This window comes from Muntiacus reevesi, chromosome 1 (assembly GCF_963930625.1).
Source record: "Muntiacus reevesi chromosome 1, mMunRee1.1, whole genome shotgun sequence".
Taxonomy (NCBI): domain Eukaryota; kingdom Metazoa; phylum Chordata; class Mammalia; order Artiodactyla; family Cervidae; genus Muntiacus; species Muntiacus reevesi.
In genome coordinates this window covers 115,380,659-115,452,747 of record NC_089249.1, presented here as the reverse complement: position 1 = coordinate 115,452,747, position 72,089 = coordinate 115,380,659, and the positions used below count along the sequence as shown (strand labels likewise).

Here is a 72,089-nt window from a genome sequence, read left to right as displayed (position 1 = left end):
TGCCTGGAGCATCCCAGGGATGGAGGAGCCTGGTAGGCTGCAGTCCATGGGATCGCTAAGAGTCAGACACGACTGAGTGGCTGCACGTTCATCTTTCACTTTTCACTTTTCACTTTCATTGGAGAAGAAAATGGCAACCCACTCCAGTGTTCTTGCCTGGAGAATCCCAGGGACGGGGGAGCCTGGTGGGCTTCCGTCTATGGGGTCACACGTAAGAGTCAGACACAACTGAAGCGACTTAGCAGCAGCAGAGTGTTTTCAGCTGTTCTCACCTTCGATCTCTTTTTCCTTTTCTGTCAGCGACTGATCAGTCTGTAGAAGTGCATCAGCCACACCCTCTTTGGAATCCAAATATTTCCTCAGTGTTTCTTCTGTCTATTGATGCAGACCAAGTTAGAATTAGGAAATAGAGATTATGGGTTAAAGGAAAATTTAGCAGTACATGTTTCAATTCAATTTCATTTTACCCATTTTAGAATTTATTAATGAATACTATCTCAAACTGGCTTAAAACCCAACTCTAGATCCACCCTCAAATTTGCCTCATTCTCAGTCACCCAATGTTAGAAATATAATCAGTAAAGCTGATCTTCTAATTGTATGGATTGCAAACCTTATGGCTATTCTTTACATCAGCTAATGGTATTTGCTTTGGCTTCAAAATAAAACCAGCAAGAGCCTATCAGTTGTAACATATTCCTCCCAAACACACTGGTCCAGGATAGTATCTCTTCTTGCCTGGACCATGGTATTAGATTCATAATTGGTCTCCCTACTTCCTTCTCCTCTTGCTCGCCTACAGTCTGATTTCCTGAGAGCTGCTAGTGTTGTATCACTTTAAGAAATATCACTTCAAAAAAAAAGAAAAAAAAAGAAATATCACTTCACTCTGATGCACCAAATCCTCTGCTGATCTTCCAACTTTTTTCAAGTAAAACTGAAACTACTCTCAGGCCCCTCCAGGATACTATCTGGTTATCCTCTGGCCTTGAGCACCTCTCGACCTTACCTCCTGCCACCTCTTTCTTTGCTCATTGCCCTCTTGCCACATTTGTTGGACATAAACCAATTCATCCTTCTGGGATTTTCTGTTGTTTGAAATTACCTTCTTTTAGATGCTCACTTGGCTTACATCCTGACTTCCTTGAAAACTATTGAAGCAGCACCTCACCGGAGAGATCCTCTCTAAAATTCTACATATAAAATAGGACCATGTTCCCTTCCTCTCCGAGACCTGTACCCTACTTTATTTTTCTACAGGGCAATTTTTGTCTCTGTGATAGCAGCTTCTAGAGTCACCCTAATATTTTTCTCCCCTTCGTTCTTAGTAACAGAACCTATTTTTTTTCCCAATTAGGGCACATCATAGGCCATGATAAAATACTGCATTTTTTTTAGACAACCTCACTGGTAGCTGGAGGTGGCCATAAGATTAAAATTTGGCTAATACCACTTATACAATGGTATTATATTGGGCTTTTTGCAGATCACCTTAAAGAGAGTTGATCCAGAGACCTTTTACTCTTCTATTTTCCCCTTTTCTTCCCATCTGTAATATGGAAGGAATGGGTGAAACTCCAACAGCCATCTTACACCATAAATTGACCTTGAAGATGGAGGCTAGGTGCTAAGGTGCTGGAGCAGAACAGGAGAGTCTGGGAACAGCATGATTGTGGAGTTGTCATAGCAGCCTGGACCCCTCTGCCTTACTTCTTGTATATAAGAGAGAAAGAAACTTCTGTGTTCTTAAGGCACTCTTGTTTTGTTTTAAAATAATATGTGCCCCCCAAGATCTAAACATATATTTCTCCAAAGAAGACATACAGATGGCTAACAAACACATGAAAAGATGCTCAACATCACTCATTATCAGAAAAATGCAAATCAAAACCTCAGTGAGGTACCATTATACACCAGTCAGGATGGCTGCTATCCAAAAGTCTACAAGCAATAAATGCTGGAGAGGGTGTGGAGAAAAGGGAACCCTCTTATACTGTTGGTGGGAATGCAAACTAGTGCAGCCACTATGGAGAACAGTGTGGAGATTTCTTAAAAAACTGGAAATAGAACTGCCATATGACCCAGCAATCCCACTCCTGGGCATATACACCGAGGAAACTAGATCTGAAAGAGACATGTGTACCCCAATGTTCATCGCAGCACTGTTTATAATAGCCAGGACATGGAAGCAACCTAGATGCCCATCAGCAGACGAATGGATAAGAAAGCTGTGGTACATATACACAATGGAATATTGTTCAGCCATTAAAAATAATACATTTGAATCAGTTCTAATGAGATGAATAAAATGGGCTCCATTATACAGAGTGAAGTAAGTCAGAAAGATAAACACCAATACAGTATACTAATGCATATATATGGAATTTAGAAAGATGGTAATGATAACCCTATATGCAAGACTGAAAAAGAGACACAGATGTATAGAACAGACTTTTGGACTCTATGGGAGAAGGTGAGGGTGGGATGATGTGAGAGAACAGCATCAAAACATGTATACTATCAAGTGTGAAACAGATCGCCAGCCCAGGTTGGATGCATGAGACAAGTGTTCGGGCCTGGTGCACTGGGATGACCCAGAGGGATGGGATGGAGAAGGAGGTGGGAGGGGGGTTCAGGATGGGGAACACATGTAAATCCATGGCTGATTGATGTCAATGTATGACAAAACCCACTACAATATTGTAAAGTAATTAGCGTCCAACTAATAAAAATAATTGGGAAAAAAAACATGTGCCCAAACATAATTCTAACTGATATAACCTGAGTATACTGGCACAGAAGCATAGTTATGAGCCCAGAGTTTCCTATTAGAGTTTCCATTTCAGCTGTACCACTTATTACCTGTATATCTTAGGTGAGTTATTTTACTTCCCTCAGTTTTCTTATTTATAAAATGAGGACATTGATATCATGTACTTCATAGTGCTCTTGTGAGGATTGAATGAGTTAAGCCCATTTGTTTTCTAACACAAAATAGCTCTATAGGTGAACTGCTATTATTATTAGATTTGCTGTAAGCTATACTTTGCTGATTTCTGATGAATACTTTGAAAGAACTTGCTTGTTTTTAAACTGCACTAATCCCAGTTATAGAGATATAGTTAGGCCTGAGCAGAGAATTTTTGTATGATTGAATGACTACATTATTGAATAAATTCTGCAAAAGTTTTTGAGGCTCCCATCTGTGCTTCCAAGAAGCACTACCACGGGATGAATCTGCTATCCATCTCATGGTAATCTGTCCTATTGAATAAATCAGTGAATAATCAATGAAAGCCACAGGCACCATTTACCCATTGCATTTTTGTTGTTCCCACTGTAGTTTGAAAGAGTCACTTCAGTGAGACCCCAGAAATGGTGATCAGTAGGTAATTTACCTGTACCCCCTTTCTGGGGACCTGGTGGTACTTATCCTTCAGCTCATTCATCTTCTTAATAAATAGATAATAACCTCCTGGTTTAGAAAATGTTCCCTGCTTCACATCTTCATATAGAGGATGAAAAATATCGTGAATTAAAGCCATGCAGTAATCTGAGGATGCTTTCATGTTCTGTCTACAAAAGTCAAGTCGCTTTGCTTCTAACTTCTCCTGTGAGGTGAAAAATAGCACAAATGGTACCATGAGCCAAGATGAGGATGTGAACCAAGGTGGATTACTGGGAAATGCTTCTCCTGCAGAAAATGTGGCACATAAATATAACACACCCCTCATCATGTTGGGAGATTCTAGAAAATTGTTAGATACAGTGTTGGTTTAAAAAATACATCTACTTCTCTTTGTGCTTATCTGAAGCTTGCCCCCCCCCCCCCCCCCCCCGCTTTTTTTAGCTTCAGAGAATGATTCTCAAATCATAAACACTGCTCCATTTGAAACTTCTCTTTTTAAGTCCCTAATAGTTTACCACACAATTGTCCAGTATGGCAGGACTGCAGAAAGTTTCTGGTTCCACCAATTTGTGACTTAGTGACACTCAACCTTCATGAAATGAGATTTCTTTGTTAAAACACAGGAAACTGTATCTATCTTATAGATTCCCTGTCAGGATTATATGCAGTGGTATAAAGTGTTAACCCCAGTGACTTCTCTGTAAGTGCTCAAAAGGGTCAATGATTGGTGGTACGTTGTTTAAAATAATAATATTTTGGCATATTTTCTCAATTTAAGGCTAATGAAAGTAATGGAGATTGTACTGCAGTTAATGTCTGTATGGAGAAAGCCTACAAAACAGCATTTTTACCTGCATTCAATTATAGAAGAGAACTTGCATGTTTCTTTGGTCTAAAAAGACATCCATAGTCTGCTGACCTTCACTATTTAGTTTCATCAGAACCTTTGAAAGCAGGAAGGTACGATTTGTAAAATTCTACCCTACAAGTTACGGAAGGGATTGTCATCTGTCAAATGATAATCTGTCATACAACAATCCTTCCTTAATTTTAAAGAACTCAGACTCAAGTCCTCAAATAGCATTCTAATGATTGATTTCTCTTTCTTGTCTTTCTGAATATTTATTGTTGCTTTATATTAAGCACAATATGTTTTTAAGGTTTTCACAAAGAAGTGAATCCTCCTATTTTATTAGCAGGGAATATGAAAGCACTGTGTCTTTGACTAACTTTAAATAAAAAAATAAAATAATGTAAATGCAGTCTTACAGTTTACTTGTTTGATTAAAATATGGCACCTATAGGGTAGAGATTAACAGATGAGGATATTTTTAAAAACCATAGTTGGTCGTGGTACCATAGTCTCCAGGACGAAGGCTAAGAACAGTCTATTCTTTTAGTAAAGAGTGCGAATGAGTACATACAACTAGGGCTGGTATCCCTGGATCTGGGAGGACTACTTGTAGCAAGAAAGGCTTATTCACATTGTTGTGTGGAAGACCCCAATACAATATTGTAAAGCAATTATCTTCCAATTGAAAACAAAAAAGAGAAAGGCCCAGATTTTTCATCCTCTCACTAACCAGAATAGCAAACATACCCCTAATTTTTTCTGAAACACTTGGTCCACATCCTTGAAAGAGTTCTTCATGAAGACTTCAATGGCCTCTTTCTCACTGGCCCTGTGCAGGTCCAGCAGCTCCTGGAGGGTTTCCGTGGGCAACTTCAGCTTCTGGCCCATCTGCTGGTCATAGTGGGCAATGGCCTTTTGCACTGCAGCCAAGTTCTCGGTCTCGGCCAAGGCCAGGACTGCATTCTCCAAGCAAGGCAGATCCCCACTGCTGATGGCTTTGACGTAGGTCAGCACCAGGCTCTCTAGACCTATGAAGGGAATTTAAAAAACAGTGACTAAGAGTTGGTGAGACAGAGGAACAAGCTGTGTTAGTTTGGTCTTGAGCATGCAAATTTAATCATTCTGAGTCAACTGATAGTGCACTTTTTATGCTTTTCAAGTGTTACAAACAGTAGTTTTAAGAATTTAAAGAAGAACTGTGATGGGATATTTTGTTATCCTCTAGGTTCAGAAGAGTTTGAAGCTTCCCTTTCCTCCTCCTTCCTTCGCCCAAATGGAAGCTATTGGAATGAATGGGTTTGAGAAAGGGTATTTTGCAGACAAGATGGTAAGTCTTAATTTTTTCTTAGCCTTCCTGAATCTCCCTTTCTTTTTTTAATGAGTTCCCCCTCCTTTCTCAATTCGAAGTAATATAAAGGTCAAGGAGACATTTTAATGTACACAAGCACGTGTGTGTGTAAATGTAAGTGTACATGAGATGCATCTCACTAGTTCTGGGTCTGGCCTAAATAAGAGGGTCTTCCTAGATATTCTTTCAGCAGAGCTCCATGCAGTGTGAGCAATTCATCCAAGTTTGCCAGGGAGTTCTGGATTTAACACAGAAAGTCTTACATACCAGGAAATCCCAGCCTTGGGAAATTGGAGTGGTTTGTGGCCCTACAACTACTAGTTCTTGACTACAATAAGATATCACCTCATACTGGTCAGAATGCCATTGTTCAAAGGTCTACAGATACCAAATGCTGGAGAGGGTGTGAAGAAAAGGGGACCCTTGTACACTGTTGGTGGGAATGTAAATTGATGCAGTCACTATAGAGAACATTATGGAGGTTCCCTAAAAAATGAAAAATAGAGTCCTCTTATGACCCTGCAATCCTAATCTTGGGCATATATGCAGAGAAAACTATTATATGAAAAGATGTATGCACACCAATATTAACAGTAGCACTAAAATAGTAAGGACTTGCTCAGTCACTTTAGTCATGTCTGACTCTGCGACCTTATGGATTGTAGCCCACAAGACCCCTCTGTCCATGGGATTCTCCAGACATGAATACTGAAGTGAGTTGCTGTACCCTCCTCCAGGGGAATCTTCCTGACCCAGGGATCAAACCTAGGTCTCCCTCATTGCAGGTGGATTCTTTACCCCTGAGCCACCAGGGAAGCCCGTCAAGACACAGAAGCAACCAAATGTCCATCAACAATGAATGGATAAAGACAATATGGTACATATATACAATGGGATGTTACTCAGCCATAAAAATGAAGCAATGTGATTTGCAGCAACATAAATGGACCTAGAGATCATCATGCTAAATGAAATAATAGACAGTGAAAGACAAATATCATATGATATCACTTATAGGCATGTGTGCAAAGTCACTTCAGTCATGTCTGACTTTTTATGACCCTATGGACTGTAGCCTGCCAGGGTCCTCTGTCCATGGGATTCTCTAGGCAAGAATACTGGTGTGGGTTGCCATTTCCTCCACCAGGGGATCTTCCCAACCCAGGGGTTGAACTCAAGTCTCTTATGTCTCCTGCATTGGCAGGAAGGAAAATCAGTACTAAATAATCCAGATCTAAACAACTTCATCCATTCTGGGAAACGATTCTTCCTCCATATATTTCTTTTAATAAATAACATCTGTTCAAGTAGTTGCTTACGCTCAGAATACTGGAGTCAGCTTAACACTGCCATATCATTTCTTCCACACACCCACATGCCTTCCATCATCAAAACGTATGGATGTGACATTCAAAATATGTGAGGATTCTGTTAATTTTGACAGTCACTATTGCCACTATCTTAGCCTACATAGGCGCCATTTATTAAAAAATATTGCAAGTACCATTTATCTTCTTGTTGCTTCATGTACATCTCTCCAGCACATTATCTATAAAACATTCTGAAGGACTGTATGAAACATAAATTACATATCTTTACCTTTTTGCCTGTCATTCCTCAAGATCTTTTCATGGGCTCAGACTTTAACCTCTTTGAAGTCACCCACAGGTCCTTTCAGTTATGGTTCCCTGTACTTACCAGCGTTTAATCATTAGGGTTACATAAATTGTTTAAGTACCTTTTGGTCCCATCGTGTTGGAATGAGGATTATGCCCAGTGGTTGGTACATGGCAGGCACTCCTAATCAGTGCCTAACCACACATTTTTGCATTGATTAACATGAGAATTGTGTTAAGGTGAGAGGCAAAGCCTCACATACATGGAATATTTGCCTTTTCCTGACTTTGTCAATAATATACCTCTCCTGGAAGGAAATTTCATAAAAAGGGAGTTGAGAAGTTGGTGGAGAATTCTTGGATTAGATTCTTGTTCTTTCTCTTTGTTCATCTGACTTATGTGAATATTAGATAATACCAGAAATAGTTTTAGTGCATATGTAAAATTCACAATGTGACCCTTGTTGTGTGTTTTCCTTGGCATCATTAGACTCAGTATTTGTCAGAAGTAATCCTCGTGCCTCCCACTTCTGTTGTCTACAATGGGCAGTAGGAGAGTCTGGGTAAGGAAAGAGAGTAAGAGGGACTCACGAGGCCCATTGACTGTGATACCGCCTGAGAGAGTCTTGGCCTTGGAATGGCTAAGGATGTAGCAGCAGAAGTCTGCAACTTGTTCTCTGAATTCAGGGTTCAGATCTTCCTCTTGTAGCTGCTCCAGGTGAATAAGGTGCTTCCTATGAGCAGGGCGATCAAAGATGAAGCACTTCTTCTCTGGGAAGAACTTTCGGATACATAACCGAGGTTCATTAAAAGTTTTAGTTTTTTTATCATTTCCTAGAGGAAAGAAAATCAGAGGTTTTACAACTTCAGGCTACTTCAGATATATACCCTTCAACTTTGTAATTTGCACAAGTCCTATATAAAGAGGTAAAAATTACCTAATCATGGATCAGACCCAATAATTAAAGGGGTAGAGGAATGAAATTTCTTTCCTGCTCCAAGAAGGAAGTAACTTAAAATTAGATCACACTGATTTGTCTAAGAAATGTTTCATTTCCTCTAATAGAGCAGCCAAGATAACAAAGTTATAAAATTATGATTTTCAGCATCTACATTGAAATGGTCATTCTGATACTGTTTTCTCTTTTTTTGTTTCCCAACCATAAGTCCTAGTAACCTTGCTTTAGCTTCAGTGAATTTTCCAGGTACTCATCAGCAGTGATGGGCTGTCCATCTGCTTCCAGTTCCAGGGAGAAATCTCTCAGAGTCCACACAAAGTCTGGGAAAAAGCTCACAAAGTTGGCTGAGTCTTGGACCTCATGTTTATCAGGTGAGGATTTTGCCCTGATTCGACGTGTCAGCTCTGTCACATAGCTGGTATTCTAACATAGGAAAACTGCAGAAAAGAAGTAGCACCTTTTATGCTATACTATTCCCCAAAGCTTATCTAAAATAATTTTTCTTAATTAGCTCATTCATTCATTCCACAAACATTTATTGAGCAGTTACTCTAAACCAGGAATTGTCCTAGGGACAAATAACATTGTGATGAGACAGAAAATGCTACCATCTACATTCTAGTGAGGGCTTCCCTGGTGGCTCAGAAGGTAAAGAATCTGCCTGCATTGCAGGAGACCCAGGTACAATCCCCAGGTTAGGAAGATTCCCTGGAGAATGGAATGGCAACCCACTCCAGTATTCTTGCCTGGAGAATTCCATGGCCAGAGGAGCCTGCCTGGTTACAGTCTATGGGGTCGCAAAGACTCAGACACAACTGAGTGACTAACACACACACACACACACACACACACACACACACACACACACACACACACATTCTGGTGAGGGGGAACAAATGATAAACAAGTAAACAAAAATATAATAAACCTGAGATTTTGAAATAGTTGCCTTGAAGAAAAATGAACCTCAGCTAAACTTTAGAGAATAACTGTGTGTATCTGTGCATGGTGCTGGTTTATGTGGTGGTTCAGGTAAGTGCATTCTGAGGTGATCATTGTGCAGAAATCTAAGTGAACTGAGAGAAGCTGCCATGTACTAATCCACCAGAGAAATCTCACTGGCAGAGGAAATAGCTCCTGCAAAACCTCAGAGGGGAAACCGTTGAGTGTGTCTAACATATAGCGGGGAGGCCAGCGCGGCTAGGGCAGAAGTTCTGGAATAGCTAGGGTTCAGACTATGTAGGCACCGTAGGCCATAGAAAGTGTTTGAATTTTAATCTAAATTTAATGGGAAGGCACTGAGAAGCTTTAAATTGAGAGGGAAATATGACCTGATGTTTGTTTTTAAAACAAAAACTGGCAGGTGTTTTGCCTATGAGAGGCAAGAGAGAAGAGAAAGAGAAGGTTAGGCAGTTTAGAAGATAACCCGGAGGCAAGAAGATGGAAGCTTAAACTGAAATTACCATTGAAGAAGTGGTAGGAATTAGCCAGCCTGGGCAAATACCTATGGCAGGAGAGCTGACCAGACTGTGAGTAATAGTTTGTAGGAAATAAAGAAAGCAATTGCCTAGGATAAATACTAAGCTTTTGATCCAAAAATCTCTATGAGTGCCATGGAAATTTACTGTGATGTTGAAAGAGTGCTTCTGGTCAAAAATTTAAGACTTTTCCAGAGATAATCCCACACACATATGGACACCTTATCTTTGACAAAGGAGGCGAAAATATTCAATGGAGAAAAGACAGTCTCTTTAAGTGCTGGGAAAACTGGTCAACCACATGTAAAAGACTGAAACTAGAACACTTTCTAACACCATACACAAAAATAAACTTGAAATGGATTAAAGATATAACTGTAAGACCAGAAACTATAAAACTCTAGAGGAAAACATAGGCAGAACACTCGATGACATAAATCACAGCACGATCCTCTATGACCCACCTCCCAGAGTAATGGAAATAAAACCAAAAATGAACAAATGGGATTTCATTAAACTTAAAAGTTTTTGTACAATGAAGGAAACTATAGGCAAGCTGAAAAGACATCCTTCAGAATGGGATAAAATAACAGCAAATGAAACAACTGACAAAAAATTAATCTCCAAAATATTCAAGAAGCTCATGCAGCTCAGTACCAAAAAAGCAAACAACCCAATCAAAAAGTGGGCAAAAGAATTAAGCAGAGATTTATCCAAAGAAGAGATACAGATGGTTAATAAACACATGAAAACATGTTCTACATCACTCATTATTAGACAAATGCAAATCAAAACCACAATGACGTATCATCTCATGCCAGTCAGAATGGCCATCATCAAAATGCCTACAAACAACAAATGCTAGAGAGGGTGTGGAGAAAAGGGAACCCTTTTACACTGTTGGTGGGAATGCAAGCTGGTACAGCCACTATGGAGAACAGTATGGAGTTTCCTTAAAAAACTGGGAGCAGAAGTGCAATATGACCCAGTAATCTCACTGCTGGGGATACACCCCAAAGAAACCCAAATTGAAAGAGACACATGTACTCCAATGTTCATTATAGCACTATTTACAATAACTAGGACATGGAAGCAACCTAGATGTTCTTGGCAGACGAATGGATAAGGAAGTTGTGGTACATATACTCAATGGAATATTACTCAGCTATAAAAAGGAACATATTCAAGTCAGTTCTAATGAGGTGAATAAAACTGGAGCCTATTATACAGAATGAAGTAGTCAGAAAGAGAAACACAAATACCATATATTAATGCATATGTATGGAATTTAGAAAGACAGTAATGATGATCCTATATGGAGGGCAGCAAAAGAGAAACAGATGTAAAGAACCGACTTTTGGAGTCTATGGGAGAAGGCCAGGGTGGGATGATTTGAGAGAATAGCATTGAAACATGTATATTACCATAGGTAAAATAGATGGCCAGTGCAATTCAATGCATGAGACAGGACAACCAAAGCCGGTGCTCTGGGATAACCCAGTGGGGTGGGGTGGGGTGGGGTGGGGTGAGAGGAGGGAGGGGAGGTTCAGAATAGAGGGACACGTGTGTAACTGTGGCTGATTAATGTCAATGTATGGCAAAAACCGTCACAACATTGTAAAGTAATTATCCTCCAATTAAAATATATTAATTTTTTTAAAAAAGAATCCCCCATATATTTCTACTTCAATAGTGTCAGAAGCATGATATTATTCAATTCATTATAGTCACTTAAATATTTAAGACTTTTGTGTTGTTTTTGCATGTTAAGTTTGAGATGTTTCTTACACATCTAAATGGAGACTTGTAATCAACTAGATACACAATTTTGTACCTGAGAGTGTGGTCATGATTGCTCATACAAATGTTACGGTAACTGACATGGTGCCAGTAAAAGTCCGAGGCTGGATGAGGTGGACTAGCGACTAAGAAAAGAAGAACAGAAGCCCAAGAATCAAAGAGCTACCATACTTAAAGGCCAAGAAAAAGCTGAATGAGAACATGAGTTTTAGAGGATACCAAGGGTTTGGCAATGGATATTGTAGGGGATAGTCATCAAATATGACTGAAGTTTTGTCCATTGAGATGGACCCAGACAAATGAAGTACGCTCACCCTCTTCTCCATCTTTGGAATGTGCACTGCACTTGCCTTCCCCATGCTGGAAGCTGCACAAGGACACAGCCTCCTTGAGATAGTAATGTGGTACTAAGACCATCTGGACTGTGTACTCACCGGGTCCAGCTTAGGCATCTAAAAAGACTTTTAAAATTTGGCCGGTGGATGTGGGAACATGTTAGTCTTCCGGTCACGTAAGAAAGGATACCTAAGTAAATTCCCTTGCTTATTAAACTTACCAGCTGCCAGTCTCAAGTGATCTGCCATTCTCTTTTGTCTCTCCTTACTGTCTGGGTGAGCTTCCCAGGTGGTACCAGTGGTAAAGAACCCTCCTGCCAATGCAGAAGACTTAAGAGACATAGGTTTAATCCCTGGGTTAGTAAGATCCTCTGGAGGAGGGCATGGCAATCCACTGCAGAATTATGGCCTGGAGAATTCCTTCGACAGACGAACCTCGTGGGCTTACAGTCCTTAGGGTCACAAACAATCAGACGTGACTGAATCGACTTAGCGCACACACACACACACACACACACACACACACACACACATGCTGTCTAGGGACTGGGGTCAGCTTAAGATTACACACAGGAAGCCCCTGAGGAGATTGTGACCCCAAAATATGAACTCAGATAGGAGGCATACAGAACCTTGTGCAGCTAAGTGTCTGAGGATGATGTGTGATCAGAAAGGCGTGGGCTTCTGGTGGTGACTGAGGTAAACAGGGATGATGAGCATAAACATAATGGGGTTCATTAAGAAGGGGACTCCTGAATTCTTCTGCAGTGGACCACCACTGTAACTGGTGACAAAGTGAAGCTGTTCTTTTCCGGATTTCATGTTGTCTAGTCCACAAAAAGGATACTGTAGTTGGTCCATGGCCTGCTGATTGATGGTTCCTATGCTGTTGTATACAAAGGTGCTGCTCAGGAGAACCGCCAGGGCAAAGATCCAGGAGTCATTCTGGTTGTCTCCCTAGAAGTCATTGGAGAAGCCACACCAAGTAACTAAGAGCACATGATTCCAGTTCAGATGGACAGACTCTGAACCCAGCTGTCTCTATTTGGAGACACATTAATCATTTCCCTATGCAAAGTTTTATCCATATGTACATGATTTTAAAAACATAAAATCAATGGTGTAGTGAAATTTAAATAAGACTTTATATAACTGCATATGAACGTGTAAATCAAATAAGCACTTGATCAGGTAATAGAATTCAAACCTATCTCCTGAACTGTGATTATGATTTTCTGTTCCCATGATATGTCATGATGAAGCACTTTTTAGACAGTAGTTAAAATGTACCCCTTTAACAAGAGTTTTCTAAGACTTCTAAGAGTAGTGATGTATGATCCTTTATGAACAAAGCTGTTGTTATCAGGTCTTATACTCTGCTTCTCTCACTAATTGTACAGCTGTGGATAACACTATTTCCACCATCTTTCTGGATTCTCACTCTGACAAGTGAGACATATTTATAAATTTTCCAGTTAGGTTTAGACACACCTTCAGTAGCTTTATCAGAATGTTTTCCTACAATATGAAAGGAAAATGACTTTAAAAGTTATTAGTCATTATTTTATGAGTTACAAAAAAATATCAGTGGGTCTTACTGACCACTCTCAATGCTTATATGTGTGGCTAAGATATGCAACAATTCTTAAATTAGCCCATTATTCTCATACTTAGCGTTTAGTGCTCTCACATAAATCTCACTTTGGATTGCTTCAAATTGTATTTGAGGTCAAATCTTGAGCACAAACCAGTAAATAAAATAAAATAAAAATATAATACATTAATAGTATATATATATATGAAGTACAATTCAAAGGGTGGGAAGTGACAGTGCAAGAAGGGCTACTGATTTGACGTAAACAGGATTAGAAGATTTGTTTCTTTACCTTCTCCACATCCCCCAGGCCCTCGGTATCAAGCAGAACCAGAGCGTGGTCTGGCTTTTCGGGATGAGGCATACACCACATCCAGATGCCCTTTGTATGTGACTGCACCGTGGAGCCCAGAGAGAAGCCTGCAAGAGGGTGTGGGGAAAAGAGAGGATGGATTTTTAATAGCAGGTGGGTTGGATCTGGAAATTGAGAGTTTAGTTAATAAAATCAAGGTTTAAAAAAATAAATGAAAGCATAATCAATATTGATCTTAATTATGAGAAAAAGAATTTAGAACATTCAGTACAAACTGAAATATTTCTATTACCTTAGAGATCATTATAAGCTTGATGTTAATCCACATACATTTTAGTAAATTTCTTATTATTAACTATGATAATTTCATCTGTAACTACCGTACTCCTTTCAGAAAGGCATGTTTATTCTCTAAAGAGGAAGTTAAGGCAAAGTGGGAAGTAAGGGTCGACTCTTGTCCTCCAGCACAGGATGAATGTTAGAAACCCATTCCTCCCAGGCCTCTCACTTCCTCTCCTCACATCACTGTGCTGCGTGCTGGGAGTGTGGGTGGACAGAAGGGACTTGCCTGGGCTCTGCCCGTGTCACTCACCCTTGTTCTTCCCAGCCAGCTTGTTCATCAGGTAGGACTTGCCCGTGCGGTAGAGGCCCACGATAGCCACCACCACAACGGGCTGCCTGATGGCAGAAAGGATCTTCGCAGTTACTGGATTAACCACCAGTCGCCCATTGATGTTCTCAATGAGGCACTCTGGGGCTGGCATGTGGATCTCTGAGGCCATGTCCAGGGTGTCTCCTGATCTTCAAGGGAAGAGATGACATGGAAACCAACATTTAGTCAGTGAGCTGAGTGAGAACTCAGTTAGTACCAAAATTTGATTTTCTTTTTGAACTTTGTTCCTTGCGTGCTTTAAAAAGCCCCATGGCCTCTTTAAGCTTGTCCTATAGACTAGCCCACTAGTTCTCTTTAAAAATAACTTTATTTTGAAGGAGCTTACCCTTACACAAAATCATACATTGGGTACAGAGAACTTCCATATGCCATTTCCCCAGCTACCCTATTATTAATATCTTATGTAACCATAGACAATAATTGAAACAGGACTTTCATATTAAAACAACACTATTAACTAAGCTACACACTTTCCCCCACGTCATCAGTTTTCCTTTTGTCCCAGTTGTTTTCCTCCTAGCTTTCCCTTTGTTCCTAGTGTCCTTTTCTGACCCAGGTTGCAATTCAGGATCCTTTGTTGCATTCACCCATTACCTTTGCTTAGGCTTCTCTCATCATTGGCTGTTTTTCATCTTTATTTTGTCTTTCATGACATTGTCATTTTAGAAGAGTATTGGCCTGTCATTTTGCAAAATATCCCTCTGGGTTTTTCATATGGTTCCTCATAATTAGATTGAGTTTATATTTTTTCTTTTTTTGGCAGGTATGCCGTGGTTGTGATGTTCTGCCAGTCTCAGTGTATCATATCAAAGGTTGTGTGATGTCTATAGAACATACTCTGGTGCTGTGATGTTAACTTTTCTCACTTACTTTAGGTGTTGTCTGCCAGATTTCTCCACTGTAAAATCACAATTACTTCCTTGCAAGTTAAAAGGTTAACACTGGGGCATATATTTTTGAGACTGCAGATATATTCTCCTCAAAGTTTCATATCGTTTTTTCAGTGCTGATTTTAACATCCACTAATAATGATTCTTGCTTGTAACAGTTATTACTGTGCTGCTTGACTGTAGGCCTTTTGTACTTCACCATTCCTTCAACATTAGCTGAGGTTCTACTTCAAACAAGAGCTGTCCCTTCTTCTCTATTTTTTACCCTCATTTAATTATTTATTTGTATCAGTGTAGACTCATAGATATTTATTTTATTTTACTCTGTGAAGTTTAGTACTTTACTACCATTCCCTTGTGTCTCAGCAGTAAAGAATCCGCCTGCCAAGCAGGAACGTCAGTTTTGAATCCTGGGTTGGAAAGATCCGGGAGAAGGAAAGACTAACCTCCTCCAATATTCTTGCCTGGAAAATCCCATGGAGAGAGGAACCTGGTGGGCTATAGTCCACGGGATCACAAAAAGTCAGACGCAACTTAGTGACTGAACAACAACAACAAAATTGTTATTTACTTATTGCTTAATTTGCCCCAGATTTGTTCTTTGAGAGCTTCTTCAGCCTGGCCCCGGGGTGATTTGGCCATGCTTCCGTCATATTCTAAGCACTTTTTACTTTGTGGCACCGCAAGGTATTCCTGGTCCATCTTGTTCTTTGCCTGAGTCAGCTCTAGATCTGACCATTTCTCCCAGAAACCTGATTCTTTTCTTTGGATAACAGAACTGTGATGCCAGGATATAACACTAGGTGTGCACCTTACTTCCAGGTCCCCTCAGTGGGCCAAATAAAGAAATACATATGTGAATACTAGCACATGTAGATACATCTATATTTACTTCTTTCTGTATACAACCTTAATTTCCTGCTGATGTTTTTAATTGGAGGATAATTGCTTTAAGATGTTGTGTTGGTTTCTGCCATATAACAGCATGAATCATTCATAAGTATATATATATATCTCCCCTTCCTCTTGAGCCTCTCTCTCACCCCACCATCCCACCCCTCTAGGTTCTCACTGAGTGCCAGGCTGGACTCCCTGTGTTAGATACTGCTCATGCTTCTTATTGCAGTTCAACACAACAGGAATTACTCAAGCTTTACCTTTCACCTCCATACCCTGACTATGAAAGCCACAACTATTATTATCATAAATTTGCTTATGTGCTCAGTCCTAGTATATGTATAAAATAATTTCAAAATTGCTAATCTATATCTCGGTGAAAGATTTACTAATTAAAGTGCATTATTAAGATACAGTTATTTTTGTCTCTAGCCTAATATATATAGCTAAAATACTGTATTCTAAAATTCTTAGATTAGTTCTTTCCTTCCTCATCCTCTTGAGCTGTTAGTTTATTCATTTGTAACACAGTCAGTTTCATTTGTTACTATTTGTGCTTCATTTAGGACTCACCCACATCTTGGTTGGGCTTCTGCTGTAGCTCAGAATCCTCCTGCCGTGGGAGAGATCTGGGTCAGTCCCTGGGTTGAGAAGATCGCCCAGAGAAAGAAATGGTTACCCACTCCAGTATTCTTGTTTGGAGTATTCCATGGACAGAGGAGTCTGGCAAGCTACAGTTCATAAGGTTGCAAAGAGTCGGACATGACTGAGTGACTAACGTTTTCACTTATTTCACATCTTGGTTTATTTTAGTATGTAATTATTTTTTGAGTATGTGAAATATTATGTAGTTCTAAGAGTCAAAGCTTTCCGAAAAAGTGAAAGTGAAAGAAAGTGAAGTCTCTCAGTCGTGTCTGACTCTTTGCGACCCCATGACTGCAGCCTACCAGCTTCTCTGTCCATGGGATTTTCCAGGCAAGGGTACTGGAGTGGGTTCCCATTTCCTTCTCCAGGGGATCTTCCCGACCCAGGAACTGAACGCAGGGCTCCCGCATTGCGGCAGATGCTTTACCTTCTGCGCCACTAGGGAAGCCTACTCCATTAAATGTATATACCATAGTTTACTTAACCACTCCTATGTGTGAGCACTTAGAATGCTTCTAGTGTTTTTCAATTATAGTGCTGCAATGAATAACCCTGCTTTCATTTTGTTGCAGCTGTTTCTACAGAACAGATTTCTGGGAATGAGGCTGCTCTGTCAAAAGGTAAGAGTATATACTTTTGTTGCTTATTGCCAAATTCTTTTCCAGAAGAAGGGTATACCAGACTGCATTTCCACTGGCTCAGCTTGTATCAGATTTCCGTAACATGGAGATTTTTTTCCTTGTGTCTCACATCTTCTGACTTCATTACAAAATTTCCTTTCAAAGCTTTTAACCTTCAAATTTTGAGCTTTGGACAGGACACCCTGAGCTGTCTCACCTCAGGCATATATAAAAGGCAGCCTGCATCTGGGGAATATCATGTCAAACATTTATATAATGTGAAACACATGCCATCCTAACCCAGTCTTGGACCTGTTTTCTCCCAAGTCTATTCCTGGGCAAGCTCTGGATCAGACTGAGACTCAGGGTCCCCAGTGGCTTCCTCCTCTCAGGGAGAGGCACTCCTGAGCTGCCACAGCCCACCCTGTTTAGCGACTCACTGGTTCTTAACTGTTGATCTGCATCTGAATTCATGTGTCTTCACCCAAGACTGATCCCTGTAATCTGAATCTCACTCTTTATGACAAATTGAAATTACAATGTAAAATCACAGTTCAGACATACAAAATTCGAGTTGAGTGCCATTAAGAATTTAGTCTAAGATACGTCCTAGTACCATGGAAAGCTTGAATTTTCTCTGACCTGTATCACATCTAAGGACACCATCAGCTGTATTTGGGACAATATCTGCTACCTGCAACTTTATGGTTCAGGGTTCCCTCCTCCCCCCACGCTGTGGAACTTTAAAATCATTTCAGGAATTTAAACCAGTTTAAAATCAATTCAGCAACCAATTCATGTCCTTACTTTTTGCCTTATTTATAATCCTTAATGCACAATTGTAAATAACAGACCTTAGTTTTGATCTTTATAAACTTTTTCTATTTTGTAGTCAAGAGGAACACAAGTTTTTAAGTGCTTCTTGAACTCGTCTCCCAGGCTGCAATCCTAATAAACCTTCAATAAAACGCCTCTTCATTTTAATCAGGTCATCGTTTCTGAAATTTTTGTTAACACTCTACATTTCACTCAATTACGTTACCAGATTTTGACCTCCTGTGTTTGAAGATTGATTCTTTATTATCTCCGCACATATCAACTGGCATATTGCTTTTGATTACCTCAGGTAATGAAGCTATTCTTATGAAACATGATCTTATAAATGATCATGTTTCCTCTCTGAACTCTGTTCTATATAAAGTATTTATTTGCATGATTTTAGTCATGACCTCTTTAACCAGGACTTGATGCTTTGATAATTTTATAGCATTGAGAGAAGTTGAAGTTTTCTTTTAGTAATGCCTACCTACCTTGTTAACTTCAATGTCTCAATCCCTATAACTGAAAGTGATCATGATAAAATTTTATTAACTTTTTGAGATACCAACAAAGACAAAGGGATGCTGGTTTTTATTTTTATCCTATAAGAAAGCATAATTGCTTCTATTATAGTTGATTACCTCTGACTTCTGGCTGAAGGGTGGAATCTTATATGATGCCAGTCTTGACACCTATCTGGCTTCCTAATTCTCTAGGGATGGCTAAAACAAAAGCTTTTTTTTTTTTTCCTGTGATAGTACTGTACTCATTTCCTCTTACAACAGTGGTCCACCAGGACCGCTGGCAAGAAGATTGTCTGGTTTTTAACATAAGACATGCACTTTTATAAAATGAGAATCAATCAATTACTGACCAGAAAAAGTGGCTGCACAAAGATTTTGTAAGCTCCCAAATAACAATAACCTGTAGCCTTTTTTTGTAGACCCCAAGTTCTAGCACGTGGAAAGTTTCCAATAAAGACAGAAGTGAACTCTGAGCTTTAGTTAGTGGATTTTATCAAAGAGAAGACACTTTAATAAAGTATCAAGACAGAATCTTGACGCATCCCCGGCTCTCAGTTTAGACTCTGCCTTTGCTGGAACCTAATTCACCACAGAGCTCAGCAGTGGGCACTTAGAGGACACCCTGCCGCCCAACATCAGACTTTCATCTGAACTCATGACAGATAAGGCTCTGCGCAGCCTGTCTTGGTATGATTGCTTTAGAGAAAGTGTGCTGCCTCCTGTAAATCTCTTCCCACCCAGCCTCAGTCTTACCTGGTGGAGAGATTCTGTAGAGGTGAGCAGAAAGCTGCCTCAGCTGGAAGGTTAGAAGAGCTTGTTCTCTTTGTTTTTCTTCTGAGTTTAGCTGTGCTGGTTTCACTTTTCTTTCTCACTGGCAATTTGGGCTTTATTTTTATCCCTCCAATCTCCTGGCACTTCCCAGATTTTCCTCAGACACCCGATGATAAGAAAGCAAAACTGTTGGGCAACGTCTGCAAAGAAATAGACAGCCCTGAAACTGAAAGTAGAATCTAAGGCTACAAAGGGACTGCAAGAGTTGTGCTAGTGAGAGAGCGTGACACGATTTCTCAACTGGAATCTTCACATTTTATAATTAGAAAACATCTTGGAGACTGCTGAAAAGAAAAATGAGAGAAAGATCCATTGGGTCAATTAAAATAATGCTGTTTATTTCTTGTTTGGAGACAGTTTGAAAACTATTAGGATGAAAAAACCTAATATAACAATTTTCTAGGGCCAATTAGATTCAGTCACACTGTAGCTGGTTACTCGTGTTTAGTGAGTGAGGACTGTAAGTTCTCCGGGGGGAATGACTGTGTCATACATTTTTAATTATCCATACCTAACCCTAGTACTGGTGCTTAGTGCTTAATAAGTAATAAAAAATGAGGTTAGATTCCATTTTTTGCACACTTGATTCTTACCCAGTGACAACTTTACATATATTATCCCCTCTTAGTCTTATACCACAACATTTTTACCACAATATTATTTACTTTTACCACAATATTAGAGAGATTTATAATGTGTTAGAATCACAAGGTAGTAAGTATGATTGAACCCCGAAAGTCTTTCTCCAGAACCCATGCTATCAACCAACTCACTTAATACCTCTGATGTTGCCAAGTGAACAACAACAATAATAATATTTCTTATTTATCAATTTCTTCCTAGGCCAAACTCTTTACATATTATTGCCTACTGCATATAATATTTAGGCAGCTTGAGTTTGCAGTAGTCCTTGGGCCCTTTGGGGCTTCCCTGGTGGCTCAGCTGGTAAAGAATCTGCCTACAATGCAGGAGACCTGGGTTTGATCCCAGGGTTAGGAAGATCCCCTGGAGAAGGAAAAAGTTACCCACTCCAGTATTCTGCCCTGGAGAAGTCCGTGGACTGTATAGTCCATGGGGTCATGAAGAGTCAGACACAACTGAGTGACTTTCACTTTCACTTTCTTTCCCTCGGGCCCTTTTGATTGAGGACTTCCTTGGGACTTTGACATTCTTTTTGTGGCCTTCCAGCTGTTTCAAGGCCTCTGTGCCCTACATCAGGACGTCTAAGCCAGGATTCCCCAAAGGTCATTCTACTGAAGAGTGAGCCTCTGGAATGCTCCTTGATAAAAATATTTCATGGCCAAGTAAGTTTGAGAAATCTCTTGTTCCCCTGTTAGAGCTTTACCAGGAATAGAAAAGAGCAGAGGATGAAAGGAGGGAGGGAGGAAGGGTTCTATAGCTTACTTCTCACATAATCCTTTTTCTCCTTCAAGTAACTGATGCTTCTGTATACTGCTCTGTGTTGATTCACATAATCTTCTCTCAATGTTCTACCCATTTTCTGAGTTTGAGTTCAATTCTTTGAGTGGTTTCATTACCCTTTTCATGCTACCAAGGTCCCACTTATTAATCTGATTGTGGCACCTGGGAAGAGAAATTTCTCTTCTCTGTCTTTGGAAGTACCTAGCAAAGTTCTCAGCACACAGATGATGCACAAACACTTTTGATATAACAACCGATGATTGAAAAACACTGGCACCTAAATGTAATAAAATCCATACTATACACTTCCGGGAGCCAGCACAAGAGATCCCACCCATGACAAGATCATGAGGAGAAGACCTAACAAGCAAGGCAGATCAGGACTTCAGGGATTTCAAAAAACTGCCCTGGCGCTCACCTTAAAGATGATCTCTGTCTTTCTGATGCTTGCTATATTAGACTACTTCCTGATTTCTGTGACACGGGTAGAAGGCCTTCCCCGATCTCTTTCCAAGCAGAATCAACTTAGTACTTTAATCAATATGTCCCCTGGACGGTGGTATCCTATAAGATTACCCAGGATGGAAGGAGTGTTTCGATCTAGACTCCTTTACTGGCATTCTAGCCTGCTTGGCAAATGCGTACTAATGCACATGACTGCTCACAACACCTTAATCATGAACAACATAAAGAACCTGATCACACAAAAGGTCTAATAGGCACAGAGCCCTTCGGGGGATGAGGAAGCCCTATTAGAGAACACAAAAAATATTATTCTAAACATGGTTATTGGATCAACGTTTGCTTGTTGTGTTTTTGCTCTTAATGTGCTGAGGTTGTGCAGGGGAAACTATTGCTAATATAGTTAAAGATATAGAAAAATAAGAGTTTAGCCTTAGTGTGGAAACAATAAGATAATGGCTAATTTTAACCAAGAGTGCTAAGCAGAGGCTGCCTCACCAGAGCCACAGAGTCTCTGTGTGGTAAACTTTCTAGGTAAATTTAGCTGAGAACTTCTGCAAAAAGACTGACTTTTGTGTTAACAGGATTTTATTTCTACTATGTTGCAACCTGCTGTACCATGAGACTACAACTTTTCTGTTTTCTGCTAAGCTCAAGGCAAAAGAGAACAATAAAAAAATAGACTACGGAAAACAGCTTTGTATTCACCTAGGTCATAAAAAGGAGAAGGCAATGGCACCCCACTCCAGTACTCGTGCCTGGAAAATCCCATGGACAGAGGAGCCTGGTAGGCTGCAGTCCATGGGATTGCGAAGACTGGACATGGCTGAGCGACTTCACTTTCACGTTTCACTTTTACGCATTGGAGAAGGAAATGGCAACCCACTCCAGTGTTCTTGCCTGGAGAATCCCAGGGATGGGTCACACAGAGTCGGACAGGACTGAAGTGACTTAGCAGTAGCAGTTAGCAGGTCATAAAATGCCAATGGGCCCCAAGGCCAGAAGATAATGTACTGAAATCTACTATGGAAAAAGACTCTCATAAACAAAAAAATGTGCAAAAAACATCCTGGTCTCGTAAAGGGCAAACTGATGTAATGTTAAACTAAATCAGTATGCTTATCTTTCACCTCCCCTTAAAAAATGTACTAACTTAGGGTATAAAGGCTACAGTGAGAAATAAAGCAAGACCAGACCCTGCTGCAGACCCCAGTCTGCTCTCTCTCTCCCTCCCTCTCTCTCTCTCTCTCTCTCTCTCTCTCTCTCTCTCTCTCTCTCTCTGTCGTCGACACCATTCATCCTGAGGGTACCCCTGGATCCTGCTGAGGCCGGACCCCGGCAATACACCAACCTTTGTTCCATGCATTTGGTATTAGTATTAGAAAGAATAAATGCAGAAATAAAAGCAAAGTACTAGGTTTGTCCCCATTCTACAGATGATAAAATCTGGAGACTGTGAATTGTCAGAAGTCCAAGACTAGTAAATGTGAATGTGGACCTGAATTTGAAGCCATCTAGATTTGTCTGACTTTGAAGCCAATGCTCTTTGTATCAATGTGTAGTTTAAGGCTCATAACAATACTTCAGATATGGGACACTTATTACCCCCATAGTTAATGAGGAAAAAAGAGTCAGAAGGTAAGAACTAAGTCAGCCTAAATATTCTTGTGTACTTTAAAATATACCCTTTGTATGTTGGCTACAGTGTTCTATGGATATTCAATAGATATTCAATAGAACTTAATAGAACTCAGTGGAATTCCTTTCTTTGCTCTTCATCCCGTTCTATGTCTCCAAATTTCCATCTAGCAATTTATACAAATAAATAGTTATATAACATAAATATGAATAAAACTAATCTTCACCTGAAAAATTACCTCCTATTAAGTTGAACAGAGAGTTAAATAATAAACTACTAAATGGCAAAGATTAGAATCAGTGGGAATAAAAAAGAGCAAGTGTGGACAGAACATATTGTAATGCTAATGCTATGGTGGATTCTCATTTAAAATATTATCTCAGGCTTATGCCTCAACTGACAGCTTGAGGACCGCCAGTAATCATTTAAAACTTGCATAAATGATGATTTTTAAATGAATGGTCCTAGGCCAATGAATATCCACAAAGAAAAATGAGAAAATGACTTCCATGCCATACCAAACACAAAAAGTTATTCCAGAAAGATTATAGAATTCAATTTAAAAGAGAAAAAAAATAGCCTCTAGAAAATAATATGGAAGAATAATTTCAAATATTTGAGGATCAGTTCAGTTCAGTTCAATTCAGTCTCTCAGTTGTGTCTGACTCTTTGTGACCCCATGAATCACAGCACGCCAGGCTTCCCTGTCCATCACCAACTCCTGGAGTTCACACAAATTCATGTCCATCGAGTCAGTGATGCCATCCAGCCATCTCATCCTCTTTCATCCCCTTCACCTCCTGCCCCCAATCCCTCCCAGCATCAGGGTCTTTTCCAGTGAGTCAACTCTTCATATGAGATGGCCAAAGTATTGGAGTTTCAGCTTCAGCATCAGTCCTTCCAATTAATACCCAGGACTGGCCTCCTTTAGGATGGACTGGTTGGATTTGCTTGCAGTCCAAGGTACTCTCAAGAGTCTTCTCCAGCACCACAGTTCAAAAGCATAAATTTTTCAGCACTCAGTTTTCTTCACAGTCCAACTGTTGCATTCATACATGACTATTGGAAAAACCATAGCCTTCACTAGACGGACTTTTGTTGGCAAAGTAATATCGCTGCTTTTTAATATTCTATCTAGGTTGGTCATAACTTTCCTTCAAAGCAGTAAGCATCCTTTAATTTCATGGCTACAATCACCATCTGCAGTGATTTTGGAGCCCCCCAAAATAAAGTCTGACACTTTTTCCCCATATATTTCCCAGGAACTGATGAGACCAGATGTCATGATCTTAGTTTTCTGAAGATTGAGCTTTAAGTCAACTTTTTCAATCTCCTCTTTCACTTTCGTCAAGGGACTTTTTAGTTCCTCTTCACTTTCTGCCATGAAGGTGGTGTCATCTGCATATCTGAGGTTATTGATATCTCTCCCAGCAATCTTGATTTCAGCTTGTGCTTCTTCCAACCCAGCGTTTCTCATGATGTACTCTGCATAGACGTTAAATAAGCAGGGTGACAATATACAGGCTTGACATACTCTTTTTCCTATTTGGAACCAGTCTGTTGTTCCATGTCCAGTTCTAACTGTTGCTTCCTGATCTGCATACAGGTTTCTCAAGAGGCAGATCAGGGGGTCTGGTATGCCCATCTCTTTCAAAATTTTCCACAGTTTGTTGTGATCCACACAAAGGCTTTGGAAGAGCCAATAAAGCAGAAATAGATGTTTTCTGGAACTCTCTTGCTTTTTCAATGATCCAGCAGATTTTGGCAATTTGATCTCTGGTTCCTCTGCCTTTTCTAAAACCAGCTTGAACACCTGGAAGTTCACGGGTCATGGATTGCTGAAGCCTGGCTTGCAGAATTTTGAGCATTACTTTACTAGCATGTGAGATGAGTGCAATTGTGCGGTAGTTTGAGCAATCTTTGGCATTGCCTTTCTTAGGGATTGGAATGAAAACTGATCTTTTCCAATCCTGTGGCCACTGCTGAGTTTTCCAGATTTGGTGGCATATTGAGTGCAGCACTTTCACAGCATCATCTTTCAGGACGTGAAATTGCTCCACTGGAATTCCATCACCTCCACTAGCTTTGTTCATAGTGATGCTTTCTAAGGCCCACTTGACTTCACATTCCAGGATGTCTGGCTCTAGGTGAGTGATCACACCATTGTGATTATTTGGGTCATGAAGATCTTTCTTGTACAGTTCTTCTGTGTATTCTTGCCACCTCTTCTTAATATCTCTGCTTCTGTTAGGTCCATACCATTTCTGTCCTTTATTGTGCCCATCTTTGCAAGAAATGTTCCCTTGGTATCTCTAATTTTCTTGAAGAGATCTCTATTCTTTCCCATTCTGTTGTGTTCCTCTATTTCTTTGCACTAATCGCTGAGGAAGGTTTTCTTATCTCTCCCTGTTATTCTTTGGAACTCTGCATTCAAATGGGAATATCTTTCCTTTTTTCCTTTGCTTTTTGCTTCTCTTCTTTTCACAGCTATTTAGAAAGCCTCCTGAAACAGCCATTTTGCTTTTTTGCATTTCTTTTCCATGGGGATGTTCTTGATCCCTGTCTCCTGTACAATGTCATGAACCTCCATCCATACTTCATCAGGCACTCTGTCTATCAGATCTAGTCCCTTAAATCTATTTCTCACTTCCACTGTATAACCATAAGCGTTTTGATTTAGTTCATACCTGAATGGTCTAGTGGTTTTCCCTACTTTCTTCAGTTTAAGTCTGAATTTAGCAATAAAGAGTTCATGATCTGAGCCACAGTCAGCTACCCGTCTTGTTTTTGCTGATTGTATAGAGTTTCTCCATTTTTGGCTGCAAAGAATATAATCAATCTGATTTCGGTGTTGACCATCTGGTGACAGAAAATTTGAGGATAGGAAAGGTAGTTTTAGGGCATAAAATGTGTGAAGCAGTTGTAAAGATTAACAAATTTGACTATATGAAAATTAAGATATATTGTTAATAAAAGATGCTCTAATAATAGAAAAAGGTAAACTGCATATGGGAAGACATATATAAATGATAAATGACCACATACAAACATATAAATAACTTCTAGAAAGATAGGTACTCAATAGAAAATTGAAAATGATAATTCAGTTCTTCAAAAAGAAGGTATCCAAATGATCATAGCATTTGAAAAAGATCTAACAGCATAAATCATAAGATAAATCAAGTTAACGTCACTAGGCTATTGTAGCACACACCTATTACAGTGGCCTGAATTAACAATACTGATAAATGGAAATGTAGACAAAGACATGGAGCTACTAGAATTCTTAGACATAGTTCCTGAGTAAATTTAGTACAACCACTCAGGTAGGTTTGGTAGTGACATTGGTGGCACCAGAAGACATCTAGTACTTATGCCCTGTGTAGTCCCCTCCACATTAAGTTTATGTTTTGCCGTGTGACTTGACAATGATATGTCAGCAAACATGACCCAGGGTTGAGAAGTATTCCTGCAACTTTCATTTCCTATTAACATAAGTGAAAGTGAATGTGAAAGTAGGACAGGGCTGATCTGAAATAGGATTAATGCTGAGAAATCACCTGTTGCTTCTCCAGACCAATGAAATCTGTTGCTTATATCAGGCAACAAGAAGTAATTCCAGAAACAGTTTAGTCTTCCTGTGAATTATATGTAATGAGAGTGTGCTCTCTTGTCCAAAGGTGCCCCACTAAAAGGTCTGAATGTGTATATTTGTAAAACATGTGATTTTATAGTTCAAAATAATCACTATCATTTGGAGGCTCATTTTTTTCACTGGAATGAATGCAGATTTGGGGGAACCAGAGTTTATATCCTTGGGGACTTCACTTAGAATGATGCATAAATAAAAATTCAAAGTCAATCAGTTGCTGTATAGCAGAAATTAATACATTGTAACTCAACAATGCTTTAATTTTTAAAATTTTAAAAATAAGAAAAAAATTCAAAAGTGCATATTTATTTAAGTGTGCAAAGCAACCATAACCAATAGATTTTTCATATCTGTCAAATCATCAAACAGTTTCTCTCAGCTTCCATTTTTTCTTCTATAGGATGCTTCTAATAATCATTGAGTATTAGTGTAATAATTCTGGAGAAGCTAAAAATATACAAATATAAGGCACTCCCCTGTACTGAATTAGTGAACTAAAACTACATGATCCATTACCTGACATCTGTTGGCCTCTGTATGGATACAGATAGGAACTGTGTCATGGAATCTTTGTGCACACTGGTTCATCAGCCACTTTGCCCAGAATATTCTGAGTGGATGACAAGACATTAAAAATGGTAATTCCATTTTCAGCAATATCTTTGTGTAAATTTCACTCAGCCGATACTGTTAAAAAAAAAACAAAACTACTAAGATATTAGAGATTCACTTTTGGTAATACTGTTAAAAAAAGATTCTTAAAATGACAAATGAATCAAGAAAGATTTTACATGGAAAAAATTCAGAAAAAAAAACACCTGAAAAAAAAACACCTAAAAGAAAAACACCTTGGGAGTGAGGTGGGAGGGGGGATCGGGATGGGGAATACGTGTAACTCTATGGCTGATTCATATCAATGTATGACAAAACCCACTGAAATGTTGTGAAGTAATTAACCTCCAACTAATAAAAAAAAAAAAAAAAAAAAAACCACACATTGGATATTTCTGGGCGTGGAAGCACCCAGGATAAGAAAGTCAGAATTCAGATTTACACAAATGTAAGGCAATAAAACTTTCAGGTTGAGAAAGCAAAATAAATGCCATGTTGCTTGCAAGTTGGGATGAAAGTTGTATTACCAAAACATACACCCTTTATTTAGTTTCAGTGTCTCTGGAACATAAGATTTAAAGGGAAAACTTGGTAACAAAGGCTTTTAACTTATAGGATAGCTACTTAGAAAAGAAGCCTTAAGTAAGACCCAGGTATTGACATGTTAGAGTTACATATTTATGTTTACAAAGTCAGGGTTGGTTTGCATGCCACTTTCTGAGAGGCTCCAGCCAGTTCCCTGGTCCCTTCTGAAGCTGGTTCTGCCCATAGTGATCCCTTACACACATCTACCCCAGCAAGAGGTAAGAAGAGCCTTGTCTCACATCACTGATGTTACTGCTGGCTAACGCTTGAGACTCCTGGTCATGCTTCCTGTCAGGGGGCCCTTCACAGACTCACTGACCTCCCTAGAGAAAAATTCAGTGATTTGTAAACGGGTTGAGGTTAAAAAACAAACCAAAAAAACCCTTATCCATCTTCCCAAGATCCAATCTAGAAAAGATCGTATTAAGAGTCAACTGATGTGCCCTCTCCATGGGTGATGCATTGGTTTTGGTGAGGAGGGAAAGTGTTCCTAATTCTCAGTTCCACTGAGGTAGCATCTAACAAATAATGGAAACCGTTAACCCTGTATAAATCACTGGGTAACAAAGTGAAGTGTGTTAGTCACTCTTCGTGACATGATGGACTGCTGTAGCCTGCCAGGCTCCTCTGTTCATGGAATTCTCTAGGCAAAAATACAGAGTAGGTAGACATTCCCTTCTCCAGGGACTCTTCCTGACCTCAGGATCAAACCTGTGTGGGTCTCCTGCTTTGCAGGCAGATTCTTTACCGTCTGAGTCACCAGGGAAGCCCAGGTTAAATTAAAGAAAGTATATTCCTCAGTGTTTGTAAATGCAACAGGTTTTAGAAATGTCCACATCCTGTATTCCATATTGACCAAGCCTGATACTTGTAAGTCTAGATCTATCTATTTCGGGTCTCTCTGATAGTTGTACCAAGAAAATTAGGAAGGGTAGGCTAAGGCTACATTAGGTTAAGGCTCTATTCATTTAGGACCCAATGAGGCCATCCTATAATCGACATACATAGAAGCCCAGCTCCCTGGGAGATGTTACATGTACACTCTAAAGCCTAACATAACAGAAAATGGTGGACTCTTATAGATTTAAGGGCTTCAGCAGAATCCAGACGGATTTGAGGCAGTTGGTGAGTCATAAGCCATTTGTGTTTTTCTCTGAGACCATGACTTCACTTATAATTTGGGGTCAGTACTTCATGAAATGCCTTGGCATTATTCATCAGGCATTGCCCAGGTCTGATCTAGACTTAACTTCAGTTGGTGCTTCGGCATTCTTTCCCATTCTCTCAGCCTTGAGTCAGGGTCTATTCTCCTTAACGTTTCAATTTTTATTTTTTAATTTTTAGAATGTATTTCTTCTTAAATGGAAGATAATTGTTTTACAATGTTGTGTTGGTTTCTGCCATACAGCAACATGAATCAGCCATAGGTATACATACGTCCCCTCCCTCCTGAACCTTCCTCTCACCCTATCCCGCCCCTTTAGGTTGTCACAGAGCACTGGGTTTGAGCTCCCTGTGTCATACAGCAAATTCCCACTGCCTACTTATTTTATGGGTATTGTGCATACATATGGTATTGTGTATGTTTCAGTGCTATTGCCTTAGTTTGTCCCACCCTGCCTTCCCAGGTGGCACTGGTAGTGAAGAACCCACCTGCCAATGCAGGTAGACGAAAGATACACGGGTTCGATCCCTGGGACAGGAAGATCCCCTGGAGGAGATCTGGAGTATTCTTGAGAAGACGCTCGACTGGAGTATTCTTGAGAAGACTCTCGACTGGAGTATTCGTGCCTGGAGAATCCCATGGACAGAGAAGCCTGGCAGGCTGCAGTTCTTAGGACTTCACAGAATCGGACATGACTGAGTCAACTTAGTATGCACTCCTTCCCTTACTGTGTCCACAAGTCTATTCTCCATGTTGGTGTCTCAATTGCTGCCCTGCAAATGGGTTCATCAGTACCATTTTTCTAGATTCCAGTTACACCTGTTACTATGGAATTTTTTTTTTTACTTTCTGACTTACTTCAGTCTGTACAAGAGGATCTAGGTTCATCTACCAAAGGTTCACTCTTGAGCCATCATCTGTTGCTGCTTCTTTCACAGTTTCTGACTTAGTAGCTCCCATTCCTTCTGAACTGTTTCCTTAGCCCAGTCTACTACCCATGAAGTTTTTATGAAAAAAAGCAACAGTTAGACCTATGCTTTGCTGTCCTGAGACCAGAGAAATAATGTTAAGAATAGTTGCAAAATTTCTGAATCCATTCAGTGTACACACCATCAAAAGCATGTGTCAGAATGTGATGGGCAAGGCAAGGCCTGTCTCGCTGGACATCCAACTATAACTTCACTTGTTTTTTTCAGATAAGGCAGAATGTGTTCCACAGAAAGAGATGATGTTCCTCATTATAGGAATATACCCCACTCAAATATGTCAGAAGGCACTGCCAAAACCTACTCATTTGCTGTGACCTGAGCCCTGCCCCTATACCTGCTAGGGCCTTCTCTCCATTGGTGAGAGCTCTGTCTCTCTGCAGGATGGATTCCTCTATTGTTTTCTGTGACTGCAGGGAACACTGGGAGACCTCTGTCACCTGAAGAAACAGGGAACAAAAATATTTCAGGTAAGAAAGATCTAGAGGGCTTCCTAGTGGCGCAGCAGTTAAAAAAAAAAAGTCCACCTGCAATGCAGGAGATGTAGAAGAGATAGATTTGACTGGGTCGGGAAGATCCCTTGAAGAAGGGAATGGCTACCCACGCCAGTATCCTTGCCTGGAGAATCCCATGGACAGAGGAGCCTGGTGGGCTACAGTCCATAGGGTAATAAAGAGTTGGATAGGGCTGAAGTGACTGAGAATGCATGCACATGAAAGATCTAAACTCTTGTTAGGGAAATTAAAATGCCAAATCTGACCTTGTAAACTTTGTATCTGTTAGAACAATTAAATAGATAGCCTTGTTCAGGCTTCAGAGAGAAAACAGAGCTGGACTTGACCCTGCTTCTAACCTTCCTGGACACTGTCTTGATTGTGAGTACCGTGACTGCCTGCTGAGAGTTCAAGCCTTGAGGCCCCATATAAGATAGAGGACAAATCTTGAGATTGTTGAGTCTCTGGAGGGAGTCTGGCCAATGAAGCCCAAGACTTAACAACATTACAAGATTTTACACAAAACAAACAGCATTAACAAGAAATCAGAACTGCAATTTGCTGACAGATTGATGATGATATCAGTTTGCCTCCTGTGATTATAAGCAGGAATCCCAAATTGCAATTTTTGACGTCTCACCCATGAAGAAGACACATTGCCTGGGACATTTTCCCAATCGGAACTCCAGATGTGCTGTGTCATGGGACTTGCCAGCACTATTTAAGTCTGAGTGTTGGTCAAAACCCAATTTGGTGACATATCCTCTACTGTTTCTATTTCTCTTTTCTTTTAATGTTAGTATATTGAAAACTTCCATAGTGGCTCAAGCAGGAAAGAATTCACCAGCAATGTAGGAGCTGCGGGAGACGTAGGTTCAATGCCTGGGTTGGGAAGATCCCCTGGAGGAGGGCATGGCAACCAACTCCAGTATCCTTGCCTGAAGAATCCCATGGACAGAAGAGCCTGGCAGCTACAGTCCATGGGGTCCCAGAGTCAGACACGACTGAAGGGACTTAGCACACACACATTTGAAAGTAAGCCAAATAATTCTCTAATAAATATTGGTATTATTTATTAGTACTTGGCTTATTTTAACAAATCCTTTGAATGTCAGATGAAAGTGAAAATTTTCTGCAAAACAGCACCCAAAGATCTTGCTTTGTTTCTTCTTCCCCATCACTCACAAACAACAAACATTTGTTCCTTGCAATTCTGGAGTCTGGGAAGTCCAAGATCAAGTTGCCAGAAAATGGGTGTGTACTGAGAGTTGCTTCCTGGTTCATAAACAGTGCCTTCTCGTCATGTCCTGACATGAGTAAGTTGTGGGGGAGCTCTCTGGGTCCTCTTTTATAAGAGCACTAATCCCACTCATGAAGCATATGTCCTCATGACTTAATCAACTCCCAGAGTCTCACCTTCAAATACTTTAGGGATTAGATTTTAGCACATGAATTTTGGAGGGAGAAAAATATTCTGTCTGTAGCACCAAGGAACTGTTAACAGATTGACACTAAGGAGATGTGACAACTAAATACACTTTGGGTCCTGGCACAGAAGGACACTCAAAGATATGTCAAATAAATGATTGGTGTCTGGATTTTCATAATAGAAGCAGAATTGGTCTCCAGTACAAGAATCTTCAGAGAAACTGTAACTGTTCATATCGATGAGAAAGCCTTGTGTCCTGAGAAATCAGATCATGGAACTAGAGTGAAATACAGTCTGTTTTGGCTGAATTTCCAGGCTATGCTGTCTCTCTGGGCTCCTTTGGATGGTTTGAGGTTCTAGTGCTCATCTGTGAAGACAAGATGTGTGTAGATGAAGGTGCAGATAATGAGACACCAGCCCAAGTGTTGTAGGTCTGGAAAAGCACTGGTGGAAAGCTTTGTCCTGAAAACAGAATCCTTTCTGGAACAGTCCTGGCAGGACATCATGGGGCCTATGTTCAAGCACTTGGCTGATGGGTCCCTGTGGTTCTGCAGGTGGCCCAGCAGGGACTTGGTCCACATTTGTGTCTTTATGTCCCTGACCATAATATACATTCCAAGCTCTTTGGTGGGACATACAAACCCTCCTTTGCTTTTTACTTCTCTGCTTTTCACAGCTATTTCTAAGGCCTCCTCAGACAGCCATTTTGCTTTTTTGCATTTCTTTTTCTTGGGGATGCTCTTGATCCCTGACTACTGTACAATGTCACGAACCTCTGTCCATAGTTCATCAGGCTCTCTGTCTATCAGATCTAGTCCTCAAAATCTATTTCTCATTTCTACTTTACAATCATAAGGGATTTGATTTAGGTCATACCTGAATGGTTTAGAGGTTTTCCACACTCTCTTCAATTTAAATCTGAATTTGCCAAAAAGGAGTTCATGATCTGAGCCACAGTCCACTCCCAGTCTTGTTTTTGCTGATTGTATAGAGCTTCTCCATTATGACTGCAAGGAATATAATCAATCTGATTTCGGTGTTGACCATCTTGTGATGTCCATGTGTAGAGTCTTTCTTGTGTTGTTGGAAGAGGGTGTTTGCTATGACCAGTGCGTTCTCCTTGCAGAACTCTATTAGCCATTTCCCTGATTGATTCTGTACTCCAAGGCCAAATTTGCCTGTTACTCCAGGTGTTTCTTGACTTCCTACTTTTGCATTCCAGTCCCCTAAAATGAAAAGGATATCTTTTTTGGGTGTTAGTTCTAGAAAGTCTTATAGGTCTTCATAGAAACATTCAACTTCAGCTTCTTCAGCACTACTGGTCAGGGCATTGACTTGGATTACGGTGATATTAAATGGTTTGTCTTGGAGATGAACAGAGATCATTCTCTCATTTTTGAGATTGCATCCAAGTACTGCATTTTAGACTCTTTTGCTAACTATGATGGCTACTCCTTTTCTTTTAAGGGATTCCTGCCCACAGCATTAGATATAATGGTCATCTGAGTTAAATTCACCCATTCCGGTCCATTTTAGTTTGCTGATTCCCAAAATGTCAATGTTCACTCTTGCCATTTCCTGTTTGATCACTTCCAATTTGCCTTGATTCATGTACCTAATATTCAGAAAAAGAAACGCAAAAAAGCAAAGTGGCTGTCTGAGGAGGCCTCACAGATACCTGTTAAAAGAAGAGAAGCAAAAATCAAAGGAGAAAAGAAAAGATATACCCATTTGAATGCAGAGTTCCAAAGAATAGCAAGGAGAGATGAGAAAGCCTTCTTCAGCAAAGAAACAGAGGAAACAAGAGAATGAGAAAGACTAGGGATCTCTTCAAGAAGAATAGAGATACCAAGGGAAGAGTTCATGCAAAGAAGGGCTCGATAAAGGCCCAAAATGGTATGAACCTGACAGAAGCAGAAGATATTAAGAAGAGGTGGCAAGAATACATAGAACTGTACAAAAAAGATCTTCACAACCCAGATAATCATGATGGTGTGATCTTTTACCTAGTGACAGACACCCTGGAATGCAAAGTCAAGTGGGCCTTAGGAAGCATTACTGCAAATAAAGCTAGTCGGGGTGATGGAATTCCAGCTGAGCTATTTCAAATTCTAAAAGATGCTGCTGTGAAAGTTCTGCACTCAATATGTCAGCAAATTTGGAAAACTGAGCAGTGGCCACAGGACAAGAAAAGGTCAGTTTTCAATCCAATCCCAACGAAAGGAAATGTCAATGAATGCTCAAATTACCACACAATTGCACTCATCTTACATGCTAGTAAAGTAATGCTCAAAATTCTCCAAGCCAGGCTTCAATAATACACGAACCATGAACTTCCAAATGTTCAAGCTGGTTTTTGAAAAGGCAGAGGAACCAGAGATCAAATTCCCAACATCCGTTGGATCATCAAAAAAGCAAGAGAGTTCCAGAAAAACATCTATTTCTGCTTTATTGACTATTCCAAAGCCTTTGGCTGTGTGGATCACCACAAACTGTGGAAAATTCTGAAAGAGATGGGAATATCAGAACACCTGACCTGCCTCTTGAGAAACCTGTATGCAGGTCAGGAAGCAACAGTTAGAACTGGATATGGAAAAACAGACTGGTTCCAAATAGGAAAAGGAGTATGTCACGCCTGTATATTGTCACCCTGCTTATTTAACTTATATGCAGAGTACATCATGAGAAACTCTGGGCTGGAAGAAGCACAAGCTGGAATCAACATTTCCAGGAGAAATATCAATAACTTCAGATATGCAAATGACACTACGTTATGGCAGAAAGTGAAGAAGAACTAAAGAGCCTCTTGATGAAAGTGAAAGAAGGGAGTGAAAAAGTTGGCTTAAAGCTTAACATTCAGAAAACTAAGATTGTGGCATCTGGTCCCATCACTTCATAGCAAATAGATGGGGAAACAGTAGCTGACTTTATTTTTCTGGACTCCAAAATCACTGCAGATGGTGATTGCAACCATGAAATTAAAAGATGCTTGCTCCTTGGAAGGGAAATAATGACCCACCTAGACAGTATATTAAAAAGTAGAGACATTCCTTTGCCAACAAAGGTCCATCTAGTCAAGGATATAGTTTTTCCAGTAGTCATGTATGGATGTGACAGTTGGACTATAAAGAAAACTGAGCACAGAAGAATTGATGCTTTGGAACTGTGGTGTTGGAGAAGACTCTTGAGAGTCCCTTGGACTGCAAGGAGATCCAACCAGTCCATCCTAAAGGAGATCAGTCCTAGGTGTTCATTGGAAGGACTGGTGCTGAAGCTGAAACTCCAATACTTTGGCCACCTGATGCGAAGAGCTGACTCATTGGAAAAGACCCTGATCCTGGGAATGATTGAGGGCAGGAGGAGAAGGGGACGACAGAGGATGAGATGGTTAGATGGCATCACCAACTCAATGAACATGAGTTTGGATAAACTCCGGGTGTTGGTGATGGACGGAGGCCTGGTGTGCTGCGGTTCATGGGGTCACAGAGTCAGACATGACTGAGCAAGTGAACTGAACTGAACAAACCCTCCATCACAGTTTTTTCTCTAGCTTTCCATCCTTATCTCTTAAGTGATGCCTCCCACCTCCCATTGAGTTATAACATACAAGAACGCAATCTCTATTTTTTCATATATTTGTACATACTTTTTCTTGTGCCTTGATGCTCATCCACCCTTTCTCAACCACTTAGCACACTGAGTCATACTACTTCTAGTATCTTGTATCTCTTCTTACCCCAATTTTTCTTAAGCTCCCTTCCCGATTTGGAATGGCTGTCAAGTACTTTGAGTCGGTCCTTAGCTATACTCCATGCTGGATGTGTGACTTTGAATAACTTAACTTCTTTGTGCATCACATTTGTCAGTTGTATATTGTGGGTAGCAGTAGAATCGAATGCATAATATTATTCTTGAGTCTTAACTTGGTAATCCAGCAAAAGCACTTTAGAATATGCCTGACACAAAAATTGCATACTGAATATGTATTAGCTGTTAGGAACTTTTCTTCTTATACTATTCCTTGTCAATCATCATCATCATCTGTGCATTCTAGTATGATAACTCTTTTTAAACTAGACTCAATGAACTATTATCTTTGTTTACATTTCAGATAATAACCACTGTGCAATCAAAAGTGTGTCTTAAATATTGTATCCCATTTTTAGAAAAAGTCAGTACAAGAAGGAAATCTCATTTACTTGGATTCATTATTCTAAACTATTTTTACAAATATTTGTGGTCTCTTCAAGAATATCTAATTATGGTTATAAAAAGATAAAAAGTCAAGCTATCATCATGTTCCACTTCCCCCCTATAGCTGGTACTGTTTGGTCTTAGGCCTTCAGAAAGAGGGATAAAGACCATTTGACTTCTTTCATTTACCCATCTCTGATCTCTCCTTGAGCTTCCCTAGGGGCTCAGATGGTAAAGAATTTGCCTACAATGCAGGGGACCTGGGTTTGATCCCTGGGTCGGGAAGATCCTCTGGAGAAGGGAACGGCAACCCGCTCCACTCTTGCCTGGGAAATACCTTGAATTGAGGAGCCTGGCGGGCTAATCCACAGAGTTGCAAAGATTCCTTATCTTAACTCCTTTCTTGGGCACTAATTAATAGTCAAGTTCAACCTTTTCTTTGCCTCTGAGTAAAGATTGTGTCCTCCAGAAACAGAGAAATTTGCCGAAATAGTCTCCACTGTGGGCTCTAAAAGCAGTTTCAGCTCAGCCTGGCAATAACTGACAGATACCTTTTCATTCTGCAACAATAAATCATCCTTCCTTTTTCTATAGTATCTTGCCAGGGAAATGTAGAAAAATACAATATAAAGAAGTTGTTATTAACAGAAAGGATTCTCCAGCTGTGATTCTCTTGGACAAAATAGCCTGATGGCTTTAGAGTGGCTGGAATTTGGAATGGGCAAGGTATCTAGAAACCTGTTTTAGAGCCAGCCACTTCTGACTAATTTTCGAGGTTACCTATGGAAATTCTCTTCATTCCCTGGGGCCAATCTCATTATCCATAAAATGATGAGTTTGGCAACCATGAACTCGAGATACCCTAGTACAACTGTAGTACAACTGTAGTATGATTAATAGTGACCCGACACCCAATAATGAGCAATAAAATGGTGGATTGTGGCTGAAAGCAGAACTTTCTCAAATAATTTGTATTGCTATGAATGAAAATTTACATGTAGAAAAATAACTTGCCCAGTAATGGCTCCAAGCACTCTGAACATAGGGTGGAACCTTTCATGAGTACTTTGAATGATGACCTGAAGGTGTGAAGATATGGAAATGGACTAGATCCCTTGCTCTTGACAATTACAATTCAGATTGTTTTCTGGCACTTTATCAATATCAACTAAGACTTTTTTGGTCAGACGTTATTTAGTCTGATTCTGTTGATATACAGCAGAAACCAACACAACACTGTAAAGCAATTATCCTCCAATTAAAACTGAATAAATTAAAGAAAAGGAAGTTTTATAGGCAAAAAAAAAAAAAACAAAAACAAAAAAAGTTTTCAGTGATTGTGTCTCTGGTAAGAAGAATTAAAAAGTCCCTGAAGATATCTCTCCTCTAATATATATACACTGTATTGTCCCTGGAAATAGGCTGTTTTCATCCTATGCTTAGGCTACATTATAGAACACAACTTAACTTTTAAGAAATTGGAGGCTGACCAGGGTGGCATTACCTAATCACATGAGACTATTTCCTGGTGCTCTCCAGAACTGTGGCGCTCAGGCCTGTCCCCAACAACTTGCATAGCCTCAGGAGTGGAGGGAATACAACCGATAAAAATCATTCTGAGCAGCTTTAAATTGGTGATAATCGATCTCCATTTGGAAGGGCTGCCTGAGGGGTCTTGGGATTCTCCGGAAATCAAGGCTGCTGAGAGTCTCTTTTTGGAGGATACCTGAGCTAGCCGCCCAATTCTCCCAGGTAAGGAAGTCCAGATTTTCTCAGTTCTGCCTTTAGGGGAATATGGGAATTTGTGTACGTTAGGTCTTGGAATTACATAGATACCTTGAACCCCAAGAGTCTGCTCCTATGAACAGGTTTCTCCTGACACTTGCTCTGTGCCAGGTCCCTAGCTACCCTGATCTGCTCGGCCCACCCATGCACGATACAAACATTGTTAGCCAGACTTGGGAAGCCTAAAGTTTTATTTCTCTCTTGTGTAAGAGTTGGAAAGCCTTGCATGGCACAGGGAACTCTGCTCAATAATTATTGCCTATGAAAGCATGAAAAAGATCTTAGCTCTGTGAGCCTCCATGTTCTTAAGAATAGGTAGGTAAAACAATAACTCCTCCTGGATTTGTTACTGTACAGGTTGATAACAAATAGCTTAATAAATAATTTTTATTTAGCCAGGATTAATATACTACTTCTTCAGTGAGCAAGTGAAGCCATGAGTTCATATGTCCGTAAGTCCTGTAAACTGTAAAATGCCTAGAAATCTGATTGATAGATTATTTTGTCAGAAAAAAATTATAGATTGGCTTAACACTTCTCTGTATGAAATATTTTATTTCATTTTATCTGTTGGTGAGCAGTATGGAGTAAAGCAGGGTTTTTTGTTTTGTTTTGTTTTGTTTTTTTGGTGTCTTATAAGCAGGAGAATTTAAAGAATTCTTAGAGTTAATATTTCAAAAAGCTTTGGGGAAGAGTAGATGAGTTTACACGACTGGGTATCTCAGGTGTTTTGTTTGCTTGCTTTTGTTTTTCGCTTTTACTGTAAAGGAGATATCCAAGCAAATAAACTTTAAACTTCAATTAAACAGGTGAATTAGATTATTAGATTGTGTAGATCATTAACAGTTTCCAAAAGTTATTATCCGTAAAGTCTCCGTGATGATTAAAAATGTCCCAAATCCCTATTTACAGCAAGTTACCACAGTTGATTCTGATGTAACTTGTGCATGAGCCATGCTTTTAAAAAGTGCATGCTAAATGAGTAAACTTTATAGCTATTTTTAACAGTTGGTGAGCGTAAATGTGAATGAATTATTTCATATATTAGAGCTTTGAAGAATTTATGAAATTAAATATAGTTATTACAAAAATAAGCAAGAAATAACCTACTGGGGTGTAAACAGTCTGAAGGTAGGGGCCCTCTAGTCTTTTTTTCTCAGGTTTCTCCAACGCCTGGTAGGGGGCAGTTAGAAAATGCTCGAAGAAGGGAGGAGGAGACGGGAGGAAGGGACGCCACCCCGCACCTCAGCAAAGGGGCTGAGTTTTGGTCCTCAGTCAGAGAAAGAATATCAGCCTCCTTTCCGCAGTTGAGGTAGGATTCATTTCTCTTCCTTTGTAGGGCTTTTTGTGCAGCCCCCAGGGGGATGCCGGAGGAGGAGCAGCGCATCTTACTTTGGTCTCGCAACCGCAACCACCACACACAGCATCGCCGCGCGGCCGCCAACTACCTTTCAGCTTGCAGGGGAAGCGAGGGTACTCCAGTGCGGTCTGTGCTGGAAAATTTTTGTTGTTCGCTAACGGAAACGTGCCTGGAAGACTATACCGAGAAGCGAATTGTGTATTGCGCGGGGGAGCTGTAGCTGGGGGACAGGTTCTCAGTTCTCAGCTGCCTTTGCTCGCCCCTCGCGCTCTCCCCGCGTCTGGCTTCGGAAATCGACTGTTCAGTAGCTGAAAATCAAGAATGGATGTTATAGCCCTCCTGCTTGGAGAAGAGGCGAACCGAAAGAAGAGCTCATTTTGTGGTTTAACTGTCGGAGTTTTTAACGTTGGTGGTTTTTTGTTTTTGTTTTTTTTCCTTTTCCTTTTTTTTTTTTAATTGGGGAACGGATTGTGGGAGGAGGCTGGTGACAAGTCGGCTTGGCTCCTCTACACCTGGCATTGGAAACCCAGGTATCACCAAACGAGACCTGGCCCGGTTTTTACGGTTGGCTTGGGTTTCTTTGGCCGCGCAATACAGAGCAGCAGCCGTGAATGTGACAAAGTAACTGTGGGGTGAAATAGTTCAACAGACCGTTTCTCAGGGGTGCTTTGCTGGGAAAGAGGTTTGAGGTTTTGTTTGCGTGAATGGTTAATTTTGGTAATTTTTGCTTACGCATTTCCTGTCTGTTTTCTGTCTCCCACAGCTTTTAAAAAGAGTACTTTTGTAGTTAACATACCTACTCTATTCATAACAATAAAAATATGTGCAGTATGTTCGTGCATATATGAAACCTTGATATTATAGATTACACAAAGATAATCACTGTGATTTTGATGTACATTCTCCTGATTTTTTTCCTTTCTTATATTAAGGTATATCTGTATTTTGATACCCTGAAGCTTATATAATTTGGAGTTCTGCTTTAGAGAAAATAAAAAATAAAAATTCAAAAAAAATTAAAATTAGCAAATAAATTCTAAGTAACATTTTCTTAAAGCCGAGAGGGCTACAGAACTTTATATTACCTTCTTCTTTTTTTTTTTTTTTTTTTTTGCACATGTTAGAATACTTTCTTCTTATTTCTTATCATATTTGAATTTCATTGTGCACAATAATTTCTGGCATTCTTAATAATGTTGAGCCCTACAGAAGAAACATTTTTAGTACATGTTAAAATTTCATTTCATTATACTGAGCAACTGAATGACAGTTATAATTAAATTAACCTTTTACTATTTTTGTTGTCTTCTGAATAGTTATAGGTAGGAGCTGTTTTGCTAGAACAGCGTGGTCTTTGGTTCATTAGCTAGCTTTCTTTTTTAATTTATTTTTTAAATGGCGAATAATTGCTTTACAATGTTGTGTTGGCTTCTGCCATAAACAATGTGAATCAGTCATTTTAAATATATATATACTCCCTCTTGAGCCTCCCCCCATCCTGTCCCTCTAGGGTCACAGAGCACAGAGGCTGAACTCCCTGTGTTATAAAGCAGCTTCCCACTAACTATCTATTTCACACATGATATTGTATAAATGGAAATGCTACTTTCTTAGTTTCTCCCACCCCCTCCTCCTGCTGCTGTGTCCACAAGTCTGGACACATGACTCCACCCCCCCTCCATCTGTCTTATGGTTCTTTAGATCTTTAGTGGTAGATCTTTTCCAGAAGGTTCCAGTTTTTTTAATCCATGGTTGTTCTGCAAATGGTATGACTTTGCTATGCCTATCAGAGGAGGTGAGCTCAGATGAGTGTCTTTCTACTCTATCATCTTGTGTGGTCTCCTGAATTTAATATTGAGGTATAAAAATCCTTTTTTCTTTTATATTTGATGTAATGCTATTCATCACATTTTCTTAGGAAAGTTTACCTTTAAGTTGTGATTATATACCATCTTTCCTAATGTTAAAGCTAAAATGTACTCGTCCAATACAGTATCATGGTGAAATCAGATGATAAGTGCTTTCTTTTAAAAAAAAAAAAAAAACTTTACAAAATGTATGAAGTAAACATAATTTTCTATTTCAACATTGCCAGTATTTCATCTTTTGACATTAGTCCACTCAGAGTCTGAAAGGACTTTGGGAATTCTGTTAGTTTTTCTTAGCTGCAGTTTATTTATCTCTAAGTGGATTTAGCTAATCTCTAGTATTTGTTTGTACTTTTCCAATTTATGATATTAAAATCAATGCAGATTTTCAATTCGCTTAACTCTAAGTTGGCAATAAAAATATTGTTTCCTCAATATGTACCTCAAAGGTTTGCTACATATGTGAGCTTTTAGAATGAATCTTCCAAGCAATAATTGGCATTAAACTGAAAGCTATATTTCTTTTTTTAAGAACTATTTTAACACTTGGTGTGTACCCACAAAGATGGACTACTTTAATCTTTTAGTCAGTTTTAAAAAATCAGTACAAGTAAATGAGTAATAAATGTGATTGATTCTATATTGATTCAGTTCAATTTGACAGACATTTAATTGCATAATTATTATATGCTTATCCCTGTAATAGATATAGACTGTGACATGGTCCCAGATATTAAAGTGTTTACAGTCTTGAAAGGTGAGAGTTTTATAAGAAAAACATACAAAGGTAATCTGGTGGTGGTTTAGTTGCTAAGTCACATTTGATACTAATTCAAATAATAATTAGTATATGAATACATATGTGTTAACATGAATGTATACACATGAATGAGTATATGCATATAAAATTTCAGGTGAAAATGAAGAATGGTAACAAGTATATGTGTAATGGGCATAGGGGGTAGCTATTCTAGCTCTGTTAGTCAAAAAAGGATTCTCTGAAGAGGTAACATATATAAAAGTTGTAAATAAAGGGAGGGGGTAAGCCATTTGAAGAGGTAGTGGAATAATGTTTCAGGCAGGGGATCAGCAGGTTGCTGAGGTGAAAACAAGCTTGGTGTGCTCAGGAAACCATGAGATAATTTTGTTATAACACCAAAAATATATGCAACAAAATATCACAAAATTTTTTAATGAATCCTGAAAAAGTCTTGGCCATTTTGAAACCTGAACCCAAGCTGGGCTAAGTATAGTGGCCCTGTACTTCTGAGACACAGAGATTGATGTAGAAGGAGGATGGGCACATGACCCAGACCTGAATGTTAACAGTCCTTTATCTCCTCACTGGATCCAAGAGGTCATCCTTTCTCTCTTATGTTTTTGGCTTTATTTTTAATATGGTTTATTGAGGCTATAAAGATGGGTTTCTAGAAAAGAATATCTAAGGAGAGTTAGTTCTTTTTTGAATGTAAACAAGATATTTTTAATATTTAATAATGCAGGCAAAAATAAATTCAGATTATTTCTTTCAGATTCCATGATTTGTAAATGTTCCAAAGAATATTTGTTTTAATTACACTCAAAAGTTCAGTTATAAGAGTATAATATTGGTAAAGGAAATTTTATTAAAATGGCTTATTAAACTGGTAGAATTTAATGGGGCTGCATTTAAGTGATATGAAATTTTTCATATTCTATTAGTGAATTCCAGAAAAAAAATGGTCTAGCATCTTGTTTTAGAAATGGTGGGGTTCTTTGAAACCTAGGGTACTCAGCCATTGGGCGTAATGAAAATATTCAGACAGGAGCAATCTCATTATTCAACATCCTGCTACACAAAGTTTGGGAAAGTTGAAAAAGCTGACCTCCATCAGGTGCTCACAGAAAATATTAAGTGTAGGGCAGGAGGCATGAGGGAGCTGCCGTGGTGGGGCAGGCAGGCTGGACATTTCTTGGTTTGAGGTTATGCCTCTGTACCTAGAGAAGAGAGATGACTGATGTCACCAGGAGACTTGAGCTGAATTACAGATAATTGCAGCCCACCATTGGGATAGGAACAAGATCATAAAGAAATAAAAGACCCATATGATGCAGGTGTTCAGAGTCTGCTAAAATTGGGAGTAGAACAGCAATACTGAGAAAAACCTTTTGACTCTCCAGGTTTTACATAAAGAACAATGTAATTGCAGAACTCCACTGGAGAAATTTGAGGCTTTATTCACTTAAATTAGCTATAGAACAAACAAAACCCATGTCCACCTGAACTGCAACTATACTGAATCATCTTAACAGAAAAGAGATGTACCCATTTCTAAGCATAAGTACTATGTCAGTCCCAACTGTTTTTTACACAGTCACCAGGATTCAGTAAAAAATTATGAGACACAGAAAAAAAATGAAGTAAAAGCTATCCATTGTGAAGACACAAAGCAAGCAACAGAAATAGTGATAGACCAAGTGCTGGAACCATCAGACAGCCCTTTTAAAATCACTATAATTATTATGTTAAAGGATCTAGTGAGAAGATAAACACAGTAGACAGATGTGAATTTTCAGTGGAGAACTGGAAACTATTAGAAGAGTCAGATGGAAATACTGTAAATGACAATCAAGGTGTCCTTTATAGCCTTGTGGGCTATAGTCCATGGGGTCGCAAAGAGTCAGACACGACTGAGCGACTAACACACACTTTAATGGGTTTAGCAGATGACCGAATGAATACCCAGTGGAGGAAAGAATCAGAGCACTTTAGATAGGTCAATTGAATTTAAACTGACCGTGAAGTTATTCAAGGAGTGAAAGAAATAGTTGAGCATCCAGTAGCTCAGTTATCATAAAACAATATCAGAAGATTTGCTATACATGTGATATGAAAAAATCAAAAGCCAAGAGAACCTTCCAAAATTACTGAAAGACAGCACACTACAGGTTCAGAAGCTCAGAGAAACCCAGGCAGGATAAATACAAAGAAAAACACAACATAGGCAGACCAATGAGATCTAAACAAAAAGATCTTGAAGGCTATGAGAAAAACAGATGATGCTGCTGCTAAGTCACTTCAGTCATGTTCGACTCTGTGCAACCCCATAAATTTCAGTCCACCAGGCTCCCCTATCCCTGGGATTCTCCAGGCAAGAGTACTGGAGTGGGGTGCCATTGCCTTCTCCAAAAACAGACGCTACATACAGGGAAACAAGGGTAAGAATATGAACAACTTCTTTCTGGAAACTCTGCCAGTTAGGGAACGTGGAAAAACATTTCTGAAGTACTAAATAAAACAATAGTAACTCAGATTTCTTTACTCAGTAAAAAAGACTCCAAATGGATATAAAAATACAGAGGTTTCATAGCAAAGTTGATAGATACATATTTTAATGGACTCAGTGTAAATCCAATGAAAATTTATGCTATTGTTGGTGGAAGAAAAGTGACTCTAAAATTTATATGAAGATTTCTTACTTGTAGAATAAATACAAGAAAGTATCCCACTAAATGTGGCATCACATATTTGTGAATGTGAAGAAGACAAAAGGCTCTCTTCTGTCACTCCTTGAGAGGCACTGATGTCCCTTCTGTCCCTTTTCCTTCAACACAGATTCAGCTGTTCTTTTCTAAGGCTGAGTATTTTCCTGTGAAGCCACATCACTGATGGTGACCATAAACACTACTGCAGATACAGCCCTGGAGTCTGGAGTGTTCCTCATTTGCCCTAACAGCATTCCAGAGGAACAGATTTGGTGCCTCTCAATTGAGGCCAGTTGGAAGTAGTATCTTCACCTCTTGGTCTTAAGATCCAATCTGTGAAATTAAAACAACAGTTATATAATTTGGCTTCCTTTGTTTCCTATGACATCTATTTCCAAAGGTGAAGATGTATATGAGAAGATTATCATAAATTTGAAAGTGTCCATTATACACTTCTAAAACATTTCAAGGCTACTTCATTTTAGGTTAAGAAATTTTCAAATTTGTGACTTGGGTGTCATGTCAATCAAACGTCTCTGTCAAAAGCAATTGATTTGCATCTTGCCTATCACTTCCCTGGTGGTTCAGACGGTAAAGTGTCTGCCTGCAATGCTGGAGACCCGGGTTCAATCCCTGGGTCCGGTAGATCCCTTGCAGAAAGAAATGGCAACCCACTCCAGTACTCTTGCCTGGGAAATTCTATGGACTGAGGAGCCTGGTAGGCTACAGTCGGTGGGGTCGCAAAGAGTCAGACAGGACTGAGTGACTTCACTTTAAATTTCACTTATATGTCATTATTATAGCTCCAGTGCCATCAAAACCAGTATTTGTATTGATAAACAGAGTTAATAGACACAGCATAGTCTATTGCTGTGTCTTCCTTAAGAGAAGTATACTGGAGATCTGACAATTTGTAATATGCTCTACATTAACAGTACCAAACTTGGAACTTTCGATAAGTGACTTAATTTTACCCAATCTCAGCTTTTAGAAATCTCTGTAAGAGAAGTAATAATGAAATCAGTATTGATTTTGAAGATAGTGTTCTTTTCAACCAAGACAGTTCCTTGGATACTAAATTGTACATTATCATTTTCCTTTATGAATTGTACAGCTTGCAAAGGCAGTTATAAAGTATTATTAGTAAGTGCTCCAGCAAAATAGGCTGTGGTCTTTGGTACCTTTGAAAGTTCAGTTCAAGTCTGGAAGTACAGCTGAACAGTAAGAACAAGACCCTATCTGATTATGGGAAATTCAGCCTAATAAAACTCTGCAAAGAACAGGGAAAAAGACAGATGTTAAAATATTTGCTTTTCTTTCTTTAATAATAAATCATATTTTGAGCAACTAAAAATTTCAAACTCCTATAATGTAACCCAATTGGGTAATTCATAAAAGCCCACCAGGGCTTCCCTGGTGGCTCAGTGGTAAGATTCGCAAATTGCAATGCAGGAGACCCTGGTTCAGTCCCTGGGTCAGAAAGATCACCTGGAGAAGGGAATGGCAACCCAGTTCGGTATTCTTGCCTGGAGAATCCCATGGGCAGAGGAGTCTGGTGGGCTACAGTCCATGGGGTTGCAAAGAGTCCAGACACACTGACCTGCTACATTTCACTTTTTCTGTATTTTTTCTATAGGCTTCCCAGGTGGTGCTAGTGGTAAAGAACCTGCCTGCCAATACAGTAGACATAAGAAATGTGAGGTTCCATCCCTGCATTGGGAAGATCCCCTGGAAGAGGGCACAACAACCCACTCTAGTATTCTTGCCTGGGAAATCTGTGGACTGAGAAGTCTGGTGGACTACAGTCCAATAGGTTGCAGAATCGGATATGACTGAGGTGACTTAGCACACATGCACCATAATATTTCTATAATTTTTAAGACCTATTTTGCTGGAACTCCTTTTTTCAAGAATTTCTTATTGCAAAATTCAGACTTAAATAGAAGAAAGTACGGAAAGCCACTAGATGATTCAGGTGTGATCTAAATGAAATACCTTACGATTATACAGTGGAATTGACAAGTAGATTCAAGGGATTAGATCTGATACACAGAGTGCCTGAGGAACTATGGATGGAGGTTTGTGACATTACACAGGAGGCAGTGATCAAGACCATCCCCAAGAAAAAGAAATGCAAAAAGGCAAAATGGTTTTCTGAGGAGGGCTTACAGAGTTGAGAAAAGAAGAGAAGCAAAAGGAATAGGAGAAAAGGAAAGATATACCCATTCGATGCAGAGTTCCAAAGAATAGTATGGAGAGATAAGAAAGCCTTCTTCAGTGATCGATGCAAAGAAATAGAGGAAAACAATACAATGGGAATGAGTAGAGATCTCTTCAAGAAAATTAGAGATACCAAGGGATCTTTTCATGCAAAGATGGGCACAATAGAGGACAGAAATGGTATGGACCTAACAGAAGCAGAAGATACTAAGAAGAGGTGGCAAGAATACACAGAATTACAATACAAAAAAGAACTTCCTGACCCAGATAATCACGATGGTGTGATCACTCACCTAGAGTCAGACATCCTGGAATGCAAAGTCAAGTGGGCCTTAGGAAGCATCGTTATGAACTAGTGGGGGTGATGGAAGTCCAGTTGAGATATTTCAAATCCTAAAAGATGATGCTGTGAAAGTGCTGCACTCAATATGTCAGCAAATTTGGAAAACTCAGCAGTGGCCCCAGGACTGGAAAAGGTCAGTTTTCATTCCAATCCCAAAGAAAGGCAATGCCAAAGAATATTAAAACTACCACACAATTGCACTCATCTCATATGCTAGCAAGTTAAGTTCAGTCAGTCGCTCAGCTGGGTCTGACTCTTTGCGATCCCATGGACTGCAACACACCAGGTTTCCCTGTCCCATCACCAACTCCAAGAGCCTACTTAAATTCATGTCCATTGCATCAGTGCTGCCATCCAATCATCTCATCTTCTGTCGTCCCCTTCTCCTCCTGCCCTCAATCTTTCCCAGCATCAGGGTCTTTTCCAATGAGTCAGTTCTCTGCATCAGGTGGCCAAAGTATTGGAGTTTCAGCTTCAACATCAGTCCTTCCAATGAATATTTAGGACTCATTTCTTTTGTGATTGACAGGTTGGATCTTCTTTCAGTCCAAGGGACTCTCAAGAGTCTTCTCCAACACCACACTTCAAAAGCATCAATTCTTTGGCACTCAGCTTTCTTTAGAGTCCAACTGTCACATCCATACATGACTACTGGAAAAACCATAGCTTTGACTAGATGGAACTTTGCTGGTAAACCAATGTCTCTGCTTTTTAATATGCAGTCCAGGTTGGTCATATTTTTTCTTCCAAGGAGCAAGCGTCTTTTAATTTCATGGCTACAATCACCACCTGCAGTGATTTTGGAGCCCCCCAAAATAAAATCTTTCACTGTTTCCATTGTTTCCCCATCTATTCCCCAGCATGAAGTAATGGGACTGGATGCCATGATCTGAGTTTTCTGAATATTGAGTACTAAGTCAACTTTTTCACTCTCCTCTTTCACCTTCATCAAGAGGCTCTTTAGTTCTTCTTCATGTTCTTCCATAAGGGTGGTGTCATTTGTGTATCTGAGGTTATTGATATTTCTCCCAGCAATCTTGATTCCAGCTTGTGCTTCATTCAGTCCGGCATTTCACATGATGTTCTCTTCATATAAGTTAAATAAGCAGGGTAACAATATACAACCTTGATGTACTCCTTTCCCAATTGGAACCAGTCTGTTGTTCCATGTCCAGTTCTAACTGTTGCTTCTTGACCTGCATTCTTATTTCTCAGGAGGCAGGTCAGGTGGTCTGGTATTCCCATCTCTTTCAGAAGTTTCCACAGTTTGTTGTGATCCAGACAGTCGAAGGCTTTGGTATAGTCAATAAAGCAAAAGTAGATTTTTTTCTGGAACTCGCTTGCTTTTGCAATGATCCAGTGGATGTTGGCAATTTGATCTCTGATTCCTCTGCCTATCTAAATCCAGACTAAACATCTGGAAGTTCATGGTTCATGTACTGTTGAAGCCTGGCTTGGAGAATTTTGAGCATTACTTTCCTAGCATGTGAGATGAGTGCAATTGTGTGGTGGTTTGAGCATTCTTTGGGATTGTCTTTCTTGGGATTGGAATGAAAACTGACCTTCCCATCCCCTGGTCACTGCTGAGTTTTCCAGATTTGCTGGCATATTGAGTGCAGCACTTTCACAGGATCATCTTTTAAGATTTGAAATAGCTCAGCTGGAATTCCGTCACCTCCACTAGCTTTGTTCATAGTGATGCTTCCTAAGGCCCACTTGACTTTGCATTCCAGGATGTCTGACTCTAGGTGAGTGATCATACCATCGTGGTTACCTGGGTCATGAAGATCTTTTTTGTGCAGTTCTTCTGTGTATTCTTGCCACCTCTTCTTTGTATCTTCTGCTTCTGTTAGGTCCATACCGTTTCTGTCTACAAGAAACCCACCTCAAAACAAGAGACATACAGACTAAAAGTGAAGGGCTGGAAAAAATATTTCACGCAAACGGAGACCAAAAGAAAGCAGGAGTCGCAATATTCATATCAGATAAAATAGACTTTCAAATAAAGGATGTGAAAGGAGACAAAGAAGGACACTACATAATGATCAAAGGATCAATCCAAGAAGAAGATATAACAATTATAAATATATATGCACCCAACATAGGAGCACCGCACTATGTACAGCAAATGCTACCGAGTATGAAAGAATTAATAGTAACACAATAATAGTGGGAGACTTTAATACCCCACTCACAACTATGGATAGATCAACTAAACAGAAAATTAACAAGGAAACACAAACCTTAAATGACACAATGGACCAGCTAGACCTAATTGATATCTATAGGACATTTCACCCTAAACCAACAACTTCACCTTTTTCTCAAGTGCACACGGAAACTTCCCCAGAATAGATCATACACTGGGCAATAAATCTGGTCTTGGAAAATTCAAAAAAATTGAAATCATTCCAGTCATTTTTCTGACCACAGTGCAGTAAGATTAGATCTCAATTACAGGGAAAAAATTGTTAAAAATTCAAACATATGGAGGCTAAATAACACGCTTCTGAATAACTAACAAATCATAGGAGAAATCAAAAAAGAAATCAAAATATGCATAGAATGAATGAAAATGAAAACACAACAATCCAAAACCTATGGGACACTGTAAAAGCAGTGCTAAGGGGAAGGTTCATAGCATTACAGGCTTACCTCAAAAAATAAGAAAAAAGCCAAGTAAATAACCTAACTCTACACCTAAACCAACAAGAGAAGGAAGAAATGAAGAACCCCAGGGTTAGTAGAAGGAAAGAAATCTTAAAAATTAGGGCAGAAATAAATGCAAAAGAAACTGAAGAGACCATAGCAAAAATCAACAAAGCTAAAACCTGGTTTTTTGAAAAAATAAACAAAATTGACAAACCATTAGCAAGACTCATTAAGAAACAAAGAGAGAAGAACCAAATCAACAAAATTAGAAATGAAAATGGAGAGATCACAACAGACAACACTGAAATACAAAGGATCATAAGAGACTACTACCAGCAGCTCTATGCCAATAAAATGGACAACTTGGAAGAAATGGACAAATTCTTAGAAAAGTATAACTTTCCAAAACTGAACCAGGAAGAAATAGAAGATCTTAACAGACTCATCACAAGCAAGGAAATTGAAACTGTAATCAGAAATCTTCCAGCAAACAAAAGCCCAGGACCAGATGGCTTCACAGCTGAATTCTACCAAAAATTTAGAGAAGAGCTAACACCTATATTACTCAAACTCTTCCAGAAAATTGCAGAAGAAGGTAAACTTCCAAACTCATTCTGTGAGGCCACCATCACACTAATCCCAAAACCAGACAAAGATGCCACAAAAAGGAAAACTACAGGCCAATATCACTGATGAACATAGAGGTAAAAATCCTTAACAAAATTCTGGCAAACAGAATCCAACAACATATTAAAAAAATCATACACAATGACCAAGTGGGCTTTATCCCAGGAATGCAAGGATTATTTATTATCTGCAAATCAATCAATGTAATACACCACATTAACAAATTGGAAGATAAAAACCATATGATTATCTCAATAGATGCAGAGAAAGCCTTTGACAAAATTCAAAACCCATTTATGATTAAAATTCTCCAGAAAGCAGGAATAGAAAGAAAATACCTCAACATAATAAAAGCTATATATGACAAACCCACAGCAAGCATTACCCTCAATGGTGAAAAATTGAAATCATTTCTCCTGAAATCAGGAACAAGACAAGGGTGCCTACTCTCACCACTACTATTCAACATAGTTATGGAAGTTTTGGCCACAGCAATCAGAACAGAAAAAGAAGTAAAGGAATCCAGATAAAAAAAGATGAAGTGAAACTCTCGCTGCTTGCAGATGACATGATTCTCTACATAGAAAACCCTAAAGAATCTACCAGAAAATTACTAGAGCTAATCAACGAATATAGTAAAGTTGCAGGATATAAAATTAACACACAGAAATCCCCTGCATTCTTATACACTAACAATGAGAAAACAGAAAAAGAGATTAGGGAAACAATACCATTCACCACTGCAACAAAAAGAATAAAATACTTAGAAGTATATCTACCTAAAGAAACAAAAGACCTATACATAGAAAACTATAAAACACTGATGAAAGAAATCAAAGAGGACACAAACAGATGGAGAAACATACCGTGTTCATGGATTGGAAGAATCAATATTGTCAAAATGGCTATTCTACCCAAAGCAATCTATAGATTCAATGCAATTCCTATCAAGCTACCAATGGTATTTTTCACAGAACTAGAACAAATAATTTCACAATTTGTATGGAAATACAAAAAACCTCGAATAGCCAAAGTAATCTTGAGAAAGAAGAATGGAACTGGAAGAATCAACCTGCCTGACTTCTGGCTCTACTACAAAGCCACAGTCATCAAGACAGTATGGTACTGACACAAAGACAGAAATATAGATCAATGGAACAGAATAGAAAGCCCAGAGATAAATCCACGAACCTATGGACACCTTATCTTCGACAAAGGAGGCAAGGATATACAATGGAGAAAAGACAACCTCTTTAACAAGTGGTGCTGGGAAAACTGGTAAACCAGTTGTAAAAGAAGAAACTTGAACACTTTCTAACACCATACACAAAAATAAACTCAAAATGGATTAAAGATCTAAATGTAAGTCCAGAAACTATAAAACTCCTAGAGGAGAAGATAGGCAAAACACTCTCCGACATGAATCACAGCAGGATCCTCTATGACCCACTTCCCAGAATATTGGAAATAAAAGCAGAAATAAACAAATGGGAACTAATGAAACTTAAAAGCTTTTGCACAACAAAGGAAACTATAAGAAAGGTGAAAAGACAGCCTTCAGATTGGGAGAAAATAATAGCAACTGAAATAACAGACAAAGGATTAATCTCAAAAATATACAAGCAACTCCTGCAGCTCAATTCCAGAAAAATAAATGACCCAATCAAAAAATAGGCCAAAGAACTAAACAGACAGTTCTCCAAAGAAGACATATAGATGGCTAACAAACACTTGAAAAGATGCTCAACATCACTCATCAGAGAAATGCAGATCAAAACCACAATGAGGTACCATTACATGCCAGTCAGGATGGCTGCTATCCAAAAGTCTACAAGCAATAAATGCTGGAGAGGGTGTGGAGAAAAGGGAAGCCTCTTACCCTGTTCATGGGAATGCAAGCTAGTACTGCCGCTATGGAGAAGAGTGTGGAGATTCCTTAAAAACTGGAAATAGAACTGCCATATGACCCAGCAATCCCACTCCTGGGCATACACACTGAGGAAACTAGATCTGAAAGAGAGCCGTGCACCCCAATGTTCATTCCATCACTGTTTATAATAGCCAGGACATGGAAGCAACCTAGATGCCCATCAGCAGATGAATGTATAAGGAAGCTGTGGTACATATACACCATGAAATATTACTCAGCCATTAAAAAGAATTCATTTGAATCAGTTCTAAAAAGATGGATTAAACTGGAGCCCATTATACAGAGTGAAGTAAGCCAGAAAGATAAAGAACATTACAGCATACTAACAGATATATATGGAATTTAGAAAGATGGTAATGATAATCCTATATGCAAAACAGAAAAAGAGACACAGATGTACAGAACAGACTTTTGGACTCTGTGGGAGAAGGCGAGGGTGGGATGTTTTGAGAGAACAGCATGAATATTATCTATAGTGAAACAGATCACCAGCCCAGGTAGGATGCATGAGACAAGTGCTCAGGCCTGGAGCACTGGGAAGACCCAGAGGAATCAGGTGGAGAGGGAGGTGGGAGGGGGTATCAGGATGGGGAATACATGTAACTCCATGGCTGATTCATGTAAATGTATGGCAAAACCCACTGCAATATTGTGAAGTAATAGCCTCCATCTAATAAAAATAAATGGAAAAAAAAAAAAAAAAGAATGAAACACAATCCTGGTAATATATGTTCTGATTTCCAGGGTGACAACCAGAATGACTCCTGGATCTTTGCCCTAGCAATACTCTCGAGCAGCACTTTTGTGTACAATATTATGGGAACTATCAACCATCAGACCATGGGCCAACTGCAGTATCCTTTTGGGATCCAAACCACATCAAAGTCAGAGGGCAGACCAATATTTAAAAAACAGCTGACTAACTATGAATCCTGGTGAAACAAACACAAGGAATATAAAAAAGAATTCAATGGCAAGGGGAAAATCCTATAACCTACTGAAGAATTGATACTGGGGATACTTGGGTTAAGGACAAAGGAGATAAAGGTTTATATGTGGGACTAATGTAGGACTGCAGAGGGTTTACTGTTCATTCATGCCAGTTTTCCTTATTTTGCTACTCAGTCATGTGATAGAGCTGACAGACAGAATCAGGACAAAATCCACACCTGATGTGGATGGGTTTGAGGATTCAGCTGACTTTGTGAGCCTCTTTCCAGACTTCGTACGGACACTGAGGGATTTCTCCCTCGACTTGGAAGCAGATGGACAGTCCATCACAGCCAAAGAGTACCTGGAGAATTCACTCAAGCTTAAGAAAGGTAAAGGTGAATTGGTAAACAGATGACAAAACACTAAAAACTTTTGTTCCTTAGTTTTCTGTCAACAGTTGTCTTCTGATTATAGTTTCTATTTCTTCTCAAGGGGTGATTACTAAGAAGTAATGCTTGTTTATTATCTGAATTAATAGATTTGGTTTTAGATTACTTTTCTCCCTGTTCTAAGAATAAATTTCTTTTTCTTTCACCTTCCCTGTGCTGTGATTAGATTGATATCTCCATGCTTAGGACTTGTGGTGCTCTAATTAGCCAAAGAATAGGAGTAGAATCGTCATTTATTTGAAGAAAAGAAATGCAAGTGTGAACCATGCACAGTTCAGGGGTGGTAAAGGATTGTCACAGGCAAATATTGTCCAATCTAGCCTGCCAGTTGGTTTTGTAAATAAGATTTTATTGGAATAATGTCATACCCATTCATTTATAGTTTCTCTATGACTGCTTTTAGGCTACAATAAGAGACTTGAATACTCAGAAAAAGAGACCATCTATCTGGCTTGCAAAGTCTAAAATATTTACTGTTTGACCCTTTATGGGAAATGTTTGCAAGATCCTACATTAGGCAAATTCCTTTTTTCTTCTTCCAGGTACCAGCCCGAAAGATAAAACTTTTAATCTGCCTCGACTCTGTATCCGAAAGTTCTTCCCAAAGAAGAAATGCTTCATCTTTGATCGGCCCACTCACCGGAAGAAATTGGCCCAGCTTGAGGAACTGTGTGACGATGAGCTGGACTCTGAATTTGTGCAACAAGCTGCGGTCTTCTGTTCCTACATCTTTAGCAATTCCAAAACTAAAACTCTCTCAGGAGGCATCAAGGTGGATGGACCTCGTGAGTCCTATCCCCAGTCTTCACTCTCACTGTTAAGACTAAAGGATGGTGTGATAACATCCATATAGCTTCAACTTTGAAAACTGCACATCTACTGCTATTATCGTGTTAAATTCTAGGTGGCATCAGCACTTCTGATAGGTTTTATTAGTCAGACTTCATAGTTGAGAAAAGATACAAAAGCAAAGAATAAAAGCTCTAAGAGCTTACAATTGTCCTAGTAAACTGGATCTGCCCTGTCCAACATGGCTGTCACTAGACAGGTGTGCCTATCTAAATGTAGCTAATGAAAAATATACAAATTTAACATTCTGATCACACAGCTATGTCTCAAGGGCTCACACCTACGTGAGGCTAGTGGCTCCCACCATGGACAGCACACACAGAACACTTCCATCATCACAGAAATTTCTCCTATAATGCTCTGCTAGAATAAGCAAAATGGAGGACTCATTTTGATTTGCTCCACAAATATTAATCAAATGTTTCCCATGGACTTACCAGTGCTGATGGTACAGACATAAGTGAGAGAGAGATGGTTTCTGGCCTAACAGTACCTGCAGGTGAAGTAAATGTACTCAATAAACACAAAAGTTTCTCAACCTTTGATGTATATATACCACCTGAGGATCTTGCCAAAGAGGAGGGTCTAAGTCAGTCAAACTGGGGCAGAGGCTGAGAGTCTGCATTTTTAGCAAGTTTTCCAGTGATTCTGTAAAATAAATGGTTGGTAATAAACAACACTAGAATTAGACAGAATAGAAAGTTTCCTCACTCTGCCTACAGTAAACATCATCATTGTTTTCTGTCGTAGGTCTAGAGACCCTGGTGCAGACCTATGTTAGTACCATCAACAGTGGAGATCTGCCCTGCATGCAGAATGCAGTCCTGGCCTTGGCTGTGATCAAGAACGCAGCCGGAGTACAAAAGGCCGTTGTCCACTATGACCAGCAGATGGGCCAGGAGCTGCAACTACCCACAGAAACCCTCCAGGAGCTGCTGGACCTGCACAGGGCCAGTAGGAAGAGACCACTGAAGTCCTCATGAAGAGTTCCTTCAAAGACATAGACCAATTGTTTCAAAAAGAATTGGCAGTAATTTTTTCCTCAAGTTTATACACATTAGGCTCTTGGAAAGTAAAGTATTACTAGAAAATGAAATAGGTGCTTATTTTGTGAAAAGCAACTTTTCTAGACAAACATTATTTGCTATCATAAGAGGAACCAATTTTATTATGATATACTTTATTATGAGGCATTGAAACTTTTTTCTTTCATGAATAAACTAATAATCTTCCCTATAATTTCATTACATGCATACAGGTAATAATCAGAGCTTTTAATCAATCACATACTCATTTTTATCAGACTGATTGGCTATTTTGGCCAAAAGCAAAGAATATTTTTTTCTTAGTTATCATGAGCAGGTTTATTTTGAGCTACATTTATTTCACATGCAATCATTTGTCCAGTTGGAAAATTAGGAGTTTTCTCCAAAGGTGAAGCATGTAGCTAGTAATCTCTGCTCCAAAGTTTACCCTCATGGAGAAAGGGGCTTCTGTAGAAAGTCAGGATCAGAAGGAAGGATATGATTTTGTTGCATTTCTGTGAATTCTTCTAGTGGTCACAGACCTTTTTTACTTTTATTTTTTTGAGAAGCTTTCCCAGAAATTTGGAGGTCAAGATAACCTCTTTTAATACTTCTGTTAATAAATACTTCTTATTTTTTACATTAAAGACCCAGCTAGATAAAAAGCGAGATGACTTATGTAATCAGAATCTTAAAGCATCAGAAGATCATTGCTCTGCTTTACTGAAGGATGTTTTCAGTCCTCTAGAAGAAGAAATGAAACAGGGGATTTATTTGAAACCAGGGGGCTATCGCCTCTTCATTGAGAAGATGCAAGAGCTGAAGAAGAAGTATTTTCAGGAGCCCAGAAAGGGCATACAGGTAACCAAGTTTGATTCTGGGAAGCTACTGATGCCTCCTTGAGGTGACAGTTTGAACACGTGTATTGTATACAGATGCGCAATTACAGGACCAACAGCATTCAGGCTTTCATTCTATAAACACGTACAGGGAGCCTGTTACACCAGATATAACCAATGTGTTCATCCAAGAGCATACACTAAGTTAACAATTGAGTTATAAACTGGATTACCAGATGTATCCAAAATTTCAAATAATGTCATCATTTACCTCTCTGCCTGTGGCTCTCCCCAGCCCCAGACGTCCGTCCTTCCCAGTCTCCCTCTACCCCCTTTATTCAGATCCACTTTATCCATGATGCCTTCCTTCTCCAACAAGCTCACGCCGTATGGGACCACAGCACCCACAGCTCCAAAATCAGAGCCCTCAGTTTACAAGAACAGAGAATCACTATTTACATGTATGTCAACCTCTTATAAAGGATTCTGCTCAGGAGGGCACCTTGCTTGGCCAGTCTGGAGCATATGCTTATCTGAGTGCTAGGAAACCTGATCACCAGGCACACCAGGGCCAAGAGGAACAGTTCTTAGAGGGAAAGGTGGTGGGCAAACAGGAATGAGTGCTTACAGCCATTTCCTAATACTAACCCTATTTTGTCTGGGTCCCAGGCTGAGATTTCTTCAGGAATACTTGAAGTCCAAGGAGTCTGTTACCGATGCAGTTCTACAGACAGACCAGATGCTCTCAGAGAAGGAAAAGTTGATAGAAGGTGAGGAGCTAGTCAAGAGTCTAGACAGCCCTGAAAGCTCCTAAATGTTCTAGCTAATTCAGCTAGGTGAACCAAGGAGCCTTAAACTATAGCAACATGAGAAAAGATGTCTCTTGTTTGCTAATATCTTTTCTGAATAGGGTGTATGCAGCTAGTAGCAACAGTGATAGGTAACTGTAGATGGAAGAAAGAAGCAACTTGGTCTCCACATACATTTTTCTTTTTCCTCTTCCTCCTGACAGTGGAACGTGTGAAAGCTGAATCTGCACAGGCTGCAGCAAAAATGCTGGAGGAAATGCAAATAAAGAACCAGCAGATGATGGAACAGAAAGAAAAGAGCTATCAGGAACATGTGAAACAACTGACTGAGAAGATGGAGAGGGATAGGACCCAGTTACTGGAAGAGCAAGAGAGAACTCTTGCTGTCAAACTGCAGGTATTTAATTGCAACACCATGTGGCTCCTGTTATTCTGTTTTCCGTCTACATTCTCTGGTCACAAATGTGACCCAGCAGTGAGAACTTGAAGCCCAGAAGAAGGACCTTGCTTGCTCACTTGTACTTTTCAAACCCCATTTGTCTGCCTGAACTGGCCCCTACAGTGTCTTGTTTCTAAAAGATTTTACTTGCAGTTATGTCACAACTAGTCTTTTATCACTATATCTGTCAATCATGGTAGCTGTTATCTGCTAGGCATTAAAAAAAGGGGGTCTTCTCCATATCAAAGCAAGAGCTGTCATGTCCTTAATACTTAGGAGATGAAAGAGAGGTTAAGACAAGACTAAATAACTTTTATAGGGTCACAATGCTTGGGAAGATATCTGAACTGTCTTCACCACTTAGAGGAATACATGATTTTTTTTTTTTTTCTGTCACAACTGGTATGACTTTTAGCTATAAGAAATCCTTCATTAGCAGGACTCCTTAACCGTCACACCACTGTGTCCATCTGGTTTCCTATGCCCTGCTCCTAGTATGTGTTGAGTTGTGCAGAAATCCAGTATGTCAAGTCTGGGGCCCTGATTCCCTCACCTATATTTTGGTCCTCCTGCCACCAAGTTGTGGAAGGTTAGATCAAATTTCCTGATCTAAGATTCAGACAATGTATCAGATTTTGGAAATCTGTCTGTTTCTGTGCTGTGTGTGTACGTGTGTGTGTATTAAAAAATAAAAATACATAGATAAGACTCAAAGCCAAACATTTCATTAAGATTGTCTACAAAGGTTGTATACAAATAATGGGAGAAAAAATTAAGACTGCTAATTGAGATTTATCAACATATCAGGATGAACTTATATCAGGAGATATAAGTCAAAAATCTTTCTTAACTCAGGGAGACTCAGGAAAAGCAATCACAGAGATAGAAGATGTAAGAGAAGGTATAATGATAATTAATGATAGGGAAAATTTCAAGAAGAAACTAAATATTTTTGAGTAACATGGAAACTTACATTACCATATGTAAAATAGACAGCCAATGGGAATTTGCCATATGGCTCAGGAAACTCAAACAGGGGCTCTGTATCAACCTGGAGGGGTAGGATGGGGAGGGAGTTGGGAGGGAGCTTCAAAAGGGAGGGATATACGTATACCTATGGCTGATTCATGTTGAGGTTTGACAGAAAACAGCAAAATTCTGTAAAGCAATTATCCTTTGATAAAAAAATAAACTAATTAAAAGTAAAAATGAAAAAATAAAAAATCCTTGAATGTGGAAACTAGATAGTAGTTAGAGATTTACTTAATTATATACACTACTCAGTCTCCATTTGTATTTTTTTAGGAACAGTCCCGACTACTACAGGAAGGATTTCAAGAAGAGACAAGACTACTTCATAATGAAATACAGAATCTCCAGAAGAACATGAATAAACCAAAAAAGGAATGTTTCCTAAGCTAAAGAATTAAAGAATAGAGCTTTCCTTGTCACTCTTACACAAGGCATTACTCAAGAAGTTTAAAACTGAGAAAAATGTCACCATACTTGATAATATTTAGGTTTTGCATTTTTACTACACTAAAATTTGCAAAGACACGCAGTTCTATAATTGAAATCATGTACATCTTCCTCACAATATTGCAAACTGTGTAGCAAATGCACTTTACCTCTGTGCCAGCACAGGAGGTATCATAAACTGGTACCACCCAGGAACTTCTTCCAGATGACCACTAGTTAAACAAGTGGATACTGAGCAAAGTCTTATGTCAAAGTCTTGGGACATAGTTGGTAATGAGTTTGACCAAATGCACAAAAGGTTGGGAAGAACCATTTTAGCTTCTAGTGAAGGCAGTGTATGGTGTCCCATTGCTTCAAGACTGCACAGTTTGTCAGTAGGGATGTGACTCCTGGATACCTGGAATGGGCAGTGCTTACTGGTGAATCCCAAGCTAAAGCAAATCACCTTGCATAGTGATCTAGAAGGTCTACAGAATTTCCACAGGAAGATGGAAGAAACCATTAGCATGATTATGACTTGGATCATAAAGAAGTGGGCTAAAAAAAGAAACTTTCCCTTCTTGTTCATTTCACCCAGATTATAATTTTAATTACTTAATTAATAATTTTAATGGGATACTTTAGAACTTTAAGTGACACTAGACTAAACATAGTGACAGGATGGCAATTATACATTGTGTTTGTAGCCATTTCTAACTTGCAAAAGTGAGTTTGAAATGATGACAGATAATGTGTTAGAAAACTGAGCTAAATTAATTATTAAATTGTTCATAACCCTGAAGTTTAGGCTATTGTTTCCCAATTCTTGAGTCACACTTGAAAGTCTCCTTACTTTCCCCCAAGAGAATATGGGTTGTTTTTTACTTCCTTTGATCAGAAAAATAATGCTCTTGGTATTACTTAGGACTTTATCACAACTGTCAAAAGCCCTAGGTAAGTGCTCAAAACTTTTCAGAGCAATGAAGAATTATTTCAGTCTGGAACTAAAAATGTAAAATGTTGAACTTTACATTTCTGATTTTTTATAGTTTTTCACCAAAAAAAAAAAAAAATGTTTTAGTTTATATAGCCATAATTGGCTAATGTTTTAAAACCTGAGATAGTAACTATTCATGAGTATGTCCTCAACTCTGCCATAAAGCAACCACAGATGACACATAAATGGATGGTATGCCTGTGTTCCAAGAAAACATTGTTTTAAAATACAGCTTGCACTAGGAAGCCATAGTTTGCAGACTCTTGCTTTATATAATAGAAACATTAATCAAAGTTTTTTACAGCTGCCTTATGTTCCCTGCATTTGTAAGGAATATAGGGATTACATCACATATGTTAGCATTGTGAAAAAGATTATGCAGTGTTTCAAAATATTACATGATGAGAGAAAAGCACAGGAGCAGCTAATGCCACTGAATCTACATTTATAGACCTGCTTGTTCTGGTTGCCTTGGGACCTTTTTTCCCATTGAGTCTTCCCTTCGTTTCCCATCAGCATGGAGAATACCTCTTCCACAGTTAGGCAAGTGCTGATAAACAGTAGCCTTTTACTCAAACTGCAGCTTCATAGGGGACTGCATAAGACTGAAGCATGTTAAGTGGAGTATTTATGTAAATACACTCTTGTAGTTCCCACACTGCACTGCAAAAAAAGAGTAAAGCAAATACATTTTTACTACTTAAAGAGACTTCATTGTAGAAAAAAATGACACTGCATTTAAAACCTAATAGTGGTTTCTTTGTTAATCATTTAAAAATAAGAAAATTAAAGCTAAACAAAAGTAACTTCTTTCTAGTTTTGTAGCATGGATTTCTTTCTTTCTTTTTATTGCTCTTTTCATTTATTTTTATTAGTTGGAGGCTAATTACTTTACAATATTGTAGTGATTTTTGCCATACATTAACATGAATCAGCCATAGATTTACATGTGTTCCCCATCCCGATCCCCCCTCCCACCTCCCTCTCCATCCCATCCCTCTGGGTCTTCCCAGTGCATCAGCCCTGAGCACCTGTCTCATGCATCCAACCTGGGCTGGTGATCTGTTTCACCCTTGATAGTATACTTGTTTCAAAGCTATTCTCTCAGAACATCCCACCCTCGCTTTCTCCCATAGAGTCCAAAAGTCTGTTCTGTACATCTGTGTCTCTTTTTCTGTTTTGAACATAGGGTTATCGTTACCATCTTTTAAAATTCCATATACATGCATTAGTATACTGTATTGGTGTTTGTCTTTCTGGCTTACTTCACTCTGTATAATGGGCTCCAGTTTCATCCATCTCATTAGAACTGATTCAAGTGAATTCTTTTTAATGGCTGAGTAATATTCCACAGCTTCCTTATCCATTCGTCTGCTGATGGGCATCTAGGTTGCTTTCATGTCCTGACTATTATAAACAGTGCTGCAATGAACATTGGGGTGCACGTGTCTCTTTCAGATCTAGTTTCCTCAGTGTGTATGCCCAGGAGTGGGATTGCTGGGTCATATGACAGTTCTATTTCCAGGTTTTTAAGGAATCTCCACACTGTTCTCCATAGCGGCTGTACTAGTTTGCATTCCCACGAACAGCGTAAGAGGGTTCCCTTTTCTCTACACCCTCTCCAGCATTTATTGCTTGTAGACTTTTGGATAGCAGCCATCCTGACTGGCGTGTAATGGTACCTCATTGTGGTTTTGATTTGCATTTCTCTGATAATGAGTGATGTTGAGCATCTTTTCAAGTGTTTGTTAGCCATCTGTATGTCTTCTTTGGAGAATTGTCTGTTTAGTTCTTTGGCCCATTTTTTGATTGGGTCATTTATTTTTCTGGAACTGAGCTGCAGGAGTTGTTTGTATATTTTTGAGACTAATCCTTTGTCTGTTTCTTCATTTGCTATTATTTTCTCCCAATCTGAGGGCTGTCTTTTCACCTTTCTTATAGTTTCCTTTGTTGTGCAAAAGCATTTAAGTTTCATTAGTTCCCATTTGTTTATTTTTGCTTTTATTTCCAATATTCTGGGAAGTGGGTCATAGAGGATCCTGCTGTGATTCATGTCGGAGAGTGTTTTGCCTATGTTTTCCTCTAGGAGTTTTATAGTTTCTGGACTTACATTTAGATCTTTAATCCATTTTGAGTTTATTTTTGTGTATGGTGTTAGAAAGTGTTCAAGTTTCATTCTTTTACAAGTGGTTTACCAGTTTTCCCAGCACCACTTGTTAAAGAGGTTGTCTTTTCTCCATTGTATATCCTTGCCTCCTTTGTCGAAGATAAGGTGTCCATAGGTTCATGGGTTTATCTCTGGGCTTTCTATTCTGTTCCATTGATCTATATTTCTGTCTTTGTGCCAGTACCATACTGTCTTGATGACTGTGGCTTTGTAGTAGAGCCTGAAGTCAGGCAGGTTGATTCCTCCACTTCCATTCTTCTTTCTCAGAATTGCTTTAGCTATTCAAGGTTTTCTGTATTTCCATGCAAATTGTGAAATTATTTGTTCTAGTTCTGCAAAAAATACCATTGATAGCTTGATAGGGATTGCATTGAATCTATAGATTGCTTTGGGTAGAATGGCCATTTTGACAATATTGATTCTTCCAATCCATGAGCACGGTATATTTCTCCATCTATTTATGTCTTCTTTGATTTCTTTCATCTGTGTTTTATAGTTTTCTACATACAGGTCTTTCATTTCCTTAGGTAGATATACTCCTAAGTGTTTTATTCTTTTTGTTGCAATGGTGGATGACATTGTTTCCTTAATTTCTCCTTCTCTTTTCTCATTGTTAGTGTATAAGAATGCAAGGGATTTCTGCATGTTAATTTTATATCCTGCAACATTACTCTATTCATTGATTAGCTCTAGTAGTTTTTTGGTCGAGTCTTTAGGGTTTTCTATGTAGAGAATCATGTCATCTGCAAACAGTGAGGGTTTTAATTCTTCTTTTCCTATCTGGATTCTTAAATCTTTTTCTGCTCTGATTGCTGTGGTCAACACTTCGAAAACTATGTTGAATAGTAGTGGTGAGAGTGAGCACCCTTGTCTTGTTCCTGACTTTAAGGGAAATGCTTTCAATTTTTCACCATTGAGGACAATGTTTGCTATGGGTTTGTCATATATAGCTTTTATCATGTTGAGGTATGTTCCTTCTATGCCTACTTCTAGAGAGTTTTTTTTTTTTTAATCATAAATGGATGTTGAATTTTGTCAAAGGATTTTTCTGCATCTATTGAGATAATCATATGGTTTTCAATCATTCAATTTGTTAAAGAGGTGTATTACATTGATTGATTTGTGGATATTAAAGAATCCTTGCATTCCTGGGATAAAGCCCACTTGGTCATGATGTATGATCTTTTTAATATGTTGTTGGATTCTGTTTCCTAGAATTTTGTTAAGGATTTTTGCATCTATATTCATCAGTTATATTGGCCTGAAGTTTTATTTTTTTGCAGCATGTTTATCTCGTTTTGGTATTAGGGTGATGGTGGCCTCATGGAATGAGTTGGGAAGTTTGCCTTCAGCAATTTTCTGGAAGAGCTTGAGTAAGATAGGTGTTAGCTCTTCTCTAAATTTTTGGTAGAATTCAGCTGTGAAGCCATCTGGTCCTGGGCTTTTGTTTGCTGGAAGATTTCTGATTACAGTTTCAATTTCCTTGCTTGTGATGAGTCTGTTAAGATCTTCTATTTCTTCCTGGTTCAGTTTTGGAAAGTTATACTTTTCTAAGAATTTGTCCATTTCTTCCAAGTTGTCCATTTTATTGGCATAGAGCTGCTGGTAGTAGTCTCTTATGATCCTTTGTATTTCAGTGTTGTCTGTTGTGATCTCTCCATTTTCATTTCTAATTTTGTTGATTTGGTTCTTCTCTCTTTGTTTCTTAATGAGTCTTGCTAATGGTTTGTCAATTTTGTTTATTTTTTCAAAAAACCAGGTTTTAGCTTTGTTGATTTTTGCTGTGGTCTCTTCAGTTTCTTTTGCATTTATTTCTGCCCTAATTTTTAAGATTTCTTTCCTTCTACTAACCCTGGGGTTCTTCATTTCTTCCTTCTCTTGTTGGTTTAGGTGTAGAGTTAGGTTATTTATTTGATTTTTTTCTTGTTTCCTGAGGTAAGCCTGTAATGCTATGAACCTTCCCCTTAGCACTGCTTTTACAGTGTCCCATAGGTTTTGCGTTGTTGTGTTTTCATTTTCATTCATTTCTATGCATATTTTGATTTCCTTTTTTATTTCTTTTGTGATTTGTTAGTTATTCAGAAGCATGTTATTTAGCCTCCATATGTTGGAATTTTTAATAGTTTTTTTTTCCCCATATTTGAGATCTAATCTTACTGTACTGTGATCAGGAAAGATGACTGGAATGATTTCAATTTTTTTGAATTTACCAAGGCTAGATTTATGGTCCAGGATGTGGTCTATTCTGGAGAAGGTTTCATGTGCACTTGAGAAAAGGTGAAATTGATTGTTTTGGGGTGAAATGTCCTATAGATATCAATTAGGTCTAGCTGGACCATTGTGTCAAGAAAAGTTTGTGTTTCCTTGTAAATTTTGTTTAGTTGATCTATCCATAGGTGGGGGTGGGGTATTAAATTCTCCCACTATTACTGTGTTATTGTTAATTTTCCCTTTCATTCTTGTTAGCGTTTGCCTTACCTATCATGGTACTTCTATGTTGGGTGCATATATATTTATAATTGTTATATCTTCTTTTTGGATTGATCCTTTGATCATTATGTAGTGCCCTTCTTTGTCTCTTTTCATAGGCTTTATTTTAAAGTCTATTTTATCTGACATGTGTATTGCAACTCCTGATTTCTTTTGGTCTCCATTTGCGTGAAATATTTTTTTCCAGCCCTTCACTTTCAGTCTGTATGTGTCCCTTGTTTTGTGGTGGGCCTCTTGTAGACAGGATATATAGGAATCTTGCATTTGTATCTATTTAGCCGGTCTTTGTCTTTTGGTTGAGGCATTCAACCCATTTACATTTAAGGTAATTATTGATAAGAATGTTCCTGTTGCTATTTGTTTTGTTGTTTTGGTTTTGTGTTCATACAACATTTCTGTATTTCCTGTCTAAAGAAGATCCCTAGCATTTGTTGAAGGGCTGGTTTGGTGGTGCTGAATTCTCTCAGCTTTTGCTTGTCTGTAAAGCTTTTGAATTCTCCTTAATATCTGAATGAGATCCTTGCTGGGTACAGTAATCTGAGTTGGAGGCTATTCTCTTTCATTACTTTAAGTATGTCCTGCCATTCCCTTCTGGCCTGAAGGGTTTCTATTGAAAGATCAGCTGTTATCCTTATGGGAATCCCCTTGTGCATTATTTGTTGTTTCTCCCTTGCTGCTTTTAATATTAGTTCTTTGTGTTTGATCTTTGCTAATTTGACTAATATCTGTCTTGGGGTGCTTCGCCTTGGGTTTATCCTGTTTGAGACTCTCTGGGTTTCTTGGACTTGTGTCACTATTTCCTTCCCCATTTTTGGGAAGTTTTCAGCTATTATCTCCTTGAATATTTTCTCATGGCCTTTCTTTTTGTCTTCTTCTTCTGGGACTTCTATGATTTGAATGTTTGGGCGTTTCACATTGTCCCAGATGTCCCTGAGGTTGAACTCATTTCTTTTGATTCTTTTTTCTTTTTTCCTCTCTGCTTCATTTATTTCCACCATTTTATCTTCTACCTCACTTATCCTATCTTCTGCCTCCGTTATTCTACTGTTGGTTCCCTCCAGAGTGTTTTTGATCTCATTTATTGCATTACTCATTTTTAATTGACTCTTTTTTATTTCTTTAGGTCCTTGTTAAACATTTCTTGCATCTTCTCAATCCTTGTCTCCAGGTTATGTATCTGTAACTCTATTTTGTTTTCAAGATTTTGGATCATTTTTATTATCATTATTCTAAATTCTTTTTCAGGTAAATTTCCTATCTCCTCCTCTTTTGTTTGGCTTGGTGGGCATTTTTCATGTTCCTTTACCTGCTGGGTATTTCTCTGCCTTTTCATCTTAGTTAGATTGCTGTGTTTAGGGTGGCCTTTCTGTATTCTGGTAGTCTGTGGTTCCTTTTTGTTGTGGAAGTTTCTCCCAGTGGGTCGTGCTAGATGTTTGGCTTGTTGGGAGTTGCTGGTTACGGAAGCTTGCGTCAGTGTTCTGGTGGGTGGAGCTGGATTTCTTCTCTCTGGAGTGCAATGGAGTGTCCAGTAGTGTTTTGAGATGGGTCCATGAGTTTCGTGTGACTTTGGGCAGCCTGTATATTGACACTCAGGGCTATGTTCCTGCATTGCTGGAGAATTTGCATGGTATGTCTTGCTCTGGAATTTATTGGCTCTTGGGTGGTGGTTGGTTTCAGTGTAGGTATGGAGGCTTTTGGGTGATCTCTTACTAATTAATGTTCCCTGTAGCCAGGAGTTCTCTGGTGTTCTCAGGTTTTGGGCTTAAGCCTCTTGCCTCTGGACTTCAGTCTTATTCTTCCAGTAGCCTCAAGACTTCTCCATCCATACAGCACTGATAAGAAAACTTCTAGGTTAATGGTGAAAGGATTCTCCACAGTGAGGGACACCCAGAGATGTTCACAGAGTTATATGAAGAAGAGGAGAGGGAGGAAGGAGATAGAGGTGAGCAGGAGGAGAAAAGAGGGGATTCAAGAGAAGAGAGACACATCTACGCAGTACTCTGTTCCCTAAGTGTTCTCCACAGCCCAGAACACCCAGAGAGATTCACAGAATTGGACTGAAAAGAGAAGGGGAAGGGAGGAAATACAGGTGATCTGGGGAAGCAAAAGGAGAGAAAAAAGGGGGAGAGCGATCAAACCAGTAATCACACTCCTGAGTCAAAATGGGTACTGAGGTTTGGATTCTTAAATGTCCAAAATTGATATCAAATACTGAAAAACAAATATTAAAAATCTAGACTCTGAAAAATACAATATTAAAGAACAACAGAAACACAAAACATGTAAGAAATATATATGAAGTTTGCTTTAAAAATGGAGTCCATTTTTTATTTTGCCAGGTTATAGTGGGTTATAAAAATGAATATTAAGGAGTAATAGAGGACTTTAAAAAAAAAGAAAAGGAAAACGAAAGAAATTTTTAATTAAAAACAATAATAATAATAGTAAAAGTATATCTAGGAATTTCTCTGGAGCTGTTGCAGGCAGTGTGGGTTCAGTTCAGTTTCAGATAGCTCCTCGTTCCAGCTTACACTTCTCGATACCTATAGGCTCCTTCTGGTGTAGTCGGTGTTAACTACAGGGATTTTAATCTGTTTCACCCGTCACTTCTGAAGCGGTTCCCTTTGTTTATTTGGCTTCTGTTTGCCGGTCTCTTCAGTGTCTAATTTCTGCCCTGACACAAGGCGGCGGAGGTGGTCTCTTGTTTAGGTAGCTAGTTCAGTCCTGCTGCGGGGAGGGAGGGGCGCTGCAGACAAGTGTCACTGGCCTGTGTGGGGAGCACTCGCAGTGTTCTGGCCACAGTGGGTATGCCCCTGATCACGGTGTGTGTGCTTTCCCGTCTAGACTGCTCAGGATCCAGGCTGCTCTACAGGGAGTGGGCCCTGAGTTGCATGCACTTCCCAGGCCTAAGCCGCTCAGGTTCAGGTTTTTGGGTACTCCACAAAGGCACAGATTCAGTTAGGCCTGCATTTTGTGCCTTCCCCGCCGGAACAGCTCAGACAGCCAGGAGCTTGAGGAGCGCACTCTCCCCGGGTGGGTGCGGTGTACCTTCTCCCCTCCGTGGTCCCAGACTCAGTTTACGGGCGCGCCAGTCGTGAGCGCCTTGCGTCCCTTCTGGGAAGCTGGTCTCTAGTTGCGACCCTCCTGTCGGATGTCAACCATCCAGAATCTCAAGAAGTCTTTGGTTAGAGACTGGAAGCCTGTTTGCACTTTGGTAGGGGATGCCTTCTCTGGGGCCGAATTTGCCCCTTTCCCCTCGCCCCTGACTCCTGCCTCTGGCGGTGGATGGGCCAGTCCGCAGCCGGCTAGTTCTTCTCTGGTATTTACTCAGTCCTTTGTTCTGGGGAGGGGCAAGTAGTGCCTTAGTTTAGGGCTTTTTCCCAGGTTAATTCTCTCTCCCTTGCTATCCCATAGTTTAAGTTGCTATATCTCCTTAGCTCCCTCAGATTGCCCTCAGGGCTTTCAGGCCCCATCCTTACCCTAAGCAATACCAGCCGCTCCTTTTCATTCAGCACCCCCTTGCAGGTGGCAGATGCAAGCGTCTGGGGTACTTTTCTGCTGGGAGTTGCTTTTAGGCACCTAATACGTGGGTTTTATTTATTTTTCCTCCCAGTTAGGTTGCCCTCCGAGATTTGAAAACTTCCCCCAGAGCCACCAGTGAGAGGGTTTCCTGGTGTTTGGAAACTTCCTCTATTAAGACTCCTTTCCCGGGACGGATCTCCATCCCTAACTCTATTGTCTCTCTTTTTATCTTTTATATTATGTCCTACTTCCTTTCAAAGACAATGGGCTGCTTTTCTGGGTGTCTGATGTCCTCTGCTAGCAATCAGAAGTTGTTTTGTGGAGTTTGCTCAGTGTTCAAATGACCTTTTGATGAATTTGTGGGGAACAAAGTGGTATCCACTTCCTATTCCTCTGCCATCTTAGCTCCCTGCCCTGTAAGCAAATTCGTGTTTTTTTTTTTTTTTTTTTTTTTTTCATTCACAAAGCAGATACGAAGCTTTAATTCACTGTGGGCATTTCTGACTATTCACTATATAATACATAAACTTTTCACATTTCTTCACACAGATAAATCTTTATAAGACTTCTTTTCCGTCCAAGTACTGTGTACCATAACACCACTGCATTTAACTAGCTAAGGACATATTATAAATACCATGAGCCACTGACTAAATACAGAAAATGACACATGAGAAAGTGTAAATTAAAGATGCTTAAGAAGGGCTGAATACAATGAAAGTTTACATGTATTCTTTAATTTTAGTTATCACATCACAGAGACAACCAACTACAATAAAATCAAAACTTCTTCTAGATGACAATACATTCAAATTTCTAACATCCAATTATTTTCACTTCCACATTCCACACTGTTAATACTACAGGCTTAACCCAATCAGCTATTGGACTGAAGACCAAGTTTCTTTTTCTTTTTTTTTTTAATGTATTTTTACTAGTTGGAGGCTAATTACTTTATAATATTGAAGTGGGTTTTGTCATACATTGACATGAATCAGCCATGGAGTTGCATGTATTCCCCATTCCGATCCCCCCTCCCACCTCCCTCTCCACCTGATTCCTCTGGGTCTTCCCAGTGCACCAGGCCCGAGCACATGTCTCATGCATCCAACCTGGTCTGGTGATCTGTTTCACTATAGATAATATACATGTTTTGATGTTTTTCTTTTGAAACATCCCACCCTCGCCTTCTCCCACAGAGTCCAAAAGTCTGTTCTGTACATCTGTGTCTCTTTTTCTGTTTTGCATATAAGGTTATCATTACCATCTTTCTAAATTCCATATATATCTGTTAGTATGCTGTAATGTTCTTTATCTTTCTGACTTACTTCACTCTGTATAATGGGCTTCAGTTTCATTCATCTCATTAGAACTGATTCAAATGAATTCTTTTTAATGGCTGAGTAATATTCCATGGTGTATATGTACCACGGCTTCCTTATCCATTCGTCTGCTGATGGGCATCTAGGTTGCTTCCATGTCCTGGCTATTATAAACAGTGCTGCGATGAACATTGGGGTGCACATGTCTCTTTCAGATCTAGTTTCCTCAGTGTGCATGTCCAGGAGTGGGATTGCTGGGTCATATGGCAGTTCTATTTCCAGGTTTTTAAGGAATCTCCACACTGTTCTCCATAGTGGCTGTACTAGCTTGCATTCCCACCAACAGTGTAAGAGGGTTCCCTTTACTCCACACCCTCTCCAGCATTTATTGCTTGTAGACTTTTGGATAGCAGCCATCCTGACTGGCGTGTAATGGTACCTCATTGTGGTTTTGATTTGCATTTCTCTGATAATGAGTGATGTTGAGCATCTTTTCAAGTGTTTGTTAGCCATCTGTATGTCTTCTTTGGAGAACTGTCTGTTTAGTTCTTTGGCCCCTTTTTTGATTGGGTCATTTAATTTTCTGGAATTGAGCTTCGGGAGTTGCTTGTATATTTTTGAGATTAATCCTTTGTCTGTTGCTTCATTTGCTATTATCTTCTCCCAATCTGAGGGCTGTCTTTTCACCTTTCTTATAGTTTCCTTTGTTGTGCAAAAGCATTTAAGTTTCATTAGGTCCCATCTGTTTAGTTTTGCTTTTATTTCCAATATTCTGGGAAGTGGGTCATAGAGGATCCTGCTGTGATTCATGTCGGAGAGTGTTTTGCCTATGTTTTCCTCTAGGAGTTTTATAGTTTCTGGACTTACATTTAGATCTTTAATCCATTTTGAGTTTATTTTTGTGTATGGTGTTAGAAAGTGTTCAAGTTTCATTCTGTTACAAGTGGTTTTCAGGTTTTCCCAGCACCACTTGTTAAAGAGGTTGTCTTTTCTCCATTGTATATCCTTGCCTCCTTTGTCGAAGATAAGGTGTCCATAGGTTCGTGGATTTATCTCTGGGCTTTCTATTCTGTTCCATTGATCTATATTTCTGTCTTTGTGTCAGTACCATACTGTCTTGATGACTGTGGCTTTGTAGTAGAGCCTGAATCAGGTAGATTGACTCCTCCAGTTCCATTCTTCTTTCTCAAGATTACTTTGGCTATTCGAGGTTTTTTGTATTTCCTTACAATTTGTAAAATTATTTGTCCTGGTTCTGTCAAAAATACCGTTGGTAGCTTGATAGGGATTGCATTGAATCTATAGATTGCTTTGGGTAATATAGCCATTTTGACAATATTGATTCTTCCAATCCATGAACACGGTATGTTTCTCCATCTGTTTGTGTCCTCTTTGATTTCTTTCATCAGTGTTTTATAGTTTTCTATGTATAGGTCTTTTGTTTCTTTAGGTAGATATACTCCTAAGTATTTTATTCTTTTTGTTGCAATGGTGAATGGTATTGTTTCCTTAATTTCTCTTTCTGTTTTCTCATTGTTAGTGTATAGAAATGCAAGGGATTTCTGTGTGTTAATTTTATATCCTGCAACTTTACTATATTCGTTGATTAGCTCTAGTAATTTTCTGGTAGAATCTTTAGGGTTTTCTATATAGAGGATATTCATCTGCAAACAGCGAGAGTTTCACTTCTTCTTTTCCTATCTGGATTCCTTTTACTTCTTTTTCTGCTCTGACTGGTGTGCTCAAAACTTCCAAAACTATGTTGAATAGTAGTGGTGAGAGTGGGCACCCTTGTCTTGTTCCTGATTTCAGGGGAAATGATTTCAATTTTTCACCATTGAACGTGATGCTTACTGTGGGTTTGTCAAATATAGCTTTTATTATGTTGAGGTGTGTTCCTACTATTCTTGCTTTCTGGAGAGTTTTAATCATAAATGGGTGTTGAATTTTGTCAAAGTCTTTCTCTGCATCTATTGAGATAAATATATGATTTTTATCTTTCAATTTGTTAATGTGGTGTATTACATCGATTGATTTGCAGATATTAAATAATCCTTGCATTCCTGGGATAAAGCCCACTTGGTCATGGTGTATGATTTTTTAGTATGTTGTTGGATTCTGTTTGCTAGAATTTTGTTCAGAATTTTTGCATCTATGTTCATCAGTGATTTTGGCCTGTAGGTTTCTTTTTTTGTGGCATCTTTGTCTGGTTTTGGAATTAGAGTGATGGTGGCCTCATAGAATGAGTTTGGAATTTTACCTTCTTCTGCAATTTTCTGGAAGAGTTTGAGTAAGA

General features: G+C 39.2%; 2 protein-coding genes across 3 annotated transcripts in view; one reads left to right on the top strand and one right to left on the bottom strand.

The window, feature by feature from the left end:
* The window catches only part of LOC136149266 (guanylate-binding protein 2-like), a 21,453-nt gene extending 1,746 nt beyond the window's left edge, over nucleotides 1–19,707 (bottom strand). Inside the window, exons 1-9 of one of the 2 annotated variants that reach the window (XM_065909404.1) lie at nucleotides 19,527–19,707; nucleotides 14,298–14,506; nucleotides 13,685–13,812; nucleotides 12,646–12,755; nucleotides 8,404–8,600; nucleotides 7,818–8,060; nucleotides 5,010–5,290; nucleotides 3,399–3,611; nucleotides 273–375 (exon numbers count right to left, since the gene is read on the bottom strand). In XM_065909404.1, the coding sequence (XP_065765476.1) occupies nucleotides 273–375; nucleotides 3,399–3,611; nucleotides 5,010–5,290; nucleotides 7,818–8,060; nucleotides 8,404–8,600; nucleotides 12,646–12,755; nucleotides 13,685–13,812; nucleotides 14,298–14,487 (1,465 nt within the window). In that variant the 5' untranslated portion in view covers nucleotides 14,488–14,506; nucleotides 19,527–19,707. The remainder of the gene's footprint in view (nucleotides 1–272; nucleotides 376–3,398; nucleotides 3,612–5,009; nucleotides 5,291–7,817; nucleotides 8,061–8,403; nucleotides 8,601–12,645; nucleotides 12,756–13,684; nucleotides 13,813–14,297; nucleotides 14,507–19,526) is intronic. The other variant, XM_065909413.1, reaches the window with a different exon arrangement.
* Nucleotides 19,708–39,393: 19,686 nt separating this feature from the next.
* LOC136147259 (guanylate-binding protein 1-like) lies at nucleotides 39,394–59,259 on the top strand. The gene is given in 11 exon segments (XM_065906624.1): nucleotides 39,394–39,605; nucleotides 39,867–40,002; nucleotides 53,239–53,348; nucleotides 53,620–53,816; nucleotides 54,419–54,661; nucleotides 55,476–55,679; nucleotides 55,682–55,755; nucleotides 56,399–56,619; nucleotides 57,265–57,359; nucleotides 57,602–57,795; nucleotides 59,143–59,259. Coding segments are annotated over 11 exon segments (1,803 nt in total).
* Nucleotides 59,260–72,089: the final 12,830 nt, after the last annotated feature.